General features: G+C 45.4%; 8 protein-coding genes and 1 long non-coding RNA gene across 16 annotated transcripts; 6 read left to right on the forward strand and 3 right to left on the reverse strand.

The window, feature by feature from the left end:
* Positions 1 to 15,376: 15,376 nt before the first annotated feature.
* LOC120663772 (transcriptional corepressor SEUSS-like) lies at positions 15,377 to 22,235 on the forward strand. Of its 2 annotated transcripts, XM_039942671.1 has the most exons (10): positions 15,377 to 16,560; positions 16,591 to 17,116; positions 17,199 to 17,318; positions 17,507 to 17,555; positions 17,653 to 17,867; positions 18,288 to 18,356; positions 18,457 to 18,551; positions 19,782 to 19,875; positions 20,091 to 20,160; positions 20,789 to 22,235. In XM_039942671.1, exons 1-10 carry the CDS (start codon positions 15,989 to 15,991, stop codon positions 21,697 to 21,699), a joined length of 2,721 nt encoding a protein of 906 aa, XP_039798605.1. In that variant the 5' UTR covers positions 15,377 to 15,988; the 3' UTR covers positions 21,700 to 22,235. The 2 variants fall into 2 exon arrangements, with proteins under 2 accessions (XP_039798605.1, XP_039798604.1); XM_039942670.1 differs by having other exon boundaries at positions 15,377 to 17,116; positions 20,789 to 22,222.
* Positions 22,236 to 23,324: 1,089 nt separating this feature from the next.
* On the reverse strand, positions 23,325 to 24,348 carry LOC120663774 (thioredoxin M-type, chloroplastic-like). The gene is made up of 2 exons (XM_039942680.1): positions 24,002 to 24,348; positions 23,325 to 23,888 (listed from the first exon to the last, which is right to left on the reverse strand). The coding sequence occupies exons 1-2, from the start codon at positions 24,216 to 24,218 to the stop codon at positions 23,566 to 23,568; spliced, it is 540 nt and encodes a 179-aa protein (XP_039798614.1). The 5' UTR covers positions 24,219 to 24,348; the 3' UTR covers positions 23,325 to 23,565.
* A 250-nt stretch (positions 24,349 to 24,598) lies between these two features.
* Positions 24,599 to 31,294, forward strand: LOC120663773 (small RNA degrading nuclease 5-like). Of its 7 annotated transcripts, XM_039942678.1 has the most exons (16): positions 24,621 to 24,929; positions 25,060 to 25,293; positions 26,304 to 26,360; positions 26,445 to 26,510; positions 26,807 to 26,940; positions 27,044 to 27,150; positions 27,815 to 27,922; positions 28,009 to 28,079; positions 28,596 to 28,655; positions 28,855 to 28,910; positions 29,220 to 29,280; positions 29,380 to 29,647; positions 29,720 to 29,901; positions 29,981 to 30,273; positions 30,672 to 30,797; positions 30,919 to 31,294. In XM_039942678.1, exons 2-15 carry the CDS (start codon positions 25,231 to 25,233, stop codon positions 30,793 to 30,795), a joined length of 1,650 nt encoding a protein of 549 aa, XP_039798612.1. In that variant the 5' UTR covers positions 24,621 to 24,929; positions 25,060 to 25,230; the 3' UTR covers positions 30,796 to 30,797; positions 30,919 to 31,294. The 7 variants fall into 7 exon arrangements, with proteins under 7 accessions (XP_039798607.1, XP_039798608.1, XP_039798606.1 ...); XM_039942673.1 differs by having other exon boundaries at positions 24,599 to 25,293; positions 30,881 to 31,294; XM_039942674.1 differs by having other exon boundaries at positions 24,599 to 25,293.
* Positions 31,295 to 34,434: 3,140 nt separating this feature from the next.
* LOC120667342 (transcription factor MYB52-like) lies at positions 34,435 to 36,404 on the forward strand. The gene is made up of 2 exons (XM_039947440.1): positions 34,435 to 34,818; positions 35,558 to 36,404. Exons 1-2 carry the CDS (start codon positions 34,647 to 34,649, stop codon positions 36,166 to 36,168), a joined length of 783 nt encoding a protein of 260 aa, XP_039803374.1. The 5' UTR covers positions 34,435 to 34,646; the 3' UTR covers positions 36,169 to 36,404.
* On the reverse strand, positions 36,023 to 36,589 carry LOC120667343. The gene is made up of 3 exons (XR_005672157.1): positions 36,438 to 36,589; positions 36,262 to 36,342; positions 36,023 to 36,164 (listed from the first exon to the last, which is right to left on the reverse strand). It is a non-coding gene; the product is annotated as an uncharacterized LOC120667343 (long non-coding RNA).
* A 1,137-nt stretch (positions 36,590 to 37,726) lies between these two features.
* Positions 37,727 to 38,722, forward strand: LOC120663775 (photosystem I reaction center subunit N, chloroplastic-like). The gene is made up of 3 exons (XM_039942681.1): positions 37,727 to 38,125; positions 38,228 to 38,353; positions 38,450 to 38,722. Exons 1-3 carry the CDS (start codon positions 37,889 to 37,891, stop codon positions 38,537 to 38,539), a joined length of 453 nt encoding a protein of 150 aa, XP_039798615.1. The 5' UTR covers positions 37,727 to 37,888; the 3' UTR covers positions 38,540 to 38,722.
* A 701-nt stretch (positions 38,723 to 39,423) lies between these two features.
* Positions 39,424 to 41,094, forward strand: LOC120667050 (dehydrodolichyl diphosphate synthase 3-like). Its single transcript, XM_039947061.1, has 4 exons — positions 39,424 to 39,672; positions 39,817 to 39,884; positions 39,957 to 39,978; positions 40,161 to 41,094. Exons 1-4 carry the CDS (start codon positions 39,424 to 39,426, stop codon positions 40,776 to 40,778), a joined length of 957 nt encoding a protein of 318 aa, XP_039802995.1. The 3' UTR covers positions 40,779 to 41,094.
* Positions 41,095 to 44,483: 3,389 nt separating this feature from the next.
* LOC120667337 (cis-prenyltransferase 4, chloroplastic-like) lies at positions 44,484 to 45,974 on the forward strand. Its single transcript, XM_039947438.1, has 3 exons — positions 44,484 to 44,831; positions 44,964 to 45,037; positions 45,134 to 45,974. The coding sequence occupies exons 1-3, from the start codon at positions 44,586 to 44,588 to the stop codon at positions 45,600 to 45,602; spliced, it is 789 nt and encodes a 262-aa protein (XP_039803372.1). The 5' UTR covers positions 44,484 to 44,585; the 3' UTR covers positions 45,603 to 45,974.
* Positions 45,975 to 57,332: 11,358 nt separating this feature from the next.
* Positions 57,333 to 59,445, reverse strand: LOC120666606 (probable indole-3-pyruvate monooxygenase YUCCA11). The gene is made up of 4 exons (XM_039946480.1): positions 58,834 to 59,445; positions 58,465 to 58,701; positions 58,253 to 58,375; positions 57,333 to 57,614 (listed from the first exon to the last, which is right to left on the reverse strand). The coding sequence occupies exons 1-4, from the start codon at positions 59,443 to 59,445 to the stop codon at positions 57,432 to 57,434; spliced, it is 1,155 nt and encodes a 384-aa protein (XP_039802414.1). The 3' UTR covers positions 57,333 to 57,431.
* Between the last annotated feature and the right edge of the window lie 2,655 nt (positions 59,446 to 62,100).

Below are 62,100 nucleotides of genomic sequence, written 5' to 3' on the forward strand. Positions count from 1 at the left end.
GCCACATTGAGCTTCATCATTCACATACTTGTGCATTCAATCAATCAAGAAGCAAGATTAAGGACTTGAGTATAGAGAAGCTAGTGTGCATCCGTTCTTGGTGATCGGTTCTTGCTCAAGTGAAGGCCTTAGCTTGTTACTCTTGGTGATTGGCATCACCTAGGCGATCTTGGTGATCGGGGTGTTTCTCGCGGAGCTTGCCAAGGATTGTGGGAGCCCGGAGAAGAAGATTGTACGTGGCTTGATCTCCACCACGCCGGGGTGGTGAACGGAGACTCTTAGTGAGCGCCCTCGTCTCGGTGACTTGGGAGGTGACAAGACTCTTTGAGAGTGTCACAACGTGGATTAGGGGTGTGTACCAACACATCGATACCACGGAAAAAAAATCCGGTCGTCTCTTGTCCACTCTCTTTATTCAAGCATTTTCTTTCTTGCAATTTACTCATGTGCTTGACTTAGAGATCATAACTTAGCTCTACCTTGCTAGGCTTTACTTTGTTTTTATCTCTCTTAGCTTGTGTAGGTAGCTTAGTTATCCGGTTGGTGAATTGGTGCCCTACTAGCTTTGCATAGGTTAAGGTTGCTTTACTTTGTTTTAGAAATTGAAAAAGGCCCAATTCACCCCCCCTCTTGGTCCATCGATCCTTACAATCTACAATAGACCAATCTCGTCTCAGGCTTACTAGTCTGGGCATTGGTGTACTATGCATGCATGCGGAGCCCTACTGCCCCGCTGCTTTGGTTAGTGATTCTGTGATGATCCCTACAGTAAGAACCATGTCTTCTTGGCAGGATGTCTTACCTAGTATTTTGTTGTAAAATAACCCGATGATCCTGTTTGGATATTGGTGTACTCGCATGCATGCGCAGCTAGCTATACTCACTACTACAGAATAGGCCTTCATTCCAGGCCATTTGTCCCGGCAGTCTTTGGGCCCGGGACAATAGGTGGCTTTTGTCCCGGGTCCTACGGCTAGCCGGGTCAGCGGGGGGGGGGGGGGGCAAGGCCTTTTGTCCCGGTTGGAGACACCAACCGGGACAAAATGGGAGCCTTTTGTCCCGGTTGGTGGTTCCAACCGGGACAAAAGGCTCGCGTACCCTTTTGTTCCGGTTGGAACCACCAACCGGGACAAAAGGCCCCCATTTTGTCCCGGTTGGTGTCTCCAACCGTGACAAAAGGCCTTGGCCCCCTTATCCCCTTCCCTCTCCCCCCGCCCGAGCCATTGATCAGCTCACTTGTTTCATGCTGTTCTCGGCTCGGGAGGGAGGAATTCTTGCTTATTTCTTCACCACATTTGTGAAGATATTTGATTCCCCGTCCATCCATCGGCGCTAAAGGTTTGGGGCTTGTTTTTATCTTCTTCCTTGGCTTGTATAGCTCATTTCATGCTTTAGAAATAGAGAAAATGTGTAGCTACCTCATTTCTTGGACATTTAGCTAGATTGCATATGTAGGTGTGATTTTCTTTTAGATTTATATGATTATGTGGATAGTAGAAATTTTTAGAATGAGTGTAGACACTTCATGTGATGTACTTGTATACATGACCATATTGTGGATAGTTGATTTTTTTATTCATGAATGAATTAATGAAATGAGTATATTAGAATTTTTTGTAATATGAATGAATTATTCATGAATGTATTTATTAGAGATTTCTTTAGGATTAATGATACATTTCGTCTTTTTTATATGATTTCATTGTTATTTGCAAGAGTTATTAATCTGATCATTGTAATTGTAATAGTAAATAATTTTTACATTGTAATGGTATGAATTTATAATTATGTGGAAAATAAAGGTATTTTTCAGTAAAATATGGCTTCAGCAGCTGGAGAGAGTGGCGCTGGTGGGGGTGATCGTTGTCCTTCTGGAGAGAAGGGCACAACTCGAGTAGGTCGTCGGTCCAAAAAATTTAGTGCTTTTCATAGGGCAGCGCTCCGTTATTTGGAAAAAGAATATAGAGAATGCATGGCAAGGGGCGAGGAACCTCCGTTTGATCTTGAGGATTTATTGCGGCGTTACGGTTCGTCACCACCAAACTCGGAGGTTTCAGCTCCGCCATCTTCTTCTGCGCCAGCAAGAAATCCGTTAGAACATTCTGCGTTCCAACGCAAGGACGGTTGAAAACCTATGTGTTGTTGACCGAATTTTTAAATTTCATGTATAGTACTCATTTGTTAAGTTCTGTAATGGATTAAGTACTCCTTTTAATTAATCAAGATGTATGATGGATATTGTATATCTTTTAATTATTCATGTTATATTACATTTAGTTTAATTTAGGTTTGATATATTTTATTTATTCGATACGTGTAAAGAATTCAAATCGATTTATTTAAAATGCAGATGGACCGGCAATGGATGTACAATGCTGACCGACGTTCGAAAGAATTCATTGATGGCCTGCATTATTTTTTGTCTGTGGCTGAGGCAAACAAGCAGAATGGTTTTATGTGCTGCCCGTGTGTTCATTGCAACAATAACAAGGATTACTCATCTTCAAGAATCCTACATAGCCATATTTTCGCAAATGGTTTCATGAAGAAGTATGTTTGTTGGACGAAGCACGGAGAACAGGGGGTTACCATGGAAGACAATGAAGAAGAAGATTTTGACGACCACTTTCCCGGGAATGTTGGAATCGGTGCATTCGATGTCGATATTCCCATGGAAGAGCCCGAAGTAGATGTAGCAGAAAATGATCCCAGCGATGATCTGGGGCAGGCATTGCACAATGTGCAGGCAGACTGTGAGAGTGAAACGGAGAGGTTGAAGTTCCAGAAGTTGTTAGAGGACCACCATAAGTTGTTGTACCCAGATTGTCAAAATGGATTTAAGAAACTTGGCACCACCTTGGAGTTGCTGCAATGGAAGGCGACAAATAGTGTATCCGACAAGGGATTTGGTGAATTACTCAAACTTGTTAAAAAAATGCTTCCTAAGGACAATGAATTGCCTGCCACAACGTATGAAGCCAAACAACTTGTTTGCCCTTTGGGACTAGAAGTGCAAAAGATACATGCATGCCCCAACGACTGCATCCTCTACCGAGGCGAGTACAAGAATTTGGATGCATGTCCCGTATGCAGTGCATTGCGTTACAAGATTAGAAAAGATGATCCTGGAGATGTCGAGGGGGAGCCTCCCCGGAAGAGAGTTCCTGCGAAGGTCATGTGGTATTCGCCTATAATACCACGTTTGAAGCGTCTATTTAGAAATAAAGATAATGCTAAGTTGATGCGAAGGAACAAAGAGGAACACAAGAAAGACTCGATGTTGAGACACCCCGCTGATGGGTCGCAGTGGCGAAAAATAGATAGAACGTACCCTAAATTTGATTTGGATGCGAGAAATATAAGGTTAGGTTTGAGTACGGATGGCATGAATCCTTTTGGTGAGATGAGCAGTGGTCATAGCACTTGGCCTGTGACTCTTTGTCCGTACAATCTTCCACCATGGCTCCGCATGAAACGAAAGTTCATCATGATGCCAGTGCTTATCCCGGGTCCAAAGTAGCCCGGAAATGACATTGATGTGTACCTAAGACCATTGGTCGAAGAACTCTTATTGCTCTGGGGCGATGAAGGTGTACGGATGTGGGATGAATACAAACAGGAAAACTTCAACCTACGAGCATTGCTGTTCGTAATGATCAATGACTGGCCTGCTCTTAGTAACTTGTCAGGACATTCGAACAAGGGATACAAAGCATGCACACACTGTTTAGATGATACCGATAATATATGGTTGACTCACTGTAAGAAGGTTGTATACATGGGTCATCGTCGGTTTCTTCCCATCAGGCATGCGGTACGAAAGAAGGGCAAGCATTTCGAAGGCCAAGCGGACCACCGAACAAAACCGATGCACCGTAGTGGTAAAGACGTCTTCAACATGGTAAAAGATAGAGAAGTTATTTTTGGAAAGGGGTCTGTTAGCCAACCAGTTCCGAACGAAAACGGAATGGCGCCCATGTGGAAGAAGAAATCTATATTTTGGGAGCTACCATATTGGGAAGTCTTAGATGTTCGTCATGCAATTGATGTGATGCACCTCACGAAGAATTTTTGCATCAACCTGATAGCATTCTTGGGATTGTACGGAAAGACAAAAGATACAGTAGAAGCACGTCAAGAATTGCAACGTATGGAAGAACGAGATGCCTTACATCCACAACAGCGAGATAATGGACGACAATACTTAAGTCCTGCCAGCTATACTCTTAGCAAGGAAGAGAAAGAAACCATGTTTGACTGCTTGAGCAGTATAAAGGTTCCATCTGGATACTCATCCAATATAAAAGGAATCTTAAATTTGGCAGAGAAGAAATTTACAAATCTCAAGTCCCATGACTGTCATGTGCTTATGACCGAACTTCTTCCGGTTGTGCTGCGGGGGATTCTGCCTGATAACGTCCGGTTAACCATCGTGAAGATATGTGCCTTCCTCAACGCAGTTTCTCAGAAGATAATTGACCCGGAGAATTTGATAAAGCTGCAAAACGATGTGGTGCAATGTCTTGTTGGCTTTGAGCTGATATTTCCACCATCTTTCTTCAACATCATGACACATCTTCTAGTGCACCTTGTCAAAGAGATTGATATCCTAGGACCAGTATTTCTACACAAAATGTTCCCATTCGAAAGGTTCATGGGGGTACTCAAGAAATGTGTTCGTAATAGAGCTCGTCCAGAAGGAAGCATCGCCAGTGCCTACGGAACTGAGGAGGTCATTGACTTTTGTGTTGACTTTATTGATGACCTTAAACCGATTTGGAGTCCCTGAATCGCGATATGAGGGGAAACTAACTGGAAAGGGTACATTAGGAAAGAAATCTTATGTCTGCACAGATGATTTCTCATTCAAGAAAGCGCATTATACGGTTCTTCAACAATCATCCTTGGTTGACCCATATATCGAGGAACACAAGAAAATTCTGCTCTCCAATTTCTCGGAAAAGTCTGAGGCATGGATTACACGTGAGCACATGAACACTTTCTGCAGCTGGTTGCGGAAGCATCTAATGCATAACATGGATATAAGTGTGTTCTTATTGGCTAGGGGACCATCTTGGAATATCTTAACATACCAAGGGTACGAGATAAATGGAAACACATTTTATACGATAGCCCAAGATAAAAAGAGTACCAACCAAAACAGCGGTGTTCGTATGGATGCCACGGACAATAATGGAAAAAAGACACATATTACGGCTACATTGAAGAGATATGGGAGCTGGATTACGGTCCCAATTTCAAGGTACCTCTATTTCGCTGCAAATGGGTTAAGCTATCTGGAGGAGGGGTAACAAAAGATGAGTATGTGATGACAATAGTTGATCTCAACAATCTTGGGTATAGAGACGAGCCATTTGTCCTAGCCCAGGATGTTGCTCAGGTTTTCTACATTAAGGACATGTCCAGCAAGCCAAAGAAGGGGATAAACAAGCAAAAGGATGAGCCTAAACGACACATAGTTCTATCAGGAAAGAGAAACATCGTTGGAGTGGAGGACAAGACAGACTTTTCAGAAGAATATAATAATTTTGTTGCCATTCCACCTTTCGAAGTAAATGCTGATCCATGCATCCTGCTAGCCAATGATGATGCTCCATACTTGCGCCGTGATCATAATCAAGGGACATTTGTGAAGAGAAAGTCTGTTACCGCTAATCCTTCATGTACTTGAATCATTTTATATTATTGTATAAAAACATAATCGCAATTCGAATACTTTTATTTTATTATATATGTACTGTACAATTATACTTTATGTGTTATATATATTATTTTATATATTTTTCACTTAATTACTAGACTCAATTATAATTTTCATTCAATAATGGATTACTCAACAAATTTTATTTATTTCATGAAATTACATTCACATTAACACACTATACTCTCTCACTAACACACACAATCTCACTAACACACACTATCTCTCAAACTCACACACTACTCATTAATATCATGAAATTGCTTAATTTTATCTAAAATTCACTTTTTAAATGTTAATATCATGATAGAATCCACTTTCTGTCGAAAAGCAATAGTTTGAAAAAAAATCACCTACTATATTTTTGCATGGTCAAAATAACAAATATGATTTCAAAAAAGTTAGATATTTCATTGACCCAATCACTTGAATGAAAATTAATTATTTTTGTTGCGTGTATCAAGTTTATATAGAGATAAGAAATTTTGTTCCATAATTTTTGGAATCATAATTTTATTAACTAAATTAACAAATGAAAGCCAATTTTAAAAGAGAAGTAAAAAGAAACAAAAACAAACATAACATTAGGCGGGAACGAGGGAAAACAGCCCCTTTTGTCCCGGGTGGTAGATCTACCCGGGACTAAAGGTGGGCCGCGGGCTGGGAATTTTCCCGGCCCGCCCAAAAGCCCCTTTTGTCCCGGGTGAAGCCACCACCCGGGACAAAAGGACCTTTTGTCCCGGGTGGTGGATTCACCCGGGACAAAAGGCCCCCCATATATTTCCTTCCTCCCTCCCCGCCCTTCCCCCAAACACTTGTTTCTTTTGGCCGCCGTCCGTTCCCCTGCTCCCCCCACCGCTCGAGCTCCCCGAGCACCGCCGCCGTCGACGTCGCCGCCCAGAGCCCCGGCCTCCACTGCACGCCGCCCCGGCCTCCACTGCACGCCGCCCCGGCCTCCACTCCGCGCGCACGCCCTCGTCTTCACTGCCCCCGGCGGCCTCCACTGCACGCCGCCGCGCCGCCACCCTCTCCGCTGTGCGCCACCGCACCGCCAGCTCCCCGCCTCGCTCGTCGTCCAGGGCCGTGCCGCGCCCCTAGCTAGGTTTCCCCGCCGCCCTGTGTGAGTAGTGTGGCCGGCCGCATTTTCTTTTTTCTTTTCAAATTTTATGTTTATGTAGAATTCAATTATCATGTATGAGTAGTGTTAATTTAATTTATTATATATTAAGTAGAATTCAATTATTAGAATTAGGTGCAAATTTTGTGCAAATGTTATTAGAATTCAATTTTGGATATATTATTAGAATTCAATTATGGATATATTAGTAGAATTCAATTTTGGAAATATTATTAGAATTCAATTTTGGATATATTATTAGAATTAAATTTTGGATATATTATTAGCAACAAATTATGGATATATTATTAGAGAGAATTTCAAGAGAAATAGAGAAGGAAATATAGAATTAGAGAGAATTTCTATTATGATGTATTCATTATTTAATTATGTCATTCAAAGACTTTAATTCATCATGTATTTATTATTTTTTATGTCATTCAAAGAGTTCAATTTATCATGTATTTATTCTTTAATTATGTCTCGAGCTCGCAAACTCGCGCTAACACACAAACATTTCCGATAGTTTCCGATCGTTACCGATACCGACCGAATCGTTTCCGATAGTTTCCGATCGTTACCGATCCCGATCGAATCGTTTCCGATAGTTTCCGATCGTTACCGATCTAAATATGTGGATTATTTAGATAATTTTTTTAAGGGTTTTATTTGTATTCATATTTTAGTTACGATGGACCCGCGACACACAGACGCAGAAGACGAACAGTTCCTGTTGAATATGATTGGCGAAGGTCAAGGAGATGTCACTGAACAAGCTGATGATGGCAGCAATACCGACATATATTTGAATATGTCCGGTGATGGAATTGAGGCACCATCTATTCAGGATGACGCTGCTGCTGAACGAAGTGCTAATGTACATATCACAACTATACTTATTTGTAGTGACAATCATATTTTCATTTGAATCTATATGAATACTATGAATGTTTTTTTATAGCCGTTTGGATCATCGTCGCAGCAGAAAAAGACGAAGCGAGGCCCAACAAAAAAACTGGAAGGGCGGTTCATTATAACGGAAGTTGGTCCAGATGGCGAACCGATCGCTCCAAATCTGCCGCCAAAAAATTCATAAGACAATCCGGATGTATTGTCAGGGACCACATCCCGACCAGCTTCAGGCTCTGGAAAGCTTCCAATCCAAGCGAGGAACGCGATGCGGTACCCGAAAGAGAAAAAGAATGGTGCTGGCGGGAGCTTAAGAAAAACTTCACGGTTCCAGCTGAATCCGAAGAGATATGCAAGCGCTGGACCTTGAGTAAGATGGCCGAACAGCGGCGATCATTCAAGAAAATTTTGACGAAGAAATATATCAAGACCGGGACCACACCCGTATTTACCGGCGAGCTCGAAAAGCTCAGGGGTCACTGGGATGCATTTGCGGAATACAAGTCTTCAGAGTTTGGGCTTCAGAAGGTGCAAAAGGCCAAAGACAACGCCTCGAAGAAAGTGTACCATCACACTCTAGGCCAAGGAGGCTACAAGCTTGCAGCACCCAAATGGGAGAAGATGGAGCAGGATCTGCTTGACAGAGGCATCCAACCTGCGACCATGAACTGGCCTGAAAGGTCAAGGACCTGGTTTTATGGTCACGGGGGAAGCTTGGACTCATTGACTGGTGACTGCGTCTATGGGCCAAACATCCAGCGAGCAGCCCAGAGACTACAGGAGGCCATACAAGCAGCGGCCGAGGGAACATTCCAGTCGGATAGAGAGAGGGATGAGCTGACTTACGCCCTTGGGAATCCAGAGCATCCGGGCCGCACAAGAGGCAAAGGCGTGGTTCCGTGGAAGTATGGGTTCAGGGATTACATTGATTCATATAGAAGCCGGCAAAGAAGAAAGAATGATGAGCGGGAGCACTTGCGAAGGCTAGAGGAACGACTCATGTCACACGATCAAAGACTGGAGGAAGAGGTTCAACGCCAAGTGGCCGTAGCAATGAGCCATCAACAGCAAGCGCAAACGGTGCCTCCAGAGCCTAGTGTCGCAGCCGATCACCTGTCTCAGCGGAAAAGCAGCTGCGCTTCCACAGACGTCGCCATCGCCGAGCCCACGGGGATCCAGGCCGCAGTTGAAGCATCGGCCCCGCAGCGATTTCCAGTGGATGAGATCACCCACCGGATACCTTGTGACCTGCAGACTGCCGTTAAGAACTTAATGTTCACTGTTGCGTACGGTACCGCCATGCCAACCGAACCAGGCGACGTGTACCACGGGCAGCAAATTCCGCCTTGATACACAAGAGTTGGCGTGGAGCAGGTGTGCCAGGATTGGGAGACGCTCGAGCTTGATATTCCTGGAGGCGATGGGGAGAGGACACTAGCAGAAGCCATTCATGGCTACATCCTATGGGATAAGCGCTACATTGTCCTAAAGTCGGATGATCAAACACCAAGACCGGCATCTCCGCAAAACTCCTCAAGGGCAGCACTGTCTCGGCAAGGTTCACCGGCACATTCTCCATCACCATCATCTCATGCGCCGATGAACACTCAAGCGTCACTGTCGCCTCCATGGTCACCCCCTCCGCCGCCGGCAAAGAAGCAGAAACGGCCGCCGGCAAAGAAGGTATCTGCACCAGCTAAGCAGCCTCCAAAGAAGAAGAAGGAAAAGGAGAAGAAAACCAAGGAGGCTCCTATTAAACCCTGGGACATGAGCCTTGAAGAATGCGATCGGATAACTCAAGAAAGAGTTAAAGAGCACTTCAAGCCGAAGCCGAAGCCGGAGCCCGAGAAAGTCATAAATCCGATAGATTTGAAATTTTTTAAGGGAATGTGCGAAGCAAATAAGAGAAAATTCATTCCGAGAGACCCCCCTTCAGACTACGAACGCACAATTATCAAAACTACTGAGAAAAAGAAGAGACAATCAAAGTCGTCGTCATCCGACGTTCCACAGCTCGGAGCCCAAAAGAAACAATCAATAGAGCATCTCGTAGTGGGACAGACGACGCAAGAACAAAACTTTGTTACATTTTTGAAAGAATCAAACCTGACGGCCGCTCAGATTGCAGGGGGGGAAGATATTCCAAAGGCCGATGTGGTCGTCAAATGGACGTTTGAGATCGGCAAAACTCTTGTACCCCCCGAAGTAGTGTCTGTGCTTCCAACGCAAATGTATAAGCTGCACCAGCACTACATGCGTGCGATGGCCGATTGCATCTTCATGCAGGGCGCAAAGATTAAAGATGACGATTTCTTACGGTGGGAGGCCATTATATGGATAAACTGGGAAGAAATTTACCAACTATTCCATCAGGAGGCCCTCGACATCTCTATGGTCGGCTTGTGGGTTCTGTAAGTATTTTACTCCCCTTACTTATTGTTTTGCATGATCTCAACATACTGATCTCTTGATTTATTCGGTATCATGTAGAATGGAGATACATACTTGCAGAAGAAAGGGATACTCTCACCTCGGCTTCATCGACCCAATTACTTGTAATTGGAGGCTTCTACGTGACAATTACGATGAGATATTCCAAAACTTGTTCAAGTACATAAACGTTCATCACAACCAGCAAATGATATTATTTCCTTACAACTTTGCGTGAGTGATTCCTTCCGTCTAACTCTTTCTATTCTGTAATCGAATTGTTTAAACCTTAACTACCAAGAACTGCCTCCATATAATCTTGCAGTGAACACTTTGTCCTAATTGTCATAATTCCCGAGAAGAGCCTACTCGTGGTTATGGACTCATTGAGGAGACCTCCAGAACAATACGAAAATCTTCTTAACATGATGAAAAAGTAATTCTACCACTACTCCGTCAATGACCGATAATTTGAATCACTTTGTTACTTGACTATAATTGTTCTAATCATGCACATGGTTTGGAAAGAATTTGCTAAAAATCATCCAGGCAAATTTGACAAGGAATTGAAGATCAAGACAGATTTTCCGGTACGCACTTGGATGATTCGTTGCACGATTCATTAGTTTTATTATATATTCATGTAAATACCTGATAATTTCTTCTCTCTTAAAGTGTATGAGGCAGAAACCAGGCACTGTATTGTGCGCATACTATGTATGCGAGAACATCCATGGTCTGGTAGGTCCTCCAAAGGGCTGGACAGATTGGGAGGAGGAAGTAAGTAAAAAACTTGTTAATATTTGAACTCGTATTTTAATTAGTCAAAATTAATTACCCCCTTTTTCCATAGGTCGGGGAGATGCGCGATAAACTCATACCGGAGGAAAAGATTATGGCGATTCAAGAACAATTCTCCGGATTTATTGTTGAGCAAGTCCTCGATCCAAAAGGCGAATTCTACTATGATGGAATATCTAATATTGACAATCACAGCAAATATGACAATATACGCGTATATATGTAATTAAGAACGAATATAACTATGTAAATATATATGTGTGTCTATGTATTAAATTTCTATTTATGAGTATGTATGTATGTATTAAATTTCCAAAAGGCGAATTCTACTATGTAATTAAGAACGAATATACCTATGCAAATATGATGGAGTATGTATGTATTATATATATAAGCACTCCAATAATATATATGTGTGTATATATATATATTTATATAATATTGGTCCTAGACATTTTCATATGTAAAGGTATTCACATGTATATATATATATAAGTGAATTAATTTATATATGAAAACTATCTAGGACAAATATTATATAAGTAACTATATATATATATTAGTGGAGATCATACACACTGAATTCCAATACATAAGTTTAATTGAAATGCAAAAGTATAATTGAAATAGAAAAAGAATTGAGAAAAGAAAAACATGAAAAAAAGAGACATTTTGTCCCGGTTGGTAACACCAACCGGGACAAAAGGGTGCGCCAGCCACGTGGGCGCTGGCTGCACCTTTTGTCCCGGTTGGTGTTACCAACCGGGATAAAAAGTCCTCTTTTGTCCCGGTTGCCACACCCGGGAGTTCCCGGTTGGGAAACCGGGACAACAGCGGTTTCCCAACCGGGACAAATCAACATTTTTGTAGCAGTGACTATCCTGCTTTGGTTAGTGATGATCCCTACGGTATCACGGAAGAACCATGTCTACTTGGCAGGATGTCTTACCTATCTTGTTGTAAAATAACTTAAATGATCTTGCTTTTCTGTATGGGTGATCTAAATAGTATTATGTGTATGAATGAGGACCTAGAGATACTAATATTGCAAGAACCTCTACCTTCTGCCATGCATCTTATTATAGAACGTGTCCCCCCCCCCCCTCTTCTTGTATGGATTATGATGGTCCTGCTGCTTACACTTGGTCAAATAAGTAATTTAGTGCTAATCCCACTTTCGAGCACCTTGACAGATATTTAGATAATGCCAGAGTGATTTTTACTTCTGCAAATATTGCAGTTTATTATCTAAATTCTCAGGAAAGAATGGAAACAAGATTGCACCAAAAGTAAACGGAGTGGAGCCTTTGTACGATTTCACAAACTTCGGCCCGTTTGGTTATCTCTAGAAGTTCCTAGAACGAATTTAGACCGCTAATTATAGTGTCAAACAAAGCCAGATTACAAAACCAACTCCAGAAACCCCGCGCTAGGAACCTTGAAGAATCTAATGAGACCTTGACCGCACGATTAGAGGACGGTTACTGTAGCATCACTATAGCTAATCATCAATTAATTATCGTTATTAAACTCGTCACGAAAAATTACACTAATCCTTAAAAAATTTTACAAATAAATTTTATTTAGCCCATTAGGTGCATTAGAATACCCGTTCTAGGAGTACTCCTAGAACGGGAACCAAATGGGGCCTTCCTGCCCTTTGAAGTTGGAACTAGGCAAAACCACCACTCTAGTTGCACTGTGATCCGTGCGCTCATGAAAAGTATATTTCATTCATGTCGTTCTTAGCATAAAATGAACATCGTTACAATAAAGGGAGAAAAAAACCCCACCCAAATCATGTACTGGGCTAAATTTAGGAAGTGCTAAATTTTAGCTTGGGCCCAAATTCTTTTGTATGGCTCGTGGCGTGGGTCGACAAATAAAGCAGCCGAGCCAATATTTTAAACGGGGCATCAATCAATCGTATGAACCATGGAGTATAAATATAATTCATAGGTCTTGTACACATGGTGGAAAGTATTAAACATGGACTAATTAAAAAATAAATTACATAATCTGTTTGTAAACTATGAAATGAATTAATTAAGTCTAATTAATCCGTCACTAGAATATGTATTAATGTAGCAATTTAGTGTCTAATTACGATCTAATTAGGCTCATTAGATTCACCCCGTGCTCCCGCACGGGCTAATAAGAACTAATATAGGAATGAGATCAATAATTATAATTGTCTATCTCACGTCTTTTTTTCATCTGCTAAATATTCTAACACATACTCTAAAATATATTTTTATCATTATCTAGTTTCAATAGATTTCATTTTGCATCACACCTCCATATGTATTCGATATATATCTATTTGAACTATTTGTTTGTGAAAAAGTACTCTTATCTCTTTCATAATACATGAATATATGGTGACATTTATTATGGGTAATATTTTTATATAAATAATAATATAAATAATATATTGATAATGATAGAAATAGTAATTTAGAATTTTATATTGGTGCACTTCAATGATATAAATAATAGTAAGATATCACAATTTACAAGCAAACTGTGTAATTAGTTTTTTATTTGATATATATATTTAATTTTCCATGTAGGTGCCGCAATATCCAATGAGACACTTTTGGAAGTTTGAATTTTAAATCTAAACAAGGCTATAGTTTTCTAGATCCTAAATTTAACCCGAAACTCAAAAGTTCGCTTCCGTTTCTGAACAAAAGATCGAAAGTCTCGCAAAGAATGTGCACTGAGGCTCTCCGCACTCGTCACTCTCTAAATTTACTCTCTAAAAAGAATATTCCTACCTGGTCATCAAGATTCTCCTCTCTATATTCAGTTTCTCCGCGTTCATTCACTCTCTATATCACTCTCTATACCAACTACCAGACCGTGGGCCCCACGTGTCGTAATTTTTTTCTTTTTTTCTACCCCCGCCCTCCCTCCCCGCTCTCTCCCCCCGCAGCCCCTCTCTCTCCCCCTCCTCTCTCCCTCCGCCACCTCGCCCCTCCTCCCCCGGCCTCCGCCGGCGGCCATGGCGAGGCTCGCGTGCGCGCCGGCCCTCCTCCTCCCTCCTCCGTCGGCACCCCTCCTCCTCCCTCCTCCCTCCTCCGCCGGCACCCCTCCTCCTCCCTCCTCCCACGCCGGCCGAGCGCACCCCTCCGCAGCCCCTGCTCCCTCGCGGCCATGGCGCGGCGGCCTTGAGCTCGCCCTGCGCCCCACTCCTCGCCCGAGCTCCGCCCGCCCGAGCACCGGCCCTCCCTCCCCACTCTCTCTCTCTCCCACCACGGCCTCTCTCTCTCCCTCCCTCCCTCCCTCCCTTCCTCGGCGCATCGGCCACGGCGGGGCGGAGCGGCCGATGGTGTGCCCCTGCTCCCTCCCTTCCCCTGCTGCGCCGGCATGACGGCACGACGGCGGGCCCGCGAGACGGCACCGGGCTCCTCTCCTGCTCCCACTGCGGCGAGCGCGTCCCCCCGCGCGGGCGAGCTCGGCGCCGTAGCGGCCCGCAGGCGACCCCTCCCCCTCCCTCCCCTAGATCCGGCGGCGGGGCCTCCTCTGGATCTCGGCGGCCCCTCCCCCTCCACGAGCTGCGGCAGCCTTCCTCCCTCCCTTCCTCCCTCCGTTCTCCCTCCGCCGCGAGCTCAGCCGGCTGAGCCTTCCCTCTCCTCCCCTGACCCTGCTCGAGCGGCGGCGGGCCATGGGCGAGCGCCGCGCCACCCCCTCACACGGCGCGCCCGACTGGACTAGTTGTGGGCGGACGTGACGGCTCCCATCACCCGCCCTGACAACCAGCCACAGAGACAGAGCCCCGTCAGAGGCAGCGAGCAGTCGAGCACACACCACCATGCCGTCACGCGCCGCGCCAACCCCGTCCGTCTCCACCCTGGTGCGCTCACCCACCAATTATCCTCCGCAGCGTACCCCACGCCACTGACAGCAGCTCCCCACGCGCGGCCCACATCCCCGCGGACCCCACGCGCCGGCGTCGCCGCCGGCGCCGCGCTGCGTCCGCCGCGGCACGCGACCCTTTTGACTTCCCCCCTCGCGACGGAGCTTCTCCCCTTCGCTCGCTCGCTCGCGCACAGCGGCAGAAGAGAAGAGAAGAAAAGGAAACAAACCCGCACACACAAACACGAACGCCCCCCCGCAGGCCGCCGCAGCGCCGGAAAAGCGAGGGCGACACGAAACGGAACCCACCCGCGGGGCCCATTAGCTCCGCACAGTCACTGCGCGCGGGCCCCGCGCTTGCAGGGCCCGCGCGGCAGCGAGCGCGAGGTGACGGGGTGGCGGCGGGGGGTCGCGGACCCTGGCGGAATCCAATGCGGTTTGTGGAGATTTTTGACGTCCGCAAGGACGGGGCCCCGAGGACACGCGCACACACGCACCCGAGTCGCAGGATTTTCTACTGCCTTCTCTCATCTCTCTCTCTCTCTCTCTCTCTCTCCACCCTACCCTTCCCTTCCTTTCGCAGCTCGCGTTCGCTTCCCCATCCAGCTCCCCACACCCCTCTCTCGTCGTCGGAGTCGCCTCGCAGGAGTGCGGGACCCCTAGCTCGTCTCGGCAGCGCCATCTCGGCGCCCGAGTTCGGGACGCGAGCCTGGGTTCCGCGCTGCCGCGGAGGATTGAGGCCACGGATCGGTGGCTTCTGCCGCGGCCACGCTCGGATCGACCAGGCGCCGGGGCGGAATTCCGGTGCTGTTTGCCTTGTTCCGGGAGGGAGGCGGCACTGCAAGCTCGGAGCTCGTGCCTGCTGGCAGGCGACTAATCTCCGCCTCCTCAGTTTCCATCTGGTGCCGGGAGTTGCATTCCGCGCCGCTACTCGCTTGCTCGCTCGGTTCCCGGTGGGTTTGAGGACGAAGCGTGCTGCTGCTGCCGCCTCACCCTCGCCCGATTTTTTTCTCCCCCACTGGTGCGCCGGCGGCTGCAATCCGCGGTAGATTTGCCGCGCCGGCGGATGCTTCGCCGCGGGGCGGATCTCGAGCGCTCCCGGTGCGCCGAGTGAGAGGTACGGTCTCCCCGGCCTGGATTCTCGGAGGATGGTGCCGTCGGGGCAGCCCAACCCGATGGGCCCGGGACAGCAGGTGGGCGCCTCGCTGCTGCGGACGAGCTCCAGCCTCCTCGGCGCCGGCGCCGGCGGGGGCGGCGGCGGCGGCGGCCAGCCGGGCATGGGGATGGGCGGCGGCGGCGGGGTGCTCCCGTCCCAGTCGCCCTTCGCGTCACTCGTCTCGCCGCGCACGCAGTACGGCGCCGCCGGGAGCGGGTTGCTGGCTGGCGCATCCAATGTCGCGTCGCTGCTCCGCCGGCAGCAGTCCTATGGGAATGGGGGGACTGGGGCAATGCCTGGCGGCCTTCCGATGGGTGGCCTGCAGCAGCAGCAGCACCGAGGAGGGCTTGATGGTGTTGGTGGTTTGGTTGGAGCTGGAGGGCCGGATTCCATGGCGTTCCCGTCCTCCTCCCAGGGCAGTATGGGTAACCAGCTTGGCGGCGATAACATACAGCAGCACCAGCACCAGATGGACGCAGCACAGGATTCACAGAATCAGCAACAGCACCAGCAGCAACCGCAAATGACGATGCCCTACAACCAGCAGCAAATGTTGCCGCAAACACAGCAGCAGCCACAGCCTCCGGTGAAGATGGAGAATGGAGGTGTCTTGGGCGGGGTCAAGTTAGAGCAGCAGCAGATGGGGCAGCCTGATCAGAATGGTCCCGCGCAGATGCTGTGCAGTTCCAGTGGTGGCGTGAAGCTTGAGCCGCAGCTGCAAGCGATGAGGGGCTTGGGTGCTGTCAAGATGGAGCACCAAAGCTCGGACCCATCGGTGTTCCTGCAGCAACAGCAGCAGCAGCAACATATGTTGCAGCTGTCTAAGCAGAACCCTCAGGTTGCAGCTGCTCAGTTGAGCCTCTTACAGCAGCAGCAGCGGTTCCTGCATCTGCAGCAGCAGCAGCAGCAACAGCAACAGCAGCAGATTCTCAAGAACTTGCCTTTGCAGAGAAGCCAATTGCAGCAGCAGCAACAGCAGCAGCAGCAGCAACAACAACATCAGCAGCTGCTTCGTCAACAAAGTCTAAATATGAGAACGGGTAAAACACCAGCATATGAGCCAGGAACCTGTGCAAAGAGATTGACACACTACATGTATCACCAGCAAAACAGGCCACAGGTAAACCCTCAATGTTTTTTCCAAACAGACGGTGATGTTATTGCAACCTAGATGGATACTTATGATGCAAAGCATGTTACAGGACAATAACATTGAGTACTGGAGAAACTTTGTCAATGAGTACTTCGCCCCAAGTGCCAAGAAGAGGTGGTGTGTTTCTCTCTATGGAAATGGTCGCCAAACAACTGGAGTTTTCCCACAGGTTTTGGATTCCTCTCTGACAATAATATATGCTGGTATCTGTTATCATATCATGAGTATTTGTTATGCTTGGTATAGGAAGCGTATAGCCTACTGTTCAAAATGTGCAAAATCATGGGTTGCACAAAATAGTACAGTTTTGCCTGCTGGATTCTTATTTTAAGCTGTGTAATGCCTTTTATGTTGTAGGATGTTTGGCATTGTGAGATATGCAATAGGAAGCCAGGACGAGGCTTTGGTGGGTATATTTGTGATTTTAATCTGGCCTCCTAAACATTTTCTATTTCTGTGCGATTATACATCACTACTGTTTGACAATGTCCTACATGTTATAGAAACTACGGTTGAGGTCTTGCCACGGCTGTGTCAAATCAAATATGCCAGTGGTACACTTGAGGAGCTTCTGTATGTTGACATGCCGCGGGAGTCCCAGAATTCATGTGGACAGATTGTTTTGGATTATACCAAGGCAATCCAGGAGAGTGTGTTTGAGCAATTACGTGTAGTTCGTGAGGGGCATTTAAGAATTGTTTTCAACCAAGACCTCAAGGTAATATTCTTTAGTTGGGATATGAGTTATTTTTCGTAATAGTGTTCCCTCATAAATTTTTTTGCCTTCACATCTTATTTAAGAGAGATGCTTTTAATTTAACGCAGTTGCTAAAATTTCATACTATATGCATTCTTTTGTGCTGCCATTGTGTGCCTGCATTTACTTTTAAAATGCATTGTAGTAACACAGCCATAATTCGAAAGTCTGTAACTTAGCCTTTTGTATATGGAAGGCGGAAGGGTTTTAAGGGAAGGCCTAATAGCAAAGCCATCGCCAAACATAAAATGACTCAATGACCTACATTTGTGAATAAAAAAAAGGCCTAAGATGTATATTTACGTAGGGTGGGAGTTCGTTAAAATATCAATAGATTTAATCCCATTGGCTAAAATGCTGCGTGCATTGTGCTCACATCAGATTGCATCATGGGAGTTTTGTGCCAGGCGTCATGAGGAACTTATTCCTAGAAGATCAATCATACCACAGGTATCGTTTTCCGCAACATAATGGATCTTGCATTTTTCAGCTGCATTGTGAATTTTGACCATAGATGACTTAATTTTATCCACATGATCCTTTTGTGTAGGTCAGTCAACTTGGTGCTGTTGTGCAAAAGTACCAGTCGTCCGTTCAAAATTCAGCATCACTCTCAAATCAGGACATGCAGAACAATTGTAACTCGTAAGGACACTCTTTCTTTGCTGTGCTTGTGCTTTGGAACTTCAAATTCAGTTCTCAACAAATTTAATTCTAGTTAAGCTTTGTTCGGAGGTTAGTAGTCCCATCTCCCAAAAAATGCTATGCTGATCTTACCTATCCAAAATTGTGGAGCATTGTCTGTTGATCTTTGAAATATGTTGAATTCTTGTAGTAGAACCAGTTCTTTTCTGTTTGCTATATTTTCTTAATAATAAACTGGAGTCCTATTTGAGTTATGATTTACATGTCACAAACATTCATTTGAATAAACTACCAGTGCATCTAGTATTTCTAATTCCATTGCCATGTGCACAAAATGGAGAACTTCAGAGAGGGGGGTAACTAAAATTTGCATGCCCATGATCTTATGTATACCGAGCGTTGCCTTTTATAGCATGCATGTCATTTGCATGAGCAGATAGTTAACACTAATATACTAGAAACATCGAGTCAGAAAGTTCTAAAATTTAGCGGAAACAGGGGCACCATTATACTATAATGAGAAAATAAGCCTGTTGCATTTGAAATTTTGAACTACCTTTAACATTAGGATTGTACAAGAAATTGAACTCTCCCATAATTTTTTATGGTATTTCGACACCTACCTAGCTTATGTAGTTTCTATCTATGTAGCCAACATTTTATGCTTCAAGTGGTGGCTCTTGTATGCATCAGCCTTTAGTTATATGGCGTCACTGTGAATTGTCACTGGTGTGTAGCCTGGACTGTTGTGTCCTTTCTTTCTTGGTGCCAAGTTGATTGTTTGTAATGGACCAAGAGTATTAATGAGTACCACAAGTAATGGTGTATCATGCATCGGTGTTGGGGCTCTAGCTGTTCTGGACCCCAGGATGGTACAGCACTACAGCCTACATGAACAATATAACGTGCAATGATTTCTTGCCATGCAAGTCACTGGCCTGCTAGCCACATGATGTTCATATAGGTTCTACAGCCTGGCTAAATATTAACAAACAGTAATTGCTCCTATAATCTAGTATGGCAACAAAACACCAATTTTTGATGTCATCTTACTCCCTGAGTTAAGAGAACCGCTTTTATTTCCCAAATTATGATTTCTGCTTGACTTGGTATGTGTGCATCATTGCTTTAATTCCACAACTTCTGCCCTATTGCTTTAATTCCGCAACTTCTAGTCAACCATTTATTTGTTCATATTAATTGTTCTAACACACTAAAATGTTGTACTAGGTTTGTTGCGTGTGCTCGCCAGTTGGCTAAGGCACTGGAAGTGCCGTTGGTGAATGATTTAGGCTACACAAAAAGATATGTCCGCTGCCTCCAGGTACTGACTATTTCATGAGTCTGTATTTGTTTCATTTGTTTCAGTTAATAAATATGCCCTACTGTCTTGCAATCTGTGTCCACAACTCCACATGACCCTACATGACCATTTAGATTTAGCTACCAATTTTCAACTTCTTTTTATGACATCTTCCTCTTTAAGTGACACTATCTCCCTGACCAATCTTTTTTTTGTGTGTAAATGATGATACTCAGATTGCGGAGGTCGTTAATTGTATGAAAGACTTAATTGATTACAGCAGGCAGACTGGGTCTGGTCCAATAGGTGCGTCATTACTTTCTTTTATCTCCTCCCACCCTTATGGCTTAATATATTCTTGTTTTGGAACAGAATTTTCTTCAATATGAAGAAAGAATGTCATTTATATCAATGCCCCACATCCTTAGTTTCTCACACCCATAATCTGCAACCTCTAGCCATTTGCCATATATTTCATGAGGATATATCTGTTTTACCATAGATTCTGAGGCCCTAATCACATGTAGCTTCTGCTGTTTTGATCCAATTACATTAAAAAACAGTTCAGTTTCTATGTTTTACAGCCCATACATTTGTGATACTAGCCTGTGGGTATTGGCATGTGTGATGTTGCAACATAGATGCAGGATAGTCAAACGATGTGGACAGTTTCTAGGTCATCACATTATTGTTTCGTATGACTCTGTACCTAACCACATCTCCGTATCTTTTCTCATGGCATTTGTCCAGAGGAAAAAGAAATGAAATATACTACTGTCCATTATGTTATTCAAACTTAGTTGATGGGTACAAGTTGGCATGCATTAGTATGGGAACTTTTTGGACATTTCTAACATGGCAGCCTTAAGAAATGTTGCTAGTGCTTGTTTCTTCTGATTTTTAACAAATCAACATGTTCATTCTTTCTTTCCAGATAGCTTGCGTAAATTCCCTAGAAGGGGGGCTCCAGCAATTAGCCCCCTTCAACCACCGCAGCAACCTGAGGAGCAGCAACCTGTTCCTCAAAATTCAAACCAGAGTGGTCAAAACTCTGCTCCTGCAACTGGAATGCAGGTTTCTGCCTCTGGCAATGGTGATGCAACATCAAACAATTCACTCAATTGTGCACCATCTACTTCTGCACCATCTTCTTCTTCTGTTGTTGGTCTCCTCCAAGGCTCAATAAATTGCAGACAAGATCATCCAACAAGCAGTGGCAATGGTCTGTATAATGGTGGAAACAATGCTTCAGTTGCTAAGGCGAACTCGGCAAATTCTATGCAATCAACTCCACAAGCATCTTTTCCTTCACCAGCACCCTCAGCATCAAATGGACACATGATGCCTGCTCCTCAGCATTCAAGCCAGATGAACTCTCCGACCATGTCATCAAACCTGCCTCCTATGCAAACACCTACAAGTCAACCTCAGGAACCTGAACCAAATGAGTCACAGAGCTCAGTCCAGAGGATATTGCAAGAGATGATGATGCAATCTCAAATGAATGGCGTTGGACCGGTGGGAGGTGACATGAAGAGAGCGAACACAATTACTCCTGGTCTTAACGGGGTTAACTCCTTTGTTGGTAACCCCATGACAAATAACCCTGGGATGAATGGAATGGGATTTGGGGCTATGGGAGGCATCGGTCAATCCATGAGAACAGCAATGGGGAATAATGCGATGGCGATGAATGGAAGAACTGGGATGAACCACAGTGCACATGACCTGACGCAGCTGAGCCACCAGCAGCAACAGCGTGATATAGGGAGCCAACTACTTGGGGGCCTCAGAGCTGCAAATAGCTTCAATAACCTTCAATATGACTGGAAGTCGTCCCAATAGAGTGAGCTGGAGTTAAAAAGGCTCGCATCTGATATGATACAGTTATCCTCACTGGGTTCGTCACTGACAACAGAAAAGTTACATTGCCGTGACCCGCCCTCCCTTGGAAGCGGTGGGCGCTTTACTGATGGTGCATGCTACATGTTACAGCAAAAGGAAACATTAGCGGTGATTGGTACATGGTTATGACAACTGTCTGTATGGCTGTGTTCCTTTGTATTTCGCCTGTGGAATTTCGTGTCTGCTTAGGCGACCCCACCTTAAAAATGAGAGCCTGCCTTCACTCGCCCTTGTTGCGGTGAGTGTTTGGCGGATTCCATACTGGGTGAAAGATGACAGCGTCTTTCCCCTGTTTTTTCGGGTTGGATGACACGAGTTTTCACTTCCAGTCTGTACTCTCGTGTACCATGGCTCCCCGGAAGTTGTGAAAGCATGTGTACCGCCTTTGATGGCCAGGAATCTCATTGTAGCTGTGCTGTACTATGTATAATCAGTTATTTACTAGTGGAAAGCATCGGAAAAATTTTCTGACGGTATTTGAACCGTGAGTTTTCAGCGCTCAGCTGACTGTTTTAGACCAGCAGGTTGGCGTGTTGCTGTTACGAGAATGGCATTGTTCCCTCTGTTGAACACCATAGGCCAAAGGATGTCGGGCCAATTGGTTCCGGCAGTCTGGTGGCACTCCGGAGGTCGTGGGTTCGATCTTCGGAAGGGGTGAATTTTCGCTTCCGGTTAAAAAAAAACCCATCGTCTGCCTCATGTCCAAAGCACTGTGGAGCCCGGCCTAATTCACAAGGCGACGGCCCCCGTGTACGGGTGGGACAGGGGTTCGGAGGTTTTCTTGGCCTGCTGTGGTTTTTTTGGCCTGCTGTGAGAAGATCATTCTACCTCTCAAACAATGCCGCCGTGGCCGCCGTGGGGGCAGTTTTTTTTTTTCTTCTGTTGAACACCATAGAATCAGAATGCACGCTTGCAGGGAGCGGTGTTGTGTTCTGAAGTGCTTCCATGTCTGACAACATGCTTGCGTATGAATCTTTCGTGGTAGGTTCAGGACATGCAGCAGGCATAGGTCCAGGTCCACCTCCAGGATAGTGTCGCAATTCATCATTTGCTAGTCAAAAGATATGCATGTGTTGAACAGTTGCTGAAATCAGTCATGATTCTTTATTAAGGGCGTGTTTAGTTCCCCATCCAAAAATTTTTGGATGTCAAATCAGCACTTTGACCGGATGTCGGGAGGATTTTTCGGACACTAATTAAAAAACTAATTTCAGAACTCACTTGGAAACCACGAGACGAATCTTTTGAGGCATTTGACCGCGTCATTAGCACATGTGGGTTACTGTAGCACTTATGGCTAATCATGCACTAATTAGGCTTAAAAGATTCGTCTCGTCATGTATATCCAAACTGTGTAATTAGTTTTGTTATTTAATTACATTTAGTGCTTCATATATGTGTTTAAAGAGGAGGTGAAATTTTTTGTGAACTAAACGCGCCCTAATTGCTGGTAAAAGCTATGCATGTTTATACAGTTGCAGAAAGGCAGGATTGCCGCCGCAGCGGCTCTGATGAAAGCATTTGCGAGTGGGATTTCATAATAGCGGTGATGGTAATAACAATAATAATAATAATAATATACACACATGACTTAATTTATAATATTCACTGTGAAATCATGCACTGGAAACTAATTAATGGAGTTGGATTCGACATAGTATAAGGGAGCAGGAGCAGACGGCTGCCTGAGTTATCGCATCATCCTTACGCAACAAGAGATGCATGGTGTGTATGCGCGAGCACGGACACGTATGTATTTAGTTCATCCCCAACAACAACATCACCCATCAACCCCAGTTGGCTCGATCACGAGCTGCCGATGTACTTGTCGATGATGGTGGTGAGCGTGGTCTTGGGCACGGCGCCGATGACGCTCTCCTTCTTCTCGCCGGCCTTGAAGATGAGCACGGTGGGGATGCTGCGGATGCCGTAGGTGGAGGCGACGTTGGGGCAGTCGTCCGTGTTCACCTTGCAGCACTTGATCTTGCCGGCGTAGTCCTTGGCCAGCTCGTCGATCACCGGCGCGATCATCCGGCAGGGCCCGCACCACGGCGCCCAGAACTCCACCAGCACCGGCGTCTCGCACGCCATCACCATCCCGTCCCAGTTCTTCTCATCCGCCACCAGCACTAGCCAACCACACGGAGACGTACGGAGGGTCAAGGCTGCTGCGTGCTCCGTGCAATCTAGCTAGCTAGTAGTAAAAGCCAAGGGCGCGGCATCGATCGGCCGGAACACGTACCTTCGTCGACGGCGTTCTTGGACTGGCAGACGTGCCGGGGCCGCCGCGTGGCGACGCGGCCGACGGACAGCGGCGCGGCGGCGGCGGCGGCCCGCTTGGACGGCGCGAAGCTGCTGCTGCTGCTGCTGCTGCCGCCGCCGCCGACGGCGAGCCTGTCCTTGCCGCCGGCAGGGGCGGCGTGCAGCGCCCACGCTCTGAAGCACGTCTCAAGGGCCATCGTTGGCAGCTCACGCGGCGCAGGGAGAGACGACTGTGGTGACTAGGTGGAGGAGGATAGGATTTGTCTGCCCGAGTCGTGTGCCATTGGGTCGGGTGGATATTTGGGAGCACGGCTGGGGTGGCATTGTGAGGTGGGCAGGGCCTCCGGGTCTGCATGTGGATGAGGTGTTTTTCAGCTCCTGCGTATTGTTGTTCCCTTTTTTGTGGCACCACCTTCTCTGGTCTGCTGTCTGGCTTGGGCCACCTCTAGTACGAGTAACATGGTAAAAGATCTAGGCAAAATATCGTATTAAACCTAGACCTAGTACATGATGATACTGCCTCTTGGCTCTGGTTAGAATTATAAGGTCCATCTTTTCTAAGTGTCAATCTCGTCCAAAAATGATGGGGGAAAAACAGAGAGATAGGACACAGATCAAACGGGCTGCTGTTTTGCCGGCTCATCCTGTCCGCTTGGACATACTAACACCACACCGGACACTACCGCTGCACGCGGCCGCCGCCCCTTCTTGCCAGCTCCTTGCCCAGTTCTTTCTTCCTCTGCCAAAGTCCCCTCGCCGCCGGCCACTGTCTCCTACCTCTCGAGTGCTGCCGGGTTTCTCCGGAGGCGGCGTCCTCTGGTGCCCAGCTTCCGCTTCCCCGCCACATCCGGTGGTCCGGCTCCTCTGCGACGACGAGCTAGAAGCGCTACCCCTTCTCGTCGTCCCCCGTTCGTCCCTGTCGCCCAAGAAGCTTTCAGCCCCTCTCTTCTTCCAATCCAATGAGGCCCAATAGGGGACTCTTCGGCCCGACAATCTAACGGGGTGCCCCTCCCTCCTGATGAAATGCTCAATTTACAGAAAGGCCCCCAAGGTCGCAGCCCAAGCCCAACAGTAGCCCAGAAAAATGCGAATTCGAAGAAGGCTACACGGTGTCGTTGGGTGAGAGCGAGACTCTTAGGAGGGCTTCCCTGCAAGTTTCCAGAGCGGCAAAGCCCTAGAATCTCCACCTCGTCGGCGGCGGCGGATACCATGTCGACCCCCTCCGGGAGCGGCGGCAGCGCCTCCGCGTACTTCGACGTCTACGGCCGTGGCGTACGTGCTTTATTTCTTCCCCCTCCACTTCGGGATATTAGGGTTTCGGTGTGATTGAAGGGGATTCGTGGTCAAGTACAGCTGAATGGTTCATTGTTGGGAAATATCACAGCTTTTCATTCCCTGTTGCTCTGTTAGTGGAAAAGAATATATTTTTAATCCGCGCTATATGGAAAAATTGGGCGCAGCAGGGAATTTCGGCTACAGTGTGTTATTTTGATTATTTGGGATTCTTTCAGTAAAAGTTCTGCTGATATTGAAACTGGGGGTATGCCACTGTATTATGATTCATGAGATTGTAGTTGACCTCAATGTTCGTTGAATTTACATTGGATTTATAGTGATGTGTATTTTCTTTAAAAAAAAATTCACTACTGTTTTATGAGGCTTCAACCGTACCATTGAAGTTTGCACTGTTGTTTCAAGACCATTTGTGCAAATGGATGTATGGATGTGAAGTAATGCTTTTAGGTTAGAAGACTATGAGGGGTTACTGAATTGTTCCATGTATCAGCTGGCGCCGTCTGAACATTTTTCAAGAACACAGCCTGTAATGGAAACCTTCATAGCTTGTAGGAATTGTACAGTAGCAATTTGAAGATATGAACCCTGGCTGGTTGCTTGCTACGTAGCCGAGTAGGATTCGTCTTGTTCAAATAGTAGACGATGCAGCACTTGTAGCAATGCCACGTGTACGCTGTATTCAGAGCCTGCTCATCAAATTATGGTCTTTCTAAGTTGGATGGGGCTCACTTGATTCTGTAGTGAAGCTATCTCCATGGCATAGCAATTGATTACTTGGTGATGTCATGCTCGCTATTTATTAATGTACCATCCAACCTTTATTTAGTCGGAAAGTTGGCTGTTAGTTGACTAGTTGTTGGTGAATAAATAATTCTCGTCTTGCTGCCTTGCTTACTCTACTAATAGACATTTCAACTATGCTTTTTTATCTTCACTGAACTTTTGTGCTTCCAATTCATATGTTTCTTCTTCTTTATCCTGTCCAGGCCAAGCCTGATGTTGTTTTTAAGGAGGCTGCTTTAAACTCTACGTTAAATCTGCAGGTTTATTCATAACAAAAACTCAGTGAAATTTGACTTGTGAAAACTTTTCTTGTTTTCTTAAAGAGGCATTTCATTGTAATGCAGGATGTTCAGGGTTTGGTCACTTGGGTTATTGGTGAAGGCATGCTTCCTTCTTGGGTGTTTGTTAAGGTACTTGTCCTTCTGGTTTTGCTGTTTCAAACATTTCTTACTTTTTTAAGGGTTTTTACATGTTACCCAAGTTTTCAATTATAGAGCTTGCTCTTTTCTTGATGTTATCTTCATCACACACTCTCAATACATATTAACTGTTTTTTTTTTCTGGCTGATATATGTATTCACTGCTCTTCCGTGAACAACCTGCTTTTTACTGCACTGAATTTCTTTGTCTATTAGTTGTAAGTATTTGTTACCTTCTGCAAGTATTAGCTCCCTTGAGCACTACTAATGTTTCTATTGGTTTTCAGAACAAGCCTCTTATACCGAAAGTCATCCTACTATATGTTCCTGGCCTAGATGCAGCTTTATATATGTCACAGACACGACTTCTTTCTTCTCTGAAAGAATTATGTGGCAATCCAAAACCTGTTCTAGCTTCGAGGTCTGTGCATTTTGTGTTGTTGTCTACAGTTAGTATAAATCCGTAATTTCTTCTATATGGATGCATTGTACTATTTGTTGCTAATGTAATGCTGGTCTAGCAGCTGTATACCGGATGAGAGGCATACCATTGATGCACTCCTAACCTGCAGAGTAAAGAGAAAGCGTGATGTAAAAACATCAACTCAGCCATCTAGACTGCACGGAGAAGGTAAGAGGTCTTGACTTCACTTAGCATTCTATCGTCATTGTGGTTCAGAATATTGAACTGTGTTATGCTTCGTTGGCCTAGAGTTGCTGTGTTATTATTATTATTTTTTCCTCAAATGTGTTAAAGAGCTGCACATTTTTATAAAGAAGAGAAAATGGTAGATAACCCTTAGTTTATCTGTTATTATTGCGATAGCCACTGGAAGATTTGAGCTTAATTACTATGGCTGCCATTCTTATTGAGGAGTCTCTTACTGATTTGACAATTTCAATCCTTTTGTATTGTCGTTAACTGGTCACAAGGTTTTCATTTTAATTTGATATTAGAGACATTATTTAAATGTTAATTGTACTTTTCAGTCATATTTCATCACAAAGTAACTATCATCATGGTATCTTTAACTAGGATTTCATGACAGTATTCCTCCCCTAAATCAATATAGCCAATCAGTCATATTTGTCTTGCTGACCACTTGTCATCTGCTTCTCTAAGCGGAAGATGCCTCTTTGTTTTCTGTACTGGTTTATTCTATTTATTTGGTGTATAAGTATGTTTATTGACATTAAATTATATATAACTTTCTCAATGGAAAATTGTCACTTTTGATCCTAGATTGAGAATTTATATTTTGTGCAACCGGTTAATATTTTCTTTTTGATTTCAGGAAAATTATCAAGTCTGGATGATCTTGGGGACATACCATTTCCTGTTACATATTACACACTTTTGGAGAAAGACTTAGAAGACAATGGCTACTCTTTAAATTTGTCAGGTTACCTTCTAGTTTTTTTTTGTTCCTCATTGCGCCCTTTAATGCCTTATTATTCAAATGACATCTGTTTATCATTGCCGTTTTAGGTTTTGTCCCTACTGTTTCAGCTCCTTCAGGTTCTTCTCCACATAAAATTCTTGCACTTGACTGTGAAATGGTAATGTGACTCCTACTTTCCATAACTGATCGCTGATGTACGTTTTGAGATCTTTTTCTTGTTTTTTTTTAAAAAAAATACTCCCTCCATCCAACTATCCAAGGCCCATTAGGAAATCTGAAAAATCCAGATATGCAAGGCCTATTTTGGTTTTTCCTTAGGAGTGACGCTTCGGGAATCGGTGTGGCAGTAATTCATTGCACGCATGCCCCGGGAATGAAAGCACATGCAGAGAGTAATCAAATCCGCAATAAACACTGGTTGTTTTTTCCCAAAAAAACTAATGATGGAAGTGCTTCCCTTGGTCTTTGAGTCAAGCAAAAATAGGCCTTGGATAGTTGGATGGATGGAGTACAGTTTAGTGTTACTATTATCGTTACAATTATGCTGTGTGCCATCATTTATTTATTTGTACATATATTATCATTACAATTATGCCTTGTGCCATCATTTATTTGTTTATACACATTGTTATGATTCTTTGAATCTAATAGTGATAGTTTGCAACCTATTCAGTGCGTGACTGGAGCTGGATTTGAACTTACAAGAGTGACATTAGTTGATATTAAAGGAACGGTATGAGCTTTGCTTTGCTTACCTTAGTTTTGGCATATTGAAGAATTGTTTCCTTACTGCTTAATTGTGACCACCTGTCCTTCCTCGCACCCAGGTCAATAGTATGATTTTTTTTTCTTTTTATATGCTCTCGCATCACCCATTCTGTTCATCACGCTTTGTTGCTCTTTAAGTTCTGGCTTTGTTCCAATCTTTTCAGGTGGTGCTAGATAGACTAGTTAAGCCTGCCAATCCAATCATCGATTACAATACAAGGTATTTTATGATGCTCTTACCTCCCCTTTATGGCTACCACCTGTAGGCACTATATTATGTTTTTATGCTAACTTTTTCTTGACACATTTATTTTATAACTTGGTGTGAAAATACATGGCATTTGAAGACTTGATTCTTGTCCATTGTATTATGAGTATCAATAAACTAGTTATTTATTATGTCAACTTCATGGTTCTAATATATGCTTCTATGCTGTTCCTGTGAGATATTCCGACTGATATACGTACTAAACTCTGAATGGATATTTATATGTCCATTACATGATGTAATTGCTTTTTAATTGAACAGATTTAGTGGAATCACTGCTGAGATGTTGGCTGATGTGTCCACAACCCTACAGGAGATTCAGGTTAGTTCTTAGGCTTTTTAATGACCTTTTCATATGTATATATATTAGGATGTCATGAAACTTTGCCTGTACCTAACACTATTTTGTTTGTGTTCCCAGGAAGAATTTGTTGGACTTGTCTATAAAGAAACCATTCTTGTTGGGCATTCTTTGGAAAATGACCTTACAGCATTACGGATATCCCATCGTTTAATCATAGACACAGCTGTTTTGTACAGGTATAATCGAGGTGCTCGCTGTAAGATTGCTTTGCGTGTCTTGACAAAAAAATTTCTCGGCCGGGAGATCCAGAACACTGGATCTGGGCATGATAGTGTGGAAGATGCAAGGGCTGCTCTAGAACTTGCTATATTGAAAATAAAAAATGGTAAGAGCTAAGAAGAATGCATTTCAGCTATTGCTCTCATTTGTTGTTACCTTCTAATAACTAGTTAACCAGGTCCTGATTTTGGCTCCCAACCATCATTGTCAAGGCGGAAGTTGACATCCATACTGCATGAGAGTGGGAAAAAATGCTCTCTTATCGATGATGTGTCTGTTCTTGAGCGATATTCAGATACTTCTTGCAATTCAATTGCTGTTTTTTCGGATGATGATGCACTCTCCAGATCAATGAAGGAGGTTGGTGCAATGCATTTCCGGGTGTAAATATTCTTCCCCAAATGCTTACAGGTTCTCATAAGTTGCAATCCTACTGCAGGTGAAGAATGACAAAGTCAGCTTCATTTGGACTCAATTCTCGGGATTGATCTCCTACTACCGCAGAAGAGCTCAGGATCCGGAAAAGTTGAAATCATGTGTCGCAGAGGCCATTGCATTAAAAACATGCGAGGGGAAAACTGCTTCAAAAAAAGCAAAACGTCAAATTTGTCCTGAATTAAAGGAAGTTTTGTGTCAATTGGATAAAAAGATAAGGGAATTATATGTTGCCCTACCTGATAATGCTATGCTTATTATATGCACTGGCCATGGTGATACACCTCTAGTACAAAGGTAATGTTACTCATGTCAAATCGGTAATGCTTATGCCCTTTTCCCTTTCTAGTTTAACTTAATCTATTAAAATTCAAGTAAAGATGCTCACAAGCTAATGAAGCCATTACTTCTTAAGTTACCTATAGTAGCTCTGGTGTTAGTTTGTCTGTAGTTCTGTTCTATAGCAATTGCTCAATGCCTCAATGAGTTATGAAATCACTATGCTGCCTTCAGGGCCAGTTTGTGTTTGTTGCTTTGTGTTGCACTAAATTGTTGAATCTAGTTTAGTTGGATGAATCTTACTTATTCCAATATAGTTTTAATATTATAGCTCAAAAAATGATGCTTTTAAATTAAGTGCTTCTAAAGCATATGAACGCCAAACGGATCCATAGTAACTGTGCTACTTTATGCAGACTGCGTAAAATGCTTCACCATGAAGAAAACACAATAGAAACTCGAGAAAGTATTGTTCGAGCTTTGGGAGATTTACAAGCCCAAGCAGAAGTTGCTTTGTGCTTCTGCAGTGTCAAACATTAATTGTAAGCATCTTTCTGCCCTCCTTTCCCACATGTTTTTTCTTGGAAGCAGAACAATGCACCGTTCTGAGTTGTTTTGTTGACAGGCATCTTTAAATTGCTGTACTCATGGACATGACTTTAGGGATTGAAGAAGGGTGTCATGGTGCATGCTGACCTGCTGACGTGGAAACTTATCTATCATAGATTAGTAGTTTCAATTTTGAAACTTCCTGCTGCCCTTGTTTTGCCAGGTTAGGATTAAAAGCTGTAGATTTCTGGGTAGCATGCACATAGTGATGTAACCGGATCTACTGATGGCAAGCTATTGAGCATGCCATTATATTGATCCGCATCCCTTTTTCAATTGAATATACAGAGGGATGTAGCAAACTGAGCTGTAACAATCAGATTGATGTGATATCGATCAAGTTCTGCTTCCAGAGGAATGATCGTTCTGCTATAATATATTTGTATGACCCCACAAAACTAAGGCGTTATGACAGCACCTTTCCAGATAATTCATTTTCATGTTGCTACTGTAAATGTTAAAAAAGTACATGTATCCCAAAAGGGCTCCTCTTCTAACTAGAGGGCAGTAGTATATTTGTGTTGTAAGTTAGTTTGGGTACGAAAAACTTGTGACATTATTTACAAATTGTGCAACTTCATGCGAGTTTGCTGGACGAACAAAATTTTATTCAAGTTGCTAGGTCAAGAACAGGATCACATCAACTGTTATACTAGACAATAACTGCTGGATGGCAATATCGTCAATGACAACTGAAGCGGCTGTGCCTGAATCCCAAATATGGGCAGCTGTTGCGTAACTCCGGCTGTTACTCCGATATTGTTCTTGATAGTTAGTACCGCACATGGACATGGCACAGAAGCTGGGAACTGAAGTGCAACGCCTTTCGAAAAAAAAAGGAACTGAAGTATTAATTTACGAAACCAAGGTTATGGACTTACGGTTGCTTGTTGCTTTCACTCAAGCTTGAAGTGGGTTTGTTGTATTAGAAAAACGGGTGCAGTTGTGGAGTCATGTACATGGCTGATGGCTCTCTTACCTTCGGTAACCAATATATGGTTTGCTTGTTGCATGAGTGCTCTCTGGCATATTTTTAAATTAGTTGATGGTGCACTTGCAGGTTGAAGCTCATGTTGGCTTGTTTCAAAGAAGTACAAAATTGGTGGTAGGAGCGATGAATGTAAAGGTGAACATGATTGAATAGCTGAAAGGAAAGTAAATCATGAGGATAGAGGATTCGCTCGTATGTCCTTGCATGGCAAATTAAAGGATTTGCTTGACTCATAGGTTGCCATCACCAACTTGTAAAATATTTTGTATATCTTTCATAGATGAATATTTGTTCTTATATATAGCAGCCATCTTGAGGATTAGTATGAGCTGGTCATTCTAATTTAGGGAGCTTGAGATGATCCAATGGATGATATATTTTGCTTGCTGCACAACTGATTTACGTTTGATCCTTAGCGTGCCACAAACTAAGTCGACCATGTCTAGTCAGATGATTGATCATAACCGATTTGACAATCCAATTTAAGGCTTCAGCAAACCAACCTCATGCACTTAAGGCAGAAAAATTACATCATTAGGTTAGTTTATCTAAAAAAAAGGTTAGTTTATTACATGCTGGCCATGAATGATGCATGCAAATGCAAGGGCAATCCCCCAACTGGTTTGCTTGTCCATCTCAATTTGCGTTTTTTTAGATTACAGAGTACAATTCAGACACTCGCTCCATCTCAATTCACGTTGCCTTCGAAGTTTGATGAACAAGAATGGTTCTAACTTGGGCTTCTCGTTACTTTCTCCTCCTTTTGAGTCAGTCCACTATTCAAAAAATATAATATGTGGCAGCATTAACCTTCTAAGCCCAGAAAGTAACCTCAACTTGTTTTGTAGAGAATGAAAAAGAAGTCCCATCAGCTAGAGAAGAAGGAAATAAAATGGCATCTAACAAATTAAAGGTAACTTATCCTAGCTATGCACATGCATGTACCTCCTGAATCAACATACAGACGTACGCTATAATTCCAGTTTGTAATATTTCCATTTTTTTGGCTTGCTAGACATAAATAAGGCTGATGGTCTATTGTGAGCTTGCAAATGAACGTGTTTTTTGTTATTCAGTTGATTAACAGGTAGAATTATCTCATTAGATATGGTGCTAGCTGATATTCTGTTTTTGCCTTCTGACAAATGTTACATTGTGAGGACTTGCACAATACTGATTTGTCAACCTCTTAGTTGTCTTTTGATTGTTTTACCAGACACCAAATTGCTTGCGAAACACTTCATTTAGTGGCCCTCTCCCATTAGTTCAACTACACACCACCTTTAGCAATAAATAATACTTCAAAAAACACTTCTTCACTATCACAAGTTAAAGCTATACTATTAGAAAGCCAAGACATGCACCGATCCTCAAAATGTGAGACTCGTAAGCTTGGATTTGGTAACCATAAATGGCTTTTATATTACCAGCAGTTGCAATGGTGTTTTCATGTTTCAATGGTTATCATGACCTTAACTGGGAGAAAGTGACCTAAACTTTGTTATCGGCGTAAGTACTTGAAATGACAAAAAACTCTGGTGTTTCTTTTAAAGACCCATATACATGTGTTTCTTTCTGGATAGCATTACCTGAAAAAAAATCTTAAACATGTGTTTCTTTCTGGATAGCATTACCTGATCGAAAAATCTTAAATATAACACAATTTTAATGCCAATTGCGTACATGCGAGTCCTCAAGTAAATTTAAGTTTGTCCAAATTTTACTTATTGATACAGTTGCCATTTCATCACATTTCTACTGTAAACTTGCATTTAAATTAATTTATTTCCCTCTTTTCTGTTGCTTTATAAAACATTTTCTCCTTTTTATTTTTTTGTTTAAATTTCATTTGTTGAAAATAAACTTGTAGTTTAGGACTTCAAGGTGCCACCAACCTTCCTCAAATATCTCTCTGTTTGCATGCTCAGCTCATCCCAATTAGTTAGATTGCTACTATTGTATAGATGCATCTTTGTAATGCTGGCACTGCAGAGCTGTACATAATCCAACATAATATGTATTGGATTTAATATGGTGGTTTTTGTTATTATTATGGTGAGCATTTACAGAGCTGAAACAAATGAAAAGAACAGGTTAGATAACAACTACAAAATTATTCATTCTTTTCCGATGTGTATGTATTTAGCAAGCATGCTAGTCCTGCATAAAGATCACTCATCTGGAAAAAGTATAATTGATCAGCCCCGAGGTTCGTAATTGCTGAAAATTGAAATGAACAAGAACATAAAGATAACATGGAAGACCATCAGTTAGCCTTACTGTCCTGCATGTGTTGGAGAAATATCTCGGTGATGGTGAAAGAATATTGTTAAGGAAGTTGTGCATGAACAATGCTAAGCTCAATATATGAAAAAACAACACAAAACAAAACATATATGGTGGTTTGACGAGATGTGAGATGATATTTCATTGGCCAATCGCCCAACACACGCAAGTCGGTGAGATACACAGATGAGATTTGATATGTATCTGCAAAGCTAATAGAGAAAGATGTGAACTGCAAGAGCCTTGTTAAGCTGCTCTCTTGTCGTGCAAAGCTAAACAAGTGTGACATCCACCAAAACCTTAAATGAACATGCTTACATATACATTGCCATGCTCCTAACCACATTCAGGCTCTCTTTTTCATTAGTTACTCATCAGCTGTTTTGCTTAGCTTGTCCTTGCTTCAGCTAATAATCAAGGCACCAAACGTGTACGTGGGGAAAATAAATACTTCTATATATCCAGAAGCTCCGTTATTCCAAGGCCATTCCTCCACCGGAGAGATATGGCGCCGTCGTCGTCGACGACCACGTCGGGAAGGGCGAACTCCAGGTCACAGCCGCCGTGTCCGAGGGGTCACTGGCGGCCCGGTGAGGACGAGAAGCTTCGGCAGCTCGTTGAGGAGCACGGCCCGCAGAACTGGAACTCCATTGCCGAGAAGCTGGAGGGGAGATCAGGTTGGGTTTTGTACCTCAATTTCTGCGCTTCTTGTTTCTCCGTTTTCTGAAACACATGCAATACATGATGAAACAAAAGTTTGCGCACCATATGCCTTATTCAGTTGTTCTTGTGCTTGCTTGTTGCCGTGAGAGGTGCTAGATAATATTCGGTTTCAAAAGTTGATTGATTGATTTAAATTTCCTTTTGTAACGAACTAGATGATGTTGATTTCTCTTTATTTGTGCTTTTAGATAAACCTAGCATGGTTTTTTTAGATGGAGTGGTGAGAGAAGAGGGTTGTTGAGCATCACCTGTATCTGTATATAAGCAGAATAATCTAGTTGGTTTGTTAAAGAGTGAGACATAATAAGGTCGCATAAGCTTGAAAGTTGAATCATTTTAGGTTCATGATTCATCCATCAATCTTTGCCTATGGTAATTTATTCATTTCTTTCGCTCATGCCACATAGCTCATCTTGGAGCTGCAAATTTAAAAAGCATATCATAAATTGAAAAAAAAAATAACGCAACAAGGCCTGCATGCATGCGTGCTTAATATACTTCGTACCATGTGTGTGTTTTTTTAGATTATGCATGCTTATGACCCATGCATACATATGAACTATCACAAGGTTATTAGTAGCTGGTTTTCTTGCTTGGGCATCCGACTCTTGATTTCAAACGGTACATGAACATGATGCCAATTGATGGAACCATCTGATACATGTGCACCATGGCAACTGATCGATTTGTCAGGGAAGAGTTGCCGGCTCCGGTGGTTCAACCAGCTGGACCCGCGGATCAACCGGCGGCCCTTCACGGCGGCGGAGGAGGAGCGGCTCCTGCAGGCGCACCGCGCCCACGGCAACCGGTGGGCGCTCATCTCCCGCCTCTTCCCCGGCCGCACCGACAACGCCGTCAAGAACCACTGGCACGTCGTCATGGCGCGCCGCCGCCGGAGCCACCAACGCTCCGCCGGCGGTGCCCTCCTCGCCGCCCCTGGAACTGCTGGATGCTCGCCTCCGTCACGTCGCCCGCCGTTCCAGTGCTTCCATTTCGGCGGCCCGCCTGCGTCGGCGAAGACCACCACCGGCAACCTGTGTTTCGCCACGCCCGGTTCCGGGCCGTCCACCAGCCTCGTCAGCAGCTCAGGAACGTTCAGTGTCAGGAAGTGCCACGCTCCCACTAACGTCGCCTTCTCTTCTCCAAGGGAAGCGGCGGCTGCACCGGAGGACGACGACCATCGTCATGATGGCATGGTCAGAGACGAACATGGCGGCACCGACGACGATGACGAAGATGGTGGCGGCGCCGCTGCCAAGAAGAAGGATGTGCCGTTCATCGACTTCCTGGGAGTCGGCATCTGAAGAAACACGTCAGTGGTACAATTAACCATTGGTTATAAAGCGATGTATATTAGAAATTTAGGATGTTAGCTAGGCAATTGGGTGTTGGCGCACCATACGCTCCTGAGCTGGCCCCACATGTCAGTGGCATGTCCTTGCACTCCTTTCCCTCTTCTCTCTTCCAGGAGTATACTCCTATGCATGAATGACAGTTGACATGGTTAAAAATGATGCTGTGTCTGAGTATAAATTTTCCACAACAATAAGAGATATTGTGCTGGCACTTTTACCCTAATAGGAGGATATTCTTGATGAGTAGAATAGTCCCCAGATCCCTGAACTGAAGCACTAGAAAAGTGTGTAAAGTTGGCAGCTGAATGGTCGGAGGTGGCCAATTTCGCTAACTGGAGCAAACAATTACAGTCTGCTGTAGCTAGTATTGGTTCACAACGTAATTGATGATATTATTCATAGTCACGCCAGGTTTTTTTAGAAAAATCTAATTTACACTCTTGAACTATCATAAAAATCCGATTTTCAACCTTTAACTATAAAATCAGATGACCGAGACCATCCAACTGTTGAAACAAGCAAATTTGAATCTTGGACTGGCTTCGAAGGTGGTTTTTTTTCTTTCTAAAATTAAAAAAATTCTAATTAGATCTAAAAATCAAAACTAATTCATTTTAAGTTAGAAAAATATGAAACTAGTGCCGAAATTTTCTAAAAATATAACCTATCTATTGTTGCTTTATTTGAATCTTAGTTGCTCAAAAAGAATATGCATAACTACAAGCAACCAAATATTATGAATATAAAAAATTAGATCTGAATAACTAATAAGTATCGTGCCAATAGTTAGGTTACATTTTTAGAAAACTTTTGATACTCAATTTTGTATTTTTTGACTTAAAATGAATTACTTATAATTTTTTAGTTTAAATTTGAATATTTTTAATTATCATAAAATGGAAAATCACCTTCACAACCATCTAAGAGGCTAAATTTGCCCAATTTTAATAGTTGGATGACCTCTGTTATCTGGCTTTAGTTTGAGGGACTTTTCTTTTTTTTTCAACTAAATTTTAGTCCAACAACTTACCTTGTTTCTTCACCACCTCACATGGCCATCCCCAGCCGTTTTCACTGAGCTGTATCTAGCTACTGCCTCATATCAATGCGTTTGGAACGTTCTGATGTTTTCTTTTGTCTTTTTTTTTGCAATCTATCTGATGAGTAATAAGTAATTATCTGCTCTGGCCCTTCAGAATAGCAAAATGGATCGGAACGAATGACAATGACCATCGTATGACAATAATTTACTTCAGGCGCTGCATTTGAAACGCTATGAAGCTATGGTTTCAGATATTAGCAAAATCTGACACTGCAATCTGAAAGGGGGTGGAGAATCTCTGAACGAAAGTCATAGGCATGCCTCCATGCCACCTAGGCAAGCAATACCACCCTCAAGATCTGCCGACCCAAGGGACACCTGCCACGTGTCACACGGGACCCATCGCCATTTGGATAATGGCCGCCACCTGTGCCAAGCCCAGCCAATGGGGTCGCAGCTGCCTCACCCTATCCACACGCCCACCACAACCCCGCGAGCCTCAGCTTCCCTCCACAGCATCTGCCACCCACGACACGATCAAAAACAAAACCATCGCCACCCCTCCCACTCACCTGCTGCCAATCAACCAAGAAGCACGCGCAGCCACACCAAGTCAGGGAGAAGGCCATGGCCGGCGTGAACTCAACCAGCGTCGTCGGGCTCAAGCCCGCCGCGGCGGTGCCGCAGGCCGCCACCTCCTCGCCGGCGGCGAAGCGGGTCCAGGTCGCGCCCAAGGACCGGGCGGCCGAGGGCCGGCGCGCGGCGCTCCTCGGCCTGGCGGCCGTCTTCGCCGTCACGGCCACCACCGGGTCGGCCAAGGCCGGGATCATCGACGAGTACCTCGAGAAGAGCAAGGCCAACAAGGTCAGTTTAAATTTCTTCCTTGTATGGATCGTACGTATCAGAATTGCTGATCGTTTGCCTGAAAGTGAACACTGACAAGGTTACATTTGTTGCTGTGATCAGGAGCTGAACGACAAGAAGAGGCTGGCTACCAGCGGCGCCAACTTCTCCCGCGCCTACACCGTCGAGTTCGGCAGCTGCCAGTTCCCCTACAACTTCACCGGCTGCCAGGACCTCGCCAAGCAGAAGGTTCTCAGCACATCAGTCACACGGCACTGTCTTAACCGGAAGGCCTGAATTTTTGGTTTCTGATCTTGCCGTGTCTCTGCACCTGTGTTCCTGCAGAAAGTTCCCTTCATCACTGACGACCTCGAGATCGAGTGCGAGGGGAAGGAGAAGTACAAGTGCGGCTCCAACGTCTTCTGGAAGTGGTGAAGCGCACGCTTGATTGGCTTGGAACTGGAGGGGGCGCTGGCGGTGTAACGTGTGTACCTAGATGCCCAAACTGCAGGAAAAATTTGGATGTGTAATTTACCGTCACTGTATCTGTGCCATCTCATCATCGTCTGAACATGAACCTCTTGTATTGGGGAGTGTGAAATTGTAGTTGGTTGACTACTCTGAGTTCTTCCGCGCACAACGAGGGTGACAAGACGAAGGAGGCTTTAGTCTAGTATGAAATTACAATTCTAGCCTCTGCAATGAGCCAATACAAGAGAAATAGAAAAAACAAGTCACTATAAATAGGGATGGAAATAGTAAGAAAACAGAAAAATGGATATTCGAGATATCCGAATCCATTTCTATACGTATTCGATCCGTTTCCATCCTAGGAGGTGGAAACTGGAAGGAAACAAGAAAACAGATATCCTAGATATCCGAATCCGTTACCATTCGTATCATATTCGTTTCCATCCTTAACTATAAACAAGGGGTTAGTACATGAGAAAAATAAAACGCGCAGGCACTGATCTCGACGACGTGGGTCGAGTGGCGCGAAGCTGGCTCTCCTCGGCTGCGCCACCTCCGCCACCGTTGGCCCCGCTTGTTTGTTGTCGATCGAGGTCCCATCTAGATTGCCCCATACATAGGGGAACCAACAGTTTACTCTGAATATTTTTTATAAATAAAAAACTGCTGGAGGAAGCATCGATCTAGCCCATCAACAGGACCATGTTTGTAGTGGATTGAGGTCCCATCTAGATTGACATTGGGGGACGGACAGTTACGTTTACTCTGAATATTTTTTGACAGATTGATCAGATGGAGGAGATATATATTCATCTACCTCACCGGACCCTTCCCCATCAACAGGCAACATGGCTGATGACAGTGAGTTTCCTCAGGAGCTTGTCCAGCGCGGGCTGCGCAAGGAGTTGATGCCGCAGCATGTGGCGTTTGTGATGGACGGGAACAGGCGGTGGGCGGAGGCGCAGGGCCTGACGACGGCGGAGGGCCACGAGGCCGGTGGTCGGGCGCTGGAGAAGATACTGGAGCTCTCAGCCGCCTGGGGCATCCGCGTCATCACGGTGTTCGCCTTCTCGCAAGAGAACTTCAGGCGCCCCGAGGCAAGCAGCAGGCCACTAGATCTCTCACTCCCATGATGATCTTAGCTTGCTCTGGCTGACTAGCTAGCTACTTGATGAACTGCTGGCCTTAGCATGCAGATCTTGCGCTTAAATGTTCGATTCTTGCTTTCTTTGAATCTGCAGGAGGAGGTCGACTGCTGCATGGAGCTGATCGAGAAGGGAATCCGTGATAAGATGGAAGAGTACACGAGGTAAACAGATCCTGCTGTGCATGCTGCACACACCACAACATTTGATTTGAGCTTTGTTGCGTATACTGTTAGAAGTGACGGCAAAACAAACGACGTAGAACGAAAGATCAAACCGCAGGAAGACACGAGATTTTAACATGGAAAACCCCTTCAATGCGAAGGGTAAAAACCACAGGCGCCAGCCAGCAAGAACTTTACTATATTGGGTGTGTGTTTACAACGCCTAGCGGCGGCTTACAAGAGGAATAATGAACTATGGAGCAAACCCTAATCTAGGGTATATGTACCGTACCGCGGGAGGGGGGGGGCTCCGTCCCTGCTGCGCTCCGGCCCAAGCCTCCCGGCGACGGGCCTCCGCTCCGCTCCGTCGGAAGTTGGCTTTTTTCTTGTACAGAATTTGGATCACAATATAACATATACTGCAGGGAAGGAGTTCGGCTGCATGTCATCGGCAATCCCTCAAGCCGGCCAGCTTCTCTGCAGGAGGCTGTTCGGGAAGCTGAGGAGATGACAAGGAACAACTCGCGGTTCCATATGATACTAGCGACCTGCTACAGCGGGCGGTGGGACATCGTGCAGGCGTGCCGGGAGCTCGCCGCCAAGGTGCAGGACAAGCTGCTCAACCCGGAGGACATCGACGAGGAGATGCTCGCCGGCCACCTCTCCACGAACGTTCTGGGAGAGCTCGCCTGCCCCGACATGATCATCAGAACAAGCGGCGAGCTGAGGCTCAGCAACTTCTTGCTCTGGCAGTCCGCCTACACCGAGCTCTACTTCACCAACGCCATGTGGCCTGCTTTTGACGAGGAGGAGTACATCCTGGCGTTGAAGGACTTCCAGAGCAGAGAACGCCGGTTTGGCCAAAGGAAACCATCCCAGCCAACAAGCAACTGAACCATCCCAGGCAACAAGCAACTGAAATGCAAGGCATTTTCTCAATGGTAATAATAAGTTGCTTCAAATCAGGAAACCAAAGCATTTTTGTGGATGGAACATATTGAAAGGTTGCTCAAGAATAAGGGATCTAGTAACAGTTAATCAAGTACACAGCATGTTCTGAAGATGACAAATGACACCACTTTTTATTCACCTCATTTTCTTCTTGCACAGTTCGTTATTTGAGCTGGCGATTCAAAAAGGTAGCAGACTTTTTGTTTTTGTACCCACCGGTCCAGATTTAAACAAGCATGCATGTTTGCTTCTCAGCTCCTTTTGCTGCATGATTTGCTACAGAAATTGCGTGCTAACTTGTGCCGGAGTTTCTAGTGGAGAGAAGTGTAGGTGCTTGTTGTAGAGTTATTCAGTCGTTCGTGGTCCTAAATGTTCCCGTCCCATGCTAGTCATCGATTTCTTTTTCTTTTCTCTCCACGGACCACTGCTGTCCGAACAAGCTCTTAATAGTTGCTAATTGTAACAGGAGATGAAAATACGGTTTTGTCCTTCACTGAGATTCTATAGCCACAATTCCCTTTTATTTCTCTTAATTGCAAACCAAAACTTTAGTTTTCTATGAAAACCGAGCCCTCATCCTCGTCCCAATATCTTGTGCACGAAGATTGGTCTTATCTCCTGAAATCTTGTGTCAGTGACTCCATGTTTGTTGTTGACGGGATCACATACATCTTGATTGTCATCAGCGTACTCTGAATTATTTATTCAGCAGTCTGAAGTGTACTGTGTCAGTGATCTCATCTTCCATCTCTGTACTATAGGTGAATCTCCGGGTGAGGCCCAATCCTAGCTTGCCGGATGAGGCGGCGATGGTGCCTACGATGTCGTCTTCTTCTTGAAGCGTCGCCTTGGAGATTCTTCAATCTGACGTTATCACCTCAACGGCATCAACATTTCAAACATCAAGCTTCTAAGAAGATGATTTATGTGATAGTTTGATGTTACGTTAAGATTTTGCAATGATGAAACATGAATGAGATGAAGAAGATTGAAGCTTAGTCTTTTAGTTTTCTTCTTTTATTCTAGATTTTTTTTATATTTGAAACCCTCGTTTGAGGATTAGATTCTAAGAACTGTTGTAACTTTTGTTATATATATCCAGCTTGTGGATATAGAGGCCGGTTGGTCCTTTATCTAAAAAGATCTTCCATCTTTGTTGTTGATCGAGACCCATCTTGATTGTCATTGGGGAACGGACAGTTTACCCTTAATATTTTTTCTGTTAAGCTCGATTCTCCCGTGTTACAATTTTTAATTAGATCATAAACACCTTGACAAACAGCTGGTTTAATGACCTGCTGCCATCGTTGAATATTTACTAGAAAGAATCGAGCAGGCTAACAGATTGTTTATACTAGAAGTTTTCAAACAAGTCGCGTTAGCTAGCTGTTAAAATTGAGTATCCTTGCATTATATTGGTTAGAAGTCTCTCTAATCACTTAGGTTTTAGTGGGTGTAGTCTCGTTGTCTCGTCGTCGGCCATGAGTATGAGATCCATTCAGCCATATGCATATCCCCCCCCCACCCCCCCCGCGTCGTCCTCCTAGGCCAGTCAGGGGGCGATGCCGTGCCCCACCCACCCCCTCCCGTTGGCCGCCACCGGCGACCAGCCGGGCGGCGGCGGCGGCGGCCGGCAGCTAAACCGAAGTCGGTTTGGTGTGCCCCCTCACTCCCTCCTCCCTCCCTTTCCCCCCAACCTCGCGAACCTAGGCCCTCTGCCCCACCGTCGGTTGCCGGCTGCTGGCCGCACAGGTCTAGATCCGGCACCTCCAATGCCGGATCGGGGCTTCCCTATAGGTGGGATCTGGCCAGGGACGACCCTCCTCTTGCCGAGGCTCGCCCCCTGGTGGTGCACGCGCCGGCGGTGGTGGTGGCGGTGAGGCGGCGCTAGGCATCACTGCTCGTGCTGGGCTAGCGCCGGCGCCGCGTGGTGGCTGCCGGCACTGTGGTGGCGGCGGCGGCGCGGGGCTCCGGCTCCCCTGGTGGCGCTGGCGCAATGGTGACTTCATCAGGCACGCGCCTTCCTGTCTGCTGCTCCTGGTGGCTATGGTGGGCGTGCGGCTGGCGCTCTGGTGGCTGGGGTGCTTGCCTCTGGCGGCTCTTGCGGCCCTTGCCCGTGGTCCCTCTACCGCTGCCTGCCCCGAGACAGGCCGTCGCCTCGCACGCGCCTTCCTGTTTGCTGCTCCTGGTGGCCGCGGGCGGGCTCTCCTGCGTTGTGGCGGCGTTATTCGGCCCTCGGCTCTGGAAAGGGATTGAGGTGGAGGCGAAAGCCTTGGGTCTCCTCGCGGACCAATGACGACGACGCCTGCGGGTACTGTTCACCTTCTTGAAGGTGTCATCCTTTCCACCTCTTCTCTCTCTCCTCTGATGAGCTTTCCGGGCAAAAGCCTTGACCTTTTTAGTCGGACGAGGACAACGCTTATGGCGTTGCTCCCTCCCTGGAGGCGTCGTTTTGGATGCTCAGCTAGCAGTGGTTGTCCGCTGGTGGTGGTCGCTGGCTCTCTCTGAAGAGTTTCTGCATCTGCGCCTGCCTTTGCTTGCATCATCAACATCGTCTGGGTTGCATTGGTTGTTGTCTGCCAGATGCTTTGCCGCCCTTTTCTGGTGGATGCTTTGCCACCGCTGTCGTCTCGGTGATCGTTTCGAGCGGATGCCGCTTTGGTGGGTTGGGTGAATGCTTTGCCACCCTTGTCGTGTTGCCGATCCTTGCACCCTTGGCGTTGTAATATCCTGTTGTAGGTCTCAGTTGCGGTCGTGTCTAGGTTTGTGTAATTGCCTATGTCTTCCCCGTTTTTCTTGTTGTACTTGTTTGTTTTTAGGTCGCCTGCCATCTGTTTTGGGGCGGCTCTGTTTCCGCCTTAATAGCCTCTGCCTATTAAGATTTGTACTGATTGTATTGCTTTCCTCTTAATGAAATACGTGCTCAGGCACGTCGGCGAAAAATTCAGGCATATGTAGTCTTATCAAGATGCTTCAAATCCATTTTCAAGAAAAAAGAAAGATGTTTCAAATCCACATCAGATCACAAAACTTGATGAGCTTTGTTGTGAACATATGACTTGAATTTACGTAAGCACCTGCAGCATATGGAAAAGCTTCAATACAGTAGGCTATATAATATGTAAATTAACACCAAAACTATATTTCTATTAGGAAGATTTAGTACCTTTCAATAAATAACGTACATCCATTGATATCAAATAAACTGTCCAGCAATCTTGCATTTAGTTGCCTAAATGTACTACTACTAAATGAACCATAAACATAACAAATCTTGGAGGAAAAATCATCTTCATTTTGCACAATAATGTAATTTTCATTGATTGTTGCAAACGGTCAACCACTTATAAAAGTATATATATAGTTGATGAGCCCCACGGTTATGGGTGAGGTCCTGTGCCGCGGGGCCTTCTGCGAGGAACTAAATTGGGTGCACCCGCACCTCCATCTCCCCTGTCATGTCTGCCAACTGCCCCACGTCTGCTCTGATGGTGATCAGGGGGAGATCGGGAGCATGAGCCACTAGATGCTGGAAATGGGGCATGTGGCGGTCATCAAGATGGGGGCGCACGGAGGCGCCGGTGCACCCGGGATGCACCCAATTTATTTCCTTCTCCGACGCGTGAGCTCCAGCCGTGCGCGCTGTAAATAACTTTGCCTATATTCTGGGTCTTCCCCATCAACCGGCAATATCCGCCGTACCTTCTGGCTTCTTTCGCGGACCTCGACTAGGTGGCATCGCTGCCTCCCATGGCTGACAATGATCTTCCCCAGGCACTAGTCCAGAGTGGGCTGCGCGCGGAGTTGATGCCGCAGCATGTGGCGTTCGTGATGGACGGGAGCCGGCGATGGGCGCAGGCGCGGGGCCTGACGACGAAGGTGGGCTACATGGCCGGTACTCGGGCGCTCGAGAAGATAGTAGAGCTCTCAGTCGCCTGGGGCATCCGCGCCATCACGGTGTTCGTCTTCTCGCAAGAGAACTTCAGGCGCCCCGAGGCAAAGCCTAGCTCTCTCTCTCACATGATCTTGCGCTGGCTGACTGGCTAGCTACTAGCTACTTGAATTTCTGGCCTTACCAGATCGATCTTGCTCTTACACCTACGGATCTTGCTTTCTTTGAATCTGCAGGAGGAGGTCGACTGCGTGATGGAGCTGATCGAGCTGGCCATCCGTGACCCTGATAGAATGGAATCGTATGCGAGGTGACCAGATCTTGTGCATCTACCACCAGGCCTGTCTACCACAACCTTTGATTTGGTCAAAAGCTACAGCTCATTTACTCTGTTGCATGCGTACAGGGAAGGAATTCGGGTGCATGTCATTGGTGATCCCTCAACCTGGCCAGCTTCTCTGCAGGAGGCTGTTCGGGAGGCTGAGGAGATGACACGGGACAACTCACGGTTCCATCTGATACTAGCGACAGGCTACAGCGGGCGGTGGGACATCGTGCAGGCATGCCGGGAGCTCGCCGGCAAGGTGCAGGACAAGCGGCTCAACCCGGAGGACATCGACGAGGAGATGCTCGCCGGCCACCTCTCCACGAACGACGTTCTGGGAGAGCTCGCCTGCCCCGACCTGCTCATCAGAACAAGCGGCGAGCTGAGGCTCAGCAACTTCTTGCTCTGGCAGTCCGCCTACACCGAGCTCTACTTCAGTAACAAAATGTGGCCTGATTTTGGGGAGGAGGAGTACATCCAGGCGTTGAAGGACTTCCAGAGCAGAGAACGCCGGTTTGGCCAAAGGAAACCATCCCAAGCGAGCAACTGAAATGCAAGGGAGTTCGTCAATGGTAAGTCGTTGCTTCGAATTAGGAAACCGAATAAAGGTGGGCGTATTTTTTTTTTGCGAAGTGAAGGAGGACTTATATTAAATCTTGACAAAGTACATCCCCAAAATATACATGAAAAAAATCTGAAGTTATCCAGATTCCTCCATCGTCTTCTTCCCCAATGACTTCCCCCGAATATCGAAACCAAAGTGCAGTCCTCATGCTAAATCCAACGACCAACCCCAAAACATTGGACATGCCGCAAGATCCAACGCTTCGGAACCAGTCCAAAACACATCTAAAACGCTGAAAGAATATCGGCGGTTGCATCATCGGGTATAGCATAGGATGCAGATTTATCACCTTTAAATCTTGATTTCCTCTCCACGACCACCGACGATGAGATCGATGACCTGTAGTCGTTGTCTCCGTAGGGGGCTCCCAGAAGGACCCCTCCCCTTGAAGATAGAGGCCACAAATTGGCCGCCTGCCAATGAAATCGATGCTTGTAACGACGATCTTGTCATGGCAATCACCGAAGTCATTGCAGAAAACACAAATCCGACCGGAAATCATCTGATTTTGTCAGAAGATTATTTGGACTCAAATCCTAAGACACTAGAAGAATGTGGGGAAATGGAAAAGGATGGGTCCCCTCCCCTTCTCGTCTCCGGTAGACGCACCGGAGAAGAAGAATGAGAAGAGCCCTAGCTGCGACGGTGGCTGCGGCGGCAGGCAGGAGCGGGGGCTCTCTCCTAGGGGAGGGCGGCGGCTTCAGAACAGATGCGTTCTGCGTAAGGTGGGCATATTATTGTGGATAGAATATTGAAAAGTAGTACGGTTCTTCAAGAATAAGGGATCTTGTAACATACAGTTAATATTCAACTACACATGCATATGTTCTGAAGATGACGAATGACACCGCTTTTTATTCACCTCATTTTCTGCTTATTCAGAAAGATAGCAGACTTTTTGTTCGTGCATCCGCAGTTTAGATCTAAACATCTTTTGGTTCTAAACTCCTTTTGATACATGATTTGCAAAAGAAACCAAGTGTGCTTGCATTTTAGAATTGTTCATCAGTTTGTCGTCCTAAATGTTCCTGTCCCATGCATGTCGATTTTTGTCGGTGTCCTGACCCGGCGGTCCGGACCCAACTAGTGATGATGCTGCGTGTTCCTCGTCCCAGATGGTTGATGCAAGAGGCAACACAGTCACGCACGGGTTTATCCTGGTTCCGGCCGGGGGGGGGGGGGGGGGGCGTACGTCCAGCAAAGAGGTGTGCGAGAGAATTGTACTGTCTTCCACCGGGGTGCATGTAGTAGGGGTACAAGCGAGGCGAGAGAGGGAGGGAAGCTCCCAGGTCTCCGCTAGAGGAGGAGTTGATTGAGGCGAGTGCCAATATCGGGGCTCAAAGGAGCGTATGTGCTCTGTGAGTAGTGTAGGGTGTTGTGTTCTACCAGATGGATCGACCGACCCCGCTAAGGGAAAGCCCGCCTCCTCCTTTTATAGACACAAGGAGGGGCAGTGTACATGCACAGGAAATCGTGGAAGTCGTTGTCTTCTCCCCGAATCGCGGGGGTACAGTGGGCGAGCACTGTGAAAAGTACACTGTGGGATATGGTGCCTGGCGTGGCCGTCGTCCCGGACGTCGTCCTTGGCCTTGCGGAGATCACGCCGGTGTCCTTGTAGCTCCAGCAGGCGGCGTGGTCGTTGCTGTAGGAGGTACCGTCCTCCAGGCGTGGCATGGCGACGTTCCGAGGGTCCTGCGGGCCAGGGTCTCGTCCTGGTCAAGGCCGGAGCTGCTTCCGAGGGTTGTGCCCATGCCGCTCGAGGGCTCCGCGGAGGGGAAAGCTTGAAGGAGGTATGGGGAGTTGGTAGTACAGTGGCTGGAGCAGTGCCGAGCACGTCTTGCACTGCGTCGCAGGTTCCCACAGTGTCGCCACAGCGTCCGGTATGGTGGAGCAGTGACCGGAGTTGGCGGACGGGACTCCGGTCACAGCCACTGTGAGGAATGGCGGCCGGACGCCGTCTGACCCGGGCGCTGTGGAGGAGTGGTTGGAATTTAATGCCTCCGTACGGCGGGCGGGTGAGCGGAAGGGCCGTTTGTCCTTTCCGTTGAGGGGTGGCCTCGAGCGAGGCGGAGACGATCCGCTCCCCCGAGGTAGGCTCGCTACCCTCGAGCGAGGCGGAGATGCGGGGCGCGGTCGAGGGTCTCGGCGGGGAGCCCTCGAGCGAGGCGGAGATTGCCCCGCGGGTTCGAGGGGGGGTGCGGATGGGCCGCACTGTGTACGTGGGCCGCGTATTGGGCTTCTTTGAGTCCTTTCCTTTCTTCTAGATTGGAAGGAGGCTGTTGGCCTTTGTGGGCCCGGATGCCTAACACGTGTTTGTGTTTTAGGGCAATTTTAGTCCCCCGATTAGGGTGCCCCTAATCGTGGTACCCTACAATTTTAGACTTATGGTTCTTTCCATGTCAAAGATGGAACCAAAACATGTTTCTGGGAAGACACCTGGGCAGGTAATACGCCATTCAAGTTTTGCTATCCATCTATTTATAATATTGCATGTAACCCACACGCATCAGTTGCGGATGTGATGTCTACACAACCGCTGAATCTCTTTTAGACGGGCTTTGGTGGATAATAAATTCAGGGAATGGCTTACTCTAGTAGCACAGATTTCACATTTTAATCTGGTGACAGGATCAGATACTTTTAATTGGAACCTAACCAAATCTGGGTTGTTCACAGTCCGTTCCATGTATTTGCATCTCATAAATAATCAGCCACCAATCCGAAATAAGTTAATCTGGAAAATTAAGATTCGTCTAAAAATTAAAATTTTCCTTTGGCTTTTACAAAGGAGAATTGTGTTAACCAAAGACAATCTCGCTAGAAAAAACTAGAAAGGTAGCCAAAAATGTTGTGGCTATAACAGCAATGAGATTGTTAGACACCTTTTCCTGGATTGCCATTATGCGAGATTGGTTTGGAGGATTGTGTATCTGGCTACTGGTTTAACTCAACCTACTTCAATAAACCATATGTTCGGTTCATGGCTTTCTAATCAAAATAAAAAGATTAGATCCTTGATTTGGGTTGGTGTTGCTGCTTTTTGCTGGGCCATTTGGCGTTGTCGAAATGATATTGTTTTCAACAAAATCAGAATTAATTCGATTATGCAGGTGATCTTCAGAGGAACGTACTGGATGCGTTTCTGGGCGCAGCTGCAGCGTGATGAGCAAGCCAAGAACATACTGTCCTCGCTGAGCAAACTTCTTCAAGTGGTGGCTTTGGAACACGCGAAAGGAGGGTGGAAGCATCCTTATCGTCTGCTTTAGTTCTTTTTGTCATTTGGACAGGCTGTGCTCTTTCGTTTTTCTATAGAACTTTGTAATAATTGGCTGTGTACGTCTCGCGATGTAGAGGCCGGATGTTTATCCTTTATCTAAAGAAATGTCGATTTTTTTTCCTCCACCACGCACCATTGCACTACTGCTGTCCGAAACGATTTCGCCCTTCGTTGAGATTCAATAACCATATTGCTTCCTTTCACTTCTCTTAATTCCAAACCAAAACTAAGCTTTCTGCAATATAAAGAACGAGCCCCTATCATCTTCTCCACTATCTTAGCTTCTGAAACCTTGTGTCAGTGATACCATCGTTTTTGTTGACGAGATCCCTTATATCTTGATTGTTATCAAGGGATCAACAGTTACTCTGAATTATTTATTCAGCAAATTAAAGTGTACTGTGTCAGTCATCCCATCTTTGTTGTTGATCGAGACCCCATCTTGACTGTCATTGGGGAACGAACAGTTTACTATGAATATTTTTTGTGAAGCTCGATTCTTCGCTGTCACAATCTTTAGATAATAAACGTCTTGAGAAACCAATATAATTGGTTTTGATGACCTGCTGCGGCCATCGTTGTTTACATGGAAATGATCGAGCAGGTTAACAGATTCTTTATAGAAGTTTTCAAATATGCAGCGTTCCAGCTAGCTGTTTCGAAATAATAAAATCAAGTATATCCTTGGTTATTACAAGTCTTTCTAATCACTTAGGTTTTGCTGTATTGTAGTCTGGTCAGCCATGAGTATTAGATCTCAATTCTCGCATTTGCACTACTACAGAACTGGGCTTTCCAAAAGCCCCATTACCGTCGGTTCAAACTGACTCGGCGGTGATGAGGCCGGTTACTTTTTGACCCGGTGGTGAGGGTGGGCATCACCGTTGGTTCGTCCATTGACCTCATCACCATCGGGTCGTATTACGAACCGGCAATTATCTTGATATTTTGTCCTAACCCCTCATCTCCTATCGTTCATTTCCTATCTCCTCTCTCCCGGTGCCACTACTCCCCTTCTCTCCATCTCCCCCACGCCGCCGCCTCCTAGCCGCGTCGTGCCTCCCTTTCTCTTCCTCTCCCCTGCCTCTTCATTCTCCCAGTCACGCGTCCCCTCCCCTCCTTCTCCTACTCCCAGCCGCACCACCGCCGGATCTCCCCTCCCCCGCTGCCGGATCTCCCCCTCCCTCCGCCACTCCTCATCCTCTCCTTTCTCCGGCAGTGCACAGGAGAGCAGCCTGGTGCTGGGCTGTGGCGACAAGCAGGGGAGCAGCGTTGCGCGGCCGGCCCTCCCTTGTCCTCTCCTCCAAGCCGCGGTGCTCCGCTTCTCTCCTCCACCTCCCATGCAGCGTGGGGTCCGAGGCTGCACTGGCATGTGTGTGTGCATGGCATGTGTGTGTGCAGGGCTGACAACCATGCCGGGCAGGAGCAGTGGCGAGTGGTGTTCAGTGAAATCATATTACGTTGCCTTAATCCATAGCGAGGTCCCAATTTTGACCAAACATCATTGGAAACTAAAGGCTCTTCTTAAAACAAAAATCTTTCTATGTTTCCTTCAAAGAGGGGTAATCTTAACAAAAGACAATCTAATTGAGCGGAACAGTTTTACTATCCTCGCCCTCGGCAAAGCAAAGCAGACAAGGGCCAAGAAGAGCACGGCAATGCGGAAGTCAGCGAAGCGAAGTCCGGAAGTACGGTTCAATTTCCTACTGGAGGTAAGGCCCGGGACAAAGGTTTTGATAAGTCAATAGTAGTAGTTGTTGCTTTCTCTGCTATTCCAATAGAAATGATTGAAATTCTCGTATAGTAGTAGACGGCATTAGATCCTACAACGGTAACTAGCTAACAGTGATTTGTAACGAGTTTAAACCTCTAGTGTTACTTGGGGCTGCAGCAAACATGTTAGCCTTTGTGGTTAAGTAGAAATAATCTGATATTTGAAAACAAACAAACATCTTTTTTCAGGTTATTTTCACAATTTCGCATTGGCTTCATTCATGGACTATTCTCCAAACTCCTACTGCACAGGAGTTAGTTGCAGCGGCATCTCAAAGGTTAGCACAAATAGCCAAGGAGTTATTTTTTTTACCAACAAGGCACATAGGTGACGGTCTAGTGTATGCATTGATAGTCAGTAGAGTGTGCTTGCTCTCTCTCTTTTGTGTAAGGCTGGATGCTCTTTAGATAGAGGCTGGGAAAATTTCTTTCAAGTATTATTGCTGTATCACCTTGATATATAACGTTACCTAAAATAAATAAATTTCCCTTTTCGAAAAATATGATAAAGGAAGGCATCTCGCGGCTGTATATTCATTGATTGGGTCCTTCCCTATGAGGAACTAGCCCAAGTTGATCCCGCCTAATTGAGTCATCATCCATTAATCAACTCAATTAGAAAGGACCAACCCCGATAGTCTTTTGGAATGTGTCATGAGCACCGCTCAGGATTTAAACATACTCCACTCGCACAACAGCAATACTATTACATAGGCACACTCAAGCACAAGTTTACATTACAAAAGAGGTTCAAAGTTCATTACATCAAGTCTTCAGAGTTTTGCAGCGGAAAGTTCTACTACGCGGTCATTCCATACATAAGCAAAATAAGAAGGTAAACACTATATGTTGATACTGCCCTTCTCGTAGCCACCGGCCATCTACTCCTCACCCGCACCTCCGTCCACGGGGTAGAAGTACCCAAAGATGGCCTCCGGCTGCGTGTCACCTGCAATAACTTTAATGATAGCACCATAAGTACAAAGGGTACTCGCAGGACTTATCCGATATGGGTATATATTTGCCCGACCTCAAGGAGAATGCATTTGGTTAGTAGCAAGGATAGGTTATGGTATTTAATTTTTGCATAAAAAGCATCTACTTTGATCAAGTTGTGAGAAGCAAAAGACATAACATCTATGATCTCTATATTATACATCAATACATTTGCATAACTAAAGTGATCATGATCGTAAGCTCAATCTTCCATGAACTTCAATCGGTAACTCTACGTTAAAGTCAAAGTACAAAAGCGTGCTCAATGTCCAAGAGCACGACTATTGCAATAGATCAAAAACCCTGCAGGGGTGTACAACTTTACCCACACGAGGACAAGACCAACGACCATACCCATGGCTAAGGATAAGTGTTGATTCATGCATCAACCTTTCACACAAACACAACCGGCTATGAGCGAACAGTCGGGAAGGACAAGTGCACCGAAACCGCCGATCACACTCCATCACAACTCGCACCGAATTCGATTAAGGTAAGGTGTGACTCATGCTATTTGACTTACCTTTCCATTATTAAGCATGTGGCACGGTGTGACTCATGCTAGTTGGCTTACCTTTCCATTATTTAGCATGTGGCTTGTACGGATAAGCGCTCAAGTATCAAAGCGATTACGCATCAGTCCTTAATCAATTCAAGCAAGTCTAACTATTTGAGTTCCACTCCCAACATGGCTCTACCATACTTGCCCAAGTCTGAATCACCATTTATAGTTGCTCAATTTTATTCATCATTGACTAACTAGATGGAATTAAACATTACATCCTATAGCTCGCGAGCGGTGGTGACCTTGCCACCTCTCGACTTCTACCGAAACTATGCAAGGCTAAGCATATAGTTCGTGACGCCTAAACAAGCATACTCATCTAGAGGGTAGTGTTCTAAACAAGGTTGGTAATGCATCAAATAGGTCCTAAGAAAATATTGATATAAATATAGTAACTCATGCACAAACAAGACACTTATACTTCATTGATTCAAAATAGGGATAAAAGTATGCTTATGTGCCTGCCTTGAGTTTCAAAGGAAGAGTCGTCTCCCACGGTCTCCGACTCGTGCTCACCTGCATCTTGATCCGGCGTCACGGTCTCTACACGAGTGCAATGATGCTTGATAAGTAAATATGCCATGAATGATTGCAATGCGACGCTTATGATATGAGAAAGCATGATTTATTAGTGCAAAACTATGATAAAAGAGGCTAGATATATAATACATATAGGGTTCAACTGTAAGCTAGTAAAAGCATGAGAATTAAATAACTATCAAGGGGCCTTAGTTTAGGGGTTTCTGGACACTCCAGACTTAGCTCGGACACTCCAGACAGGCAAAATCCGGATACTCCGGGTTTCGGCCCGGATACTCCGGGCATTGCTACAGTAACCCCGAACTTTGCTACAATAACCCCGGAGACTCCGGCAGCTCGACATGTGGACATTGGAAAATCTGTTGCCGGCGATTCCGATCTCGGTTTGGGGTGATGTTTGTTTCTAAAGGTTCGTAGGAAGGTGGAGAGTCTATTTTGATAGCTAAATCCAACATGCATTGGGGTTTGAGAGCTCTAGGTCATCAATGGTGAAGGTGCTCCAATGGCTCTAAACCTAGGGCAATGGGGTAGATCGTGGGAGGGGATGAGCTCACCTGTGACAAGTGCTACACCAGCGAGAGTTATAAGATGGAGGAAATGGCTTGGTGAAGCTCGATCTTACTCTTCTTGCTTGGAGCTTGAGGAAGATGAAGAAGATGGAGGAAGAGCCTGGGGCAGCTCCTAGCTCCAAGGAGATGAGGTGGAGATGGTGCAGCTCGTCGACGTCGTGCTCCGGCGAAGCTCCGGCGAAGGGGAAGGGCCTCAATGGTGGGGGAGAAGAGGGAGCTCCTCCATGGCTTGGAGTTAGAGAGAGAGAGGTTGTGAGAGAGTAAGAGTGAGAGAGAGAGGAGGCTGGGAGGGGGTTCACAGGTGTTGGGGAGGTCGGGCTGACACATGGGCCTGAGAGGGGAACGTGGCTTCTAAGTGATGTGCATTTGACACGTGCCTGCAACAGTAAACCCAGATACTCCGGGTTTCAGCCCAGATACTCCGGGTCAGCCAACTCGGAGGTTCCGGATTGAAATCCGGATATTCCGGAAATCAAACCAAACCCATGATGAAGTTGATGATGCACATGATGACATGATTTATCCTCAAATTAGTTTAGAGATGTTACATTCCCCATCAAGTAACAGGCAGCATCTACCTAGCTCTCACGGAACGGAACGCGATCGCTACTGCCTGTGCGATCGCATGGTTACACTGATCTTCCCCCAGGCGTTTGTACGTGCAGCGCGGGCTGCGCAAGGAGTTGATATGCCTGGCGTTGGTGATGGACGGGAACAGGCGGTGGGCGGAGGCGGGGGGCCTGACGACGGCGGAAGGCTACGAGGCCGGCCGGTGGTCGGGCGCTGGAGAAGATACTGGAGCTCCCACCCAGTCGTTGGCAGTTGGCACCGAGCAGATCGATCCTGCGCTAACACAGAAATAAAACGGCTGTGCATGGAGCTGATGGAACGGGGGATCCGTGATAAAAATAAAATGGAGGAGTTCACAAGTTGATCGTGTAGAAAATAAAATAATTTTGATAAGAACTGCAGCGGATTTAATCTGATGTTGCTCGTGTAGGGAAGGAGTTGGATCGGCTAGCTGCATGTCATCCGGCCAGCTTCTCTGCATGCAGGAGGCTGTTCGATCGATCGGGAGGCTGAGGAGATGACAAGCAGGAACAACCCGCGGTTCAATATGATATATACATACTGTTTTTTTTAAGAATCACTGCGCAGACTTGGTAGTTGGTACTGAAACTGAACCTGGCCAGGTCTTATATTAGCGGGCAAAGCTGCAGTACTGTGTCATTATTTCCTCTTCTCCTTTCTCTAGCCTTTTTTCTTGCCACATCATATCCCCCAAGCTTCAAGAAATAGCAGGATGAGCAGGACCTTGTTTTGGGCAAACTGGCCAACTCTGGAACAATGCCACCACCCTGCTGGACGCCTGGAGAACTGTGACCATATCTTCTCTACAGAGGGGCTATATACACTCTCCATGCTTTTATGTACATCAAACATCCGAGTCAACTGAAAAATGATTTGAACAACAAATAAATCATGAGAGTAACTTGGTGTGGAAAACTATGTTTGTGCTCATGCATCAGAATCAATCACACATTTGAATCAAAACACATTTGGGGTATACCTGTAGAAAGGTAGGATGCGTATAATGCGTGGGATGTATTGCATTGAGCCCCTTGGACGGTATATATAGGAGTACATGGCTTGGAGGGCAAGTAGTCTCTCCTAGAGATAAGGAAGGTTATCCCGGGATTACAATCAATCCTAAACTAACCATATCCGGAGTTGTCTAATATACTCTAACATCCCCCCGCAGTCGTAGCGGTAGCAACACGAACGGTCAGACTGGAGAACAATGGAGACGTATCCCCCTGCAGTCGGAACGCTGGTGCGAAAGCTTTGACTGGAGACTCATGCAGATGATAGCCCTTTAGTGCCGTAGTAGCCGAGGTCGAGGTGGACGTGGTCGAAACCGTGGAGGGGGCGCGGGTCGAAGCGTCGTCGAGGTGCTCGAGTACGCAAACTCAGCAGCTTCTTGCCGAAGACAGCAGCAGGACGGTGCGGCGGATGACGATGGTAGACGGCGCGGTTTGCGACTTAGGTCACGCTCAGGACAGGGGTGCGCGACGGCGCAGGTTGCAGCAAGTGTCGCGCTCAGATTAGGGGTGGCGACAACGTCTTCCTTCAGGAACATCGGCGGCGATGTCCGTGCGAGAACGGCTAGAGGCGCGGAGGTGGATCGAGCGCCTGCTTGACGAAGACCGGCGGCGTGTGGCGCCACCGCCTGAAAAGGCGATGACACCGGTAGGGTGGCTTGATCACGAACGTCGTCGCTGCAGCCTGGAAGGCGCAACAACAATCTCGTCCTTCGGGAGTGTTGATGACGAACGGCGACGAATGGCAGGGCGACGCAAACCCGATAACGAATCAGGAAAAACCTAAGAAAATCACACACAGCAGCAAGGAGACCTCCGGGTACAAACTCGGGTGGACGTAGCGAATTCCTGTCTCCTCCTTAGCTCTTCCCCGCGGGTCAACACGGGACAGAGGAAACAGAGGAGATCGGAAACCCGAGCGGCTCTCCTCCGCTCGACAGGCCAAGATCCGCCCCCCGCAGCCGCGTCTTCGAGAAGCAGAGGCGGCACTGGGGGAGGAAGGACAGCGGCCGATGGCGCAGGGGAGGTAGCCGGCGATGGAGGGACGCGGCGGCCCAACAGCGACGTCGATCGGCGATGCTGCGGCCCGTCCGCCCGACGGCGCGGTCTTGGCTCCTCCCCTCCAGCCGTGCACGCGCGGTGCGCAGGCCGTGCGGTGGCACTGGGAGGGGCTCCGCCCCCTCGGCAGCCGCGCACGCGCGCTGTCGTGCGGCAGCGGCGGCGCTGGCCTGAGGCGCGGAAGTGGCGGGGAAGCCGTGAGCGGGGCCGGGGACGACGACGCAGAGGCGGCGGCGGCCCAAGGCGGAGCCATGGCGATGACGACGAGCAACGCGGCTATGGCGACGGTAGAGGTCAGCCCTCCTGCTGCTTGTGGACGACGACGGCGGCGCGGATCAGAGGGATCCGCGGCGCATCCTAGGAGGGCGCTGCCCCCGGCAGAGATCAATCTCGATCTCCCCGGGGGCGCGTGGGTGCAGCGGAAGCGGCGGCGCGGCTAGGGTTTGTATCTCGGAACCTAGGTGTCTGATACCATGTAGAAAGGTAGGATGCGTATAATGCGTGGGATGTATTGCATTGAGCCCCTTGGACGGTATATATATGAGTACATGGCTTGGAGGGCAAGTAGCCTCTCCTAGAGATAAGAAAGGTTATCCTGGGATTACAATCAATCCTAAACTAACCATATCCGGAGTTGCCTAATATACTCTAACAATACCTTTGGCAAGCATGCATGGCAGCAGCTTTGTCTACACTGGAGCATGCCATGCGTGTGGAAGTCTGCTCTTTGGTCGACACACATGCTCGAGAATGCCGGCCTACTCGTGAGGTACCCGCCGGAACATCGCCCCATGGCGCCGTCGACAGCATATACAGTCATATAAAGCCCATCGGGAGGAGAAAGGGTTTTCTGGTGTCCGATAGGGAAAATGTGAGGAGCAGGATGGGCTGGAGCTAGCCATCGTTGCCATTCCACACACTCCAACTGTCTGGTAATCACTGGCAGCTTACAAACTTTTTGTAAGAGTGAGCATCAAATAATTAGAGATGTGCTAAAGATCTGGTACCACAGTACAATTTATGACAATACCATAGTAGTATAGTTATTATGATGATACCATAGCATTTGAACGACTTTATCATTACACACCATTATTAAGACAAAACATAGATAACACACACGATTACAACACTGACATACATAGCATGCATGATTATTAAGACGCAATATATACTCTACAGTCTACACACCATTACCATATAGTAGCTGCAGTCAAGGAACAAGCACAAAGCATACACTCATGACGGTACAACAGGTATAGGGGGAGTTTTCTTTCAAGCCAACAAACTTCAAACCAAATTCCACACTGGAGCAAGGGAAAATTAAGTAGCTAACAAGCCAACAGTCTGGTATCTTAACTCTCCAAAGGATAGTTAAAATGGCCCCATCGAGTCTACGACGGACTTGATGTCTGCAACAACACTCTTTGCATCACGAGAAATGCCAGCCAACCCTTTCATTGCGAGCCCAACACAGTAGAGGCCATTTTCACCTTTCCAGTGATGGGGGAACTCTCTCTTGGGCATGCCATTGTTGTTCAGCATGCTCTCACCATTCTGCATTTTGTTCACCGCATAATTTTTTTGTCAGAACATGGCACCATTATTATTTTCTGAAGAGAACTGAATGCATTTCTAAATACAATTCAGTACTCAAGTTGCTGGTTATTAAGCTAGCAAACAAAATGACAGTAGCTTTCCCACAGGTGGGGGAGGTTTGTATATTTTTATAACTGCCCCCCTATTGTAATAAGCACTAAAAAATGGTATATTCATCCTTCACTTTTCATGGTTGGCAGAGGTTGATTGTGGCCTCGTTTAGTTGCCCGTGTAAAGTTGTAAAAATGGAATATTTGCACATTTGAAGTATTAAACATAGACTAATCACAACACTAATTACAGAACTCGTCTGTAAACTACGAGATGAATCTAATGAGCCTAATCAATCCATCATTAAAGCATGTGTACTGTAGTAATTAAATCATAGCCTAATTAGACCTCATTTTTTATTTTGTGCCTAATACTCCATGCATGTAAGATTTTTTTTCGATGTGATAGATTTGGAATTTTGAATTTCGCAACTAATCAAGGCCTGTATATTAGGATGCTTTAAATGTCTGCCACTCTCAAAGTGTTCAGGAAAAGGCCAAAATAATTCCTTCTTTAATGACTACTGCTTATATACATACATATACCTTAAGCCATTTGTTTGCAGTGCTTTTGTAGCCTGTAGCGAATACAATAGAATCATAGGAGCACTCTTTTCCGTCCTCAAATTCTACAGAATTTCCTCTTATGCGGGATATTGGACCAAGCACCTGGATGGAGCATAAATCATGAATAAATTTTATGAAGTTCAAAGTAGTATATTATCACTTTTGGTTCTACTACCATGAAAAGCGCTCACCTTGATAAAGCCTTTCTTTATCAGCTCAACCGTGCCAACATCTATGACTGCTGACCGTCCAGTCTTTGCCTTGAGAAGAAGTGGCCCCATATTGGGCCTGACAATCCCATACTTGGAGAGATCGCCAAATCGGATGTTTGCAAAAGTCACAAGAATGAAATCCACAAATTTCATGGGAAGGCGCCAGTTGAATAGTTTCATCCCCAAGTTAATCAACCCTTTTGTCATAATGTGAAGCTGTGTATTTACATAATGAAATTAAGAGCAGATCGAATCAATAAAAGTATATATACGTATACGTACCAGCATGCATGCATGATTTGTATTCGAAAATAATAACATATGTGGAATTAGTGTAGTAATTCATACCGGGCTACGGATAACCACGGAGGTCTCCACCCCATGGCTGGCAAGGTCATAGGCAATCTCCATGCCGGAGTTTCCACATCCAACCACTAACACTCCCTTTCCAATATAGTTATTCCATGACTTGTAGCTTGATGAATGTATGACTTCACCAGGGAAATCATGTAGCCCAGGGATCTCTGGTATGATTCCCTCACTATTCTCGCCTGTTGCTACAACCAAGAACCTTGCTGTATACTCGATCTCTAGGTCAGTTACTTTGTCATGTGCCATGACATCCCAACAGTTGCTTACTTCGTCATACTTGCAAGACTCAACTGAAGTGCTATACTTGGGGAAAATGTTGAAGTGATCGACATAGGCATCAACATACCTCACAAACTCTTCCTTGGGGATGTATGTAGGGGTATCCCTTGGATACGACATGTGAGGAAGCTCACAAAACTCCTTGGCAAGATGGAGTTTGAGGCGATCATACGTGCGTTTGCGCCAAAGTGAAGCACTGCAATCCTCACGTTCAATGATGCAGTAGGGGATGGAGAGCTCGCTGAGGCATGCTGCTACAGCGAGACCTGATGGGCCTGCACCAACGATCAAAACTAGAACCTTCTCCATTGAGAATTTTGAAACTGGGGAAGAAGATGCAAAATTGAAGCAGTGTTCTGGTGGGGATTTTGGTTTGCTCATGATGAGTTGTGTGAGAGCTGTTTGGATCTATTTATAGTAGTAACTGGAGAGCCACCTGTCCCTTACTACATTAATACAATACAATTATATTAGCGGGAACGTTATGCAAGACCACTTCACATTTGGCGTGAATAGATATGGCATCATCAATTCAGTCTAAAAATTATATATGATGCCATTAATGCACATACAAGATATACTTTCAGGCAAGGGAAAAACAAAAAATATTTCCATATTAACATGATTTTTCAAAAGACTGCTAATTATAATTCCTAATTAATTGGTGGAAGCAAGTATCCCAAAATCTGAAGTATCTCTATCATTTTATAGATTTTGATTAGGAAAATAGTCAGTATCTATAAATGCAACAAATGACATTGAAACTTAATCAATCTTTGGCTTGAGTTGTTGACTAGATATATATTTCATATACAACTTCTTTAACATGACCATGAACATATGCCTTGGTTGCTTAATTATGTTCAGAAATAACATTGTTATTTTGACGCAATTACTTGACGTACAACACTTTTAATTAAAATGCCAATTAAATAAGTACTTCTAAATAAATTATGTGCTCTTTAAATTCTTTTTGGGGATTATGTTAACTTTGAAAGATACTTATTTTGAAAATATCCCTTAAATGTCAAATACTCAGCCAAAAATGCCATAGTTAAGTTTTTTATGTCAACAAATCGCTTACTGATTCGAAATAGCATTATTTTTATGATCACTATATGGATATTTTTTTAAAGCAAAGTATGGAATTTACTCACAATTAGAATTCTTGAAGACGTATCTAGATGATTTAAATGGAACTATTGATTGTACTCATTACTATTGCAACCTTTAGGGTTTTTATGGTGTATTTCTTTTTGCCCACGGATAATGATTTCCTCGCTAGAAATTTCCTTTCTTTCATTTGTTGCGAGCCTAATTCCTGCGGGCCTTAGATAGACACGTACTTGGGCCAAATTGAGTTAAAACGGTTCCGTTACGCCGCCATTACCTTAAAGTAAACAATGCGTTGAGTGACCGTCCCCGCATCTAACACTGGTGTATATATAGCTTGTTCGCAGAAGCAAATGCGCTCCCCCTCTCCCCTCTCCCTCTCTTCCCTCAAGTTGACGACAGTGCATTGTTCTTGTCCATGTCTATCTCTAACCATCTCAATTCTACATTGCGACCACATCTCTAACCATCTCAGCATATGATCAGATCTGCTACTACCATCAGAGAGAGAGAGAGAGAGAGAGAGAGAGAGAGAGAGAGAGAGCAATGGCTAGGAGAAGGTTTTCATCATCTCTTATAACAGGTTTCATTTTAGTATTAAATTCACTACTTTGGCCTTCCTTCACAAATACATTCACTCTTTTCTTCCGAAATGTTTTGAAAGATTCCGATCAAAATCTTGAAACTATATGTTTGTTTAAAAACTATAAGATTAACAAAATATATATGCATGGTTCATATCATGTATATATAAGCATTGTACTTTTAAAAGCAGACTTGATAATAGTTATTTTATTAGTGTTTTGATGTGGTTTTCCTCCTACGTATGTTGCTTATATTAAAGTTGATTTGTAATTCAGGAAACTAAGAAATTAACAATATGGAACTTCAGTATGCAATTAAAATATTTGAAGCAACAGATATATATCACTAGGAAGCTTCCTTCTTATTGCATCTTGTACGAAAGTTTGCCCCAGAAAAGACAGGTTAACTTTGAAACTGTTGCTTTTTGTTACATGTATATCCAATGAACTTTTAAGAAAGGGATCAAGTTGCCAAATCCATCACTGCTGTCATGCCAGAAAAACCAAACTTGAAGAAGTGGAATAAGAAACTTGTGAGATTGCAAATAAAGTAATAAACTTTGAAACTGAAATCACTTGCTACACACTATGTATGATCACATTTTTTGCTCTGCGTGTGTAGTGTTTCATGCCATTAGCTTAACTTGCAAACTTCCATCCCATTATCTTTTGTCAGCATGCCCTGGTTTAATGGTTAGCCCAAAGACGTGTCCCTCTAGATTAAATAAAAGGCAAGGAAAGCAACAAATTAAGTTAAAAAACTGAAAACCTTTATATGCTATGAAACTTTTGGACACACAAAAACATGGAAGAAAAGGTAACTGACTGCATTTCTATTGAGTAAAGAAAAGGCAACTTGTATAACTTGTAAGTACACGCAACAAATTTTATCGTGGTGTACAGGTGTATGGTTTGCCAAACTGACTGCATGCGTTTCTATTGAGTAAAGTAGAAAAAGGAAACTTTACTTGTGGAATTTGAGAATCTCGTAGTAAGAAAAATATATAATAAAGTTGGAAACTGAATATCTTTATTTACACCTGACAACTCGGAAATGCTAGAGGAACAGCTATGCAGTCTGATCGCATTTTCGGCTCTATATGGAGTGTGTAACGTATGTATCATGCTCTTAGATGAAGTTGCCAGGTTTGCAAGGATTTTTATATGTAAACTACAGCCGTATATGGGTTGCCAAATGAGTGTGAACAAGAGTAGAGAAAAATGACTGGGTTTTGGATTCATTAGAACAAGCTGTAAATGTTAATTT

The sequence above is a fragment of the Panicum virgatum genome, chromosome 3N, assembly GCF_016808335.1.
Source record: "Panicum virgatum strain AP13 chromosome 3N, P.virgatum_v5, whole genome shotgun sequence".
In the NCBI taxonomy this organism is placed as follows: Eukaryota; Viridiplantae; Streptophyta; class Magnoliopsida; order Poales; family Poaceae; genus Panicum; species Panicum virgatum.

Coding starts and splice junctions, on each gene's coding strand:
- LOC120663772 (XM_039942670.1), top strand. CDS start 15,989: ATGGTGCCGTCGGGGCAGCCCAACCCGATGGGCCCGGGACAGCAGGTG. Junction 17,117..17,198: donor ACCAGCAAAACAGGCCACAG/GTAAACCCTCAA, acceptor AGCATGTTACAG/GACAATAACATTGAGTACTG. Junction 17,319..17,506: donor CAACTGGAGTTTTCCCACAG/GTTTTGGATTCC, acceptor TTTATGTTGTAG/GATGTTTGGCATTGTGAGAT.
- LOC120663774 (XM_039942680.1), bottom strand. CDS start 24,218: ATGGCCCTTGAGACGTGCTTCAGAGCGTGGGCGCTGCACGCCGCCCCT. Junction 23,889..24,001: donor CAAGAACGCCGTCGACGAAG/GTACGTGTTCCG, acceptor GTGGTTGGCTAG/TGCTGGTGGCGGATGAGAAG.
- LOC120663773 (XM_039942672.1), top strand. CDS start 25,045: ATGCTCAATTTACAGAAAGGCCCCCAAGGTCGCAGCCCAAGCCCAACA. Junction 27,151..27,814: donor ATCTAGACTGCACGGAGAAG/GTAAGAGGTCTT, acceptor TTTTGATTTCAG/GAAAATTATCAAGTCTGGAT. Junction 30,274..30,671: donor GATACACCTCTAGTACAAAG/GTAATGTTACTC, acceptor TACTTTATGCAG/ACTGCGTAAAATGCTTCACC.
- LOC120667342 (XM_039947440.1), top strand. CDS start 34,647: ATGGCGCCGTCGTCGTCGACGACCACGTCGGGAAGGGCGAACTCCAGG. Junction 34,819..35,557: donor GAAGCTGGAGGGGAGATCAG/GTTGGGTTTTGT, acceptor TCGATTTGTCAG/GGAAGAGTTGCCGGCTCCGG.
- LOC120663775 (XM_039942681.1), top strand. CDS start 37,889: ATGGCCGGCGTGAACTCAACCAGCGTCGTCGGGCTCAAGCCCGCCGCG. Junction 38,126..38,227: donor AGAAGAGCAAGGCCAACAAG/GTCAGTTTAAAT, acceptor TGCTGTGATCAG/GAGCTGAACGACAAGAAGAG. Junction 38,354..38,449: donor AGGACCTCGCCAAGCAGAAG/GTTCTCAGCACA, acceptor GTGTTCCTGCAG/AAAGTTCCCTTCATCACTGA.
- LOC120667050 (XM_039947061.1), top strand. CDS start 39,424: ATGGCTGATGACAGTGAGTTTCCTCAGGAGCTTGTCCAGCGCGGGCTG. Junction 39,673..39,816: donor AGAACTTCAGGCGCCCCGAG/GCAAGCAGCAGG, acceptor TTGAATCTGCAG/GAGGAGGTCGACTGCTGCAT. Junction 39,979..40,160: donor GTGACGGCAAAACAAACGAC/GTAGAACGAAAG, acceptor ACCCTAATCTAG/GGTATATGTACCGTACCGCG.
- LOC120667337 (XM_039947438.1), top strand. CDS start 44,586: ATGGCTGACAATGATCTTCCCCAGGCACTAGTCCAGAGTGGGCTGCGC. Junction 44,832..44,963: donor AGAACTTCAGGCGCCCCGAG/GCAAAGCCTAGC, acceptor TTGAATCTGCAG/GAGGAGGTCGACTGCGTGAT. Junction 45,038..45,133: donor AGAATGGAATCGTATGCGAG/GTGACCAGATCT, acceptor GCATGCGTACAG/GGAAGGAATTCGGGTGCATG.
- LOC120666606 (XM_039946480.1), bottom strand. CDS start 59,445: ATGGAGAAGGTTCTAGTTTTGATCGTTGGTGCAGGCCCATCAGGTCTC. Junction 58,376..58,464: donor TAAAGAAAGGCTTTATCAAG/GTGAGCGCTTTT, acceptor TGCTCCATCCAG/GTGCTTGGTCCAATATCCCG. Junction 57,615..58,252: donor CTGCAAACAAATGGCTTAAG/GTATATGTATGT, acceptor AACAAAATGCAG/AATGGTGAGAGCATGCTGAA.